General features: G+C 37.8%; 1 protein-coding gene across 2 annotated transcripts; it reads right to left on the bottom strand.

Annotated features, from left to right (window-relative positions):
- Positions 1 to 231: 231 nt before the first annotated feature.
- On the bottom strand, positions 232 to 55,075 carry RNF19A (ring finger protein 19A, RBR E3 ubiquitin protein ligase). Of its 2 annotated transcripts, none has more exons than XM_061123668.1 (10): positions 54,799 to 55,075; positions 27,156 to 27,921; positions 16,543 to 16,751; positions 14,734 to 14,878; positions 13,783 to 13,945; positions 10,712 to 10,826; positions 10,070 to 10,231; positions 4,653 to 4,866; positions 3,093 to 3,236; positions 232 to 2,427 (listed from the first exon to the last, which is right to left on the bottom strand). In XM_061123668.1, the coding sequence occupies exons 2-10, from the start codon at positions 27,827 to 27,829 to the stop codon at positions 1,737 to 1,739; spliced, it is 2,517 nt and encodes an 838-aa protein (XP_060979651.1). In that variant the 5' UTR covers positions 27,830 to 27,921; positions 54,799 to 55,075; the 3' UTR covers positions 232 to 1,736. The 2 variants fall into 2 exon arrangements, with proteins under 2 accessions (XP_060979651.1, XP_060979652.1); XM_061123669.1 differs by lacking the exon at positions 54,799 to 55,075 and adding an exon at positions 54,025 to 54,164.
- Between the last annotated feature and the right edge of the window lie 5,873 nt (positions 55,076 to 60,948).

The following is a 60,948-nucleotide window of genomic DNA, read 5'->3' as shown; positions in this document are numbered from 1 at the left end:
AATTCTGTGTATGAAGAAAGCAGCTTCTTTCTGAAAGCAGGCAGGTCTTTGACATGAAGAAAGGATACTTTCAAACACTGTTTGTTGAGAACTTCAGCAGATGCCACCCTCTGGGCTGAGACTAGAATGCAGAATCCCCTCAGTGGCTTGCAATGTTTATGAATTTTCCACACGACAAATGAATGTTCCTGTTCTTATAAAAACGCCTGTGCACAAACCATACAGCAGCGATACATTAGTATTTACATTTATTTCATGTATGCAGTTTACACACTCACTACTGAACAAAGTTGGAATGCAGACAAATATACACATACCATAATAAGCATTATCAAATAAAATAACTGGCACTAGTGTTATAAGCATATTAATGGGCCTGGTGAGAAAAGTGATGAAAGAAGACTGCAGCCCATGGCATTTTTCCTTTTATCAAAAGAAAACGCTTAGTAGCACCATAATGGTAATACTTAATAGAAACATATAAGATGGAATATTTTAACTGCTAATCACTGAGGTGAGCCTGTTTTATTTAAGTGAATTATACTGGAAGTTAACAGTATAGGCAATATTTTGGCCAACTTTTGTTTATGTCAGTTAAACATCTTCCATAAACAAAAGCAAAGGAAAATAAAGCCAGCCATACACGGACCCCTCCTTAGTACTTGATACAAACTCTGCGCCATGCTTTGATTTCATGATTGGAGAAGATATGTGCTATAAAAACTGAGGTTATTATGTAAAGTTATTCACTAAAGCCTGAGTGTGTCTTTGGTAGGCTAATACTTTTTCAGCATTGTTACTATAATTATATTGATGTTTCTCTATCCTGTATTTTTCTACGTAATCCAAGGTGACTAAGGAGGACTTTATGGAAAACAATACAGCAAAACTCTCAAACAAGTAGGCCCTTAAAATCCAGTCTATTCCCAAGGCACCAGGGATCAACAGGGTGCAAAGTTCCCCTTTGGGAAAGGTGACTTTTTGTAATACTTATAAACTAATGAAATTTTATTTTGCAGCTTTGTATATCTTATTTGGTGCTGTCAGTACACTTAATTACCTACTTTTACACTTGTCTTCTAAGATGGCAACAATATACAAGCTAAATAGAGTACCAGGTATTCCTATTTCAAAGTTGTGCAAACTGCCACAATCTTGCTCAAGGTGTCTAAGTACCCACATGGTAGCAAATGGGCTGCGTGAGCTGTATATATCCACACTGCATGTGAAGAAGAAATGAAATTTATGCCCAGTTATGAACAGAAATGTTACAAAGAATATCATATACTGAGAATAACCTGCAAGGTTCTTTAAACAGTATCCCTTAGTGGTTTCAATAAAATGTCACTAACCACTTATCCCTAAGCCTCAAGTTCTCTTCCTAAGAATGCTGTAGTACTGCATTAGTACTTTATATTGATTATAAATTAAGCCAAATTTCTATCTAAATACACAAGTATGTGCTTCAAGCACTGATTTCTGGCAAACACACAAAACATAATTCTCTTAAGAATTATTGTCCTTACGATAATGCACTTTTAAAGCTTTCATTTCATAGTTTGGTAATTAAGATCCACATGAAACACAATGCTTTGCTGAACATAGAAAACGTATCTGCATTATGATTATGTAACCCGGCCTTTGCTGGCAACTTGAAACTTAAAACAGCCATCTGTAGTTCAACCAGCTCCAAACAAGGTTTTTCAAGTGGTAATTATTTTGCAGCATTTATAGGTCTATATATCAGTCTGAATTGCAACTTTTAATTCCATTGTCTGATGTGAGTGGTTGTTATTTGTTTCTTTTAGCGCACTGCCAAAATATAAATCAACACTGGGTTTTATTCCACTGTTACCATGTTCTTCTGCAATATGATTCAACTGTGGAACTTCTGAACATGAAGCAGTTTGGGTAAGCACAGAAATGCTACACTGATGGGGGGAATTTTCCAGTCGGTCATTTTCTACCTCAGGAAGAATATTAACAGTAGCAAAGCGGGCATGATAATCAGTGGAACCATGACTACAAGAAGTTTTCATGCTTTCTAGGTCAGAACAACTAAATTCAGAAAAGTGACTAGAGTGGGAATCAGCTACGGACGGCATACTGTCACTGAGGGATGGAGCCTCAAATTCACTTGAGTTCGTGCTTTGTTGTTCTAACAATTGTGCATCCATGTCCTCTCGGGTCTCGTTTATCTTCATGTTACTCTTTTTCCTCAATTTACCACTTTTTGATTTCTTTCCTGCTGTTGCTTCTTTGGACCACTTGGTGGCGCTGGATTTACCTTCAGGCAAGCCACCGGACGAACCCCCAGGATGGCTTCGGGAGGCACTGCCATCCTCCACACTGCTGCTTCCACTGTTGTGCCTGAACTTGGATGGCTTTGATTCAATATCTACTTGAACCTCCATACTGTTGCCTTCTCTGGAACATAAGTGAAACAAATATAAATTTCTGACTTCATCTTTTTTTTTTTTTTATTAAATGCAAATGCATCAAAGGGGGAGGGTTTCTGGGTTAAAATATCAAAGACTGTATAAAAGCATCGGAACACATTAATGCAGGATGCATTCTACTAATGGAAAAAAGCTCCTTGAAATAAGAGAACTATCTTTATAACAATGCTTCAATTAAGGGGAAAAAAAAGCAACTACGCTCACTTCTTACACTTCTTACACTGTTCCAGGTACTATGCTACCTTCTCCATTTTTTTTTCCAGAAGAGTTGTATTGAGAGAGAATTTGCATATCATAAATTCACCTGTTTAAAGTACACAATTCAGTGGTTTGTAGTATACTCACAGTTGTCCAACCATCACCACGATCGAACTCCAGAACATTTTCATTGTCCGCCAAAGAAGCCCTGTACCATTAGCAGCCAGTTCCCATCTTCCCCCTCCCCCAACCCTGAGCAACCACTAATCTACCTTCTGCCTCAATGGATCTGCCTGTTCTGGACATCTCTCACCACTTTCATTTTTCAGAGAACCTAACAGCAGAGATAACTATTATTTACCATAATTCTGCTTAATGATAGGAATACAAATTAATCTAAAACTACTTTTGACTTTACAACAACTTTTTCCTTACTTGTCCAATGGGATGTAGGAATTCAGAATGGATCCTGCCATTGCCTTGGTGCTGGCATTATCACTAACTGTCCCCAGGCTGACTGTGCCGGACTCTCCACTTAGACTGTACCGTTCTTTCTGTACATCTGCTTGTACTTCCAACCTTAAAGAGAGGGGTATCAGAAAAAGACCAAATTTACACATAATATCAGCACTACTATGGGAAAGCTTATCTTCAAATAATTCAGTAACAAGAAGCTAATTTTAGAGACAACTATAAGCATTTTTTTCAGTTTCGTTTTATTTGATTATTCAAATTCCATTGTAGCACACTGAATACTACCAGTCATCTGAATAAAACGGGAAAATTAGCTGTCTGCCAAGTAAGGTAGTAACAGAGTAATACAAATAGAATATAAAGGATTTTAACTTAAACACGCTCCATTATTCTCACTTAGGGTGTGGCACTCTGCTTTCCCTGCTGCTGCTGCTGCTAAGTCGCTTCAGTTGTGTCCAACTCTGTGCGACCCCATAGAAGGCAGCCCACCAGGCTCCCCCGTCCCTGGGATTCTCCAGGCAAGAACACTGGAGTGGGTTGCCATTGCCTTCTCCAATGCATGAAAGGGAAAAGTGAAAGTGAAGTTGCTCAGTCGTGTCCAACTCTTAGCGACCCCATGGACTGCAGCCCACCAGGCTCCTCCATCCATGGGATTTTCCAGGCACGAGTACTGGAGTGGGGTGCCATTGCCTTCTCCTCTGCTTCCCCTATTTCAGTGCAAAACACCAAACCTGAGTACATTAAAAACCATTCTAAGATCAATGAATTAAAAAATTCTGGGCATCTGTATACTAAAAGTGGTTCTAAATTTAACACCTGACTCTCAAAAAAATAATAATATATACCACTATAACTTAAGAGTTTGTGTTTAAAAGCACACTACCTAAAAATAAGATAACTAGAACAGATTCATCTTTTAATTCATGTATTTTCCCCTGCATTAAAAAAACCCCTAAAGCTCATAAACAAAAGAAAAGTGAATTAAAGAGGAAACAAGAGACTAAAATGCTTAACTTATCCTACTTATCTATATGGCTTTTGGTAAAAGACTTTGTGAGAATTAAATAACCATAATACAGAACAGGGCCCAGGCAGACTCTCTTGGCCTCAGCACATGCACTCTCGACATCCTGACACCACCTGTCCCCTCAGGCTTCAGCCAGCGTCTCATTTGCGAACATCCAGCCGTGGCTGGCTACCTCCCCATAGATCTAAGCACAGGCTTAATCGCTGCCTTTATGTGTTCACCAGAGAAGCTTGAGCACTGACTCATAAAATCTGACAAGTGCAGTGAACAGAAAAATGGCACAATGTTATCCCTGAAGTTTGGTTTTTACCTCATCAGATCTCCTGATTCACTGTTTGCCACGAAATTTCATTTTCTGAAACCTTAAAACTTACTTGAAACCTTACTGTTTTCAACCCTGACACAGCAGGATTATATGTAATCGTGCTTTGTGTTCAAAATCCTCATCTAATTAGTTCATTGAAGCAAAACAGAACGACGCACAGCTCTCTCACCTGTTGAAACAGTTCACCATGGCACTCCCCGACAGGCTCCCGGTGATACTGGCCCCGGCGAGCGCCGTGGTGCTGGCCGTCTCACTCAGGTTGTCGCGGATGGCCCCTATGCGGTCCATGTGGCTCCCGCTGGCACTCAAACTGCCAGTCAGACCACCAACGCTGCCCTCCCCTATGCTGGGGTTATGTCTTGCTTCTGCTACTGAAGTTGTATCTAAATGCAAATATTTCAAAGAAATTAGTGTGATTATTAATTTCCCTCCCCTTAGAATCTGTCGTGATTTTCAGATAGGATCCATTTTCATATAAAGTGTAAAACACACACAGGAATAGAAAAGATGTCTGGAGTCAGGGCCATATAACTATGGGATAAGAGTAAAGGGAAATACCGCACAGAGCGAAGCTGGACTAAGGACTGGGCCTCAGTTTTAAATGGTCACTACAGGCATCTCTTGGAGGAACTGTGGGTTTGGTTCCAGACCATTGTAATAAAGCAAAAATATCACAATAAAGTGAATCATGAAGTTTTGGTCCTCCTAATGCATATAAAAGTTATGTTCATACTATACTATAGCGAAGTGTGCAATAGCATTATGTCTAAAAATTGTATATACCATTGATTTAAAAAATTCTTTATGGCTAAAAAATGCTAACCATCATCTGACAAGTCAGGGTTGCAACAAACTTTCTTCAATTTGTAAAAATAAGTAATGAGCTACAAAGTGCAATAAAATGAAGTATGCCTGCACTTTAGAAGAAAATCTAGAAGATTTAAGAATTCTATAAAGAACCTAATTGTTGAAAAATTTAGCTGACTTTGGAGGAAAATTATGTGATGGTTTTCAGTAAGCATGTCTCAAGGTCAGTAAGAATGGGTCAAAAGTTGACTTCTGAATATATTCCATAGTTCTGACTGTCTATAAGTTATTATGAGGTCTGATACCATTACATTCCAATCTTCCAGTACTTTTTCACATGCTTTATACTGGAGAATTTACTTATTTGCTCTAATATTTGAGCTCCTATTATATAACACAACTCTAAGTGCTGGGACACAGTGACTCAAAGAGACAAACATCTTGCCCTCAAAAGGCTTATGCTCCAATCGGGGAGAGCAATAAATACAATTATATGGTGATAAATGCTATGAGAAAAAATAAATCAGAATAAAGTGGAGTAAAAGGCAGAGAGAGTGATGAGGAGTGCACGTGTCTGTGTGTGAGAGCCCGCATGCCTGTTTGTTGTTTTGTATAGTGTAATGAGAGAGGCCCTCTCTGAAAAGGAAGTGAAGGAGTGAGCCATGAAATTATCTGGGGGAAGAGTAATCCAGGCAGAGGAAACCTCAGGTTTAAAAGCCTAGAGGTGGAAGTGTTTGGCACCTCAGCATCAAGGGCAGGAGGTATAAAATGGAGTGACAAGGGGAGAGTTCAAAGCTGCACCTCAGGACAGACCACAGGTGGACTTACGGGCCACAGTGGGCTGTGGGTTCCATCCCCTCACCCCTGGTACCGTCAGAAACACTGAGAGAATTCTGAACGTTAAGTTAGGTCTGACTAAGGGATCACGTAAGAGGCTACTACTGTAACGAAGGCAAGAGAGTAGTTTGTACTAGTGGAACAGCTTGGACTAGTGGAATAGAGATCGTGAGAAATGGTTGAATTATGGCTAAACATTGAAGGAACCAGCAGAATCTGCTGATGGATCAGACGTAGGGTAAAAAGGGAAACGGGAGCGTAATCTTAAGTAAAGGTTTTAGCACAGCAATAGCAAGAATAAAGAGACTACTTAATGAGGTAAGGATGACTGAGAGGCCAACACGTTTGAGAATGAAGAGTCTGGTTATAGAGAAGTCAAGCTTACAATTCTTGTTAAGACATTCAAGTGCAGATTAAAGAGAAGAGTTACATGTACAAACCGAAGTTCAGAGGACAGTTCTAGCCTAGATATAAATTTAAGAGTCATCTGTCTATATATATTATTTAATAGAGATTACCTAGGGAGTGTGTATAGATAAAGAAATCTGAGAATGAGCCCTGGGAAACTCCAAAATTCAGAGGTTAGGAGAAGAAAATGAATCAGCAAACAAGACTGAGAAGAAGTGGCCGCAAGATATGACAAAACAAGTAGAGAAAATGTTTTAAGAAGGAGGGCATGCTCTACCATGTCAAGTATACTGTCATAGTAAGATGAAAATCAAGAATTGACCACTGTATTTGCTACATGGAGGTGCCTGGTGACTCTGCCTTGGTGGAGTGGTAGAGATGAAATTTTGGACTGGTAGGGACCAAAATCTAATTGGAGTGAGTCCAAGAGAAAATGGGAGGTAGGAAATAGAACATTATCTTTGCACACATGCCTGATTACAGATAAACCTCAGCTTACTGCATTTCAAAGATATATATTTCAAAGATTATACATTTATACTTACAAGTAAAATAAAGTGAAGTCGCTCAGTCATGTCAGACTCTTTGTGACCCCAGGGACTGTAGCCTTCCAGGTTCCTCCGTCCATGGGATTTTCCAGGCAAAAACACTGGAGTGGGTTGCCATTTCCTTCTCCAGGGGATCTTCCCAACCCAGGGATCGAACCCTGGTCTCCCACATTGTAGGCAGACACTTTACCACCTGAGCCACCAGGGAAGTCAGAAAGTAAAAGGTTTGTGGCAACTCTGCTGTGAGCAAGTCTATCAGCGCCATTTTCCCAACACTATTTATTTGCTCACCTGGTGTCTCTGTGTCACATTTCAGACTTTTTCATTATTATTGTATTTGTTATGGTGATTAGTGATCAATGATCTCTGATGTTACTACTGTCATTGTTCTGGGGTGCCATGAACTGTGCCCATATATGACATATATATACTAACAACTGATAAATGTGTGTGTGTTCTGACAGCTCCACTGACGATGGGCTATTCTCTCTTCTCTCTCCCTTCTCCTTGGCCTCCCTATTCCCTAAAACACAACAATATTGAAATTAGGCCAATTAAAAACCCTAAATGGCCCCTAAGTTTTTAAGTGAAAAGAACTGCACATCTCTTACTTTAAATCAAAAGCTAGAAGTGATTAAACTTAGTGAGGAACATTCTTGGAATGTCAGAGCAGGCTGAAAGGCTAGGCCTCTTGTAGCTAAGCTGTGAACACAAAGGAAAAAGTCTTGAAGGAAATTAAAAGTCACTACTCCAATGAACACATGAATGATAAGAAAGCAACACAGCCTTATTGCCGACATGGAGGAAGTTGTAGTATTTGGACAGAAGATCAAGCCAGCCACCACATTCCCTTAAGCCAAAGCCTAATCCACAGCAAGGTCCTGCCTTTAATTCTACAAAGACAGAGAGGTGAGGAAGCTGTAGAAGAACAGTTTGAAGCTAGCAGTGCTGGTTCATGAGGTTTAAGGAAAGAAGCTATCTCTGTAACATAAAAGTGCAAGGTGAAGCAGAAAGTTCTGATGTAGAAGCTGCAACAAGTTATCCAGAAGATTTAGCTAAGATACTTAAGGAGGGTGGCTATACTAAATAATAGATTTTTAATATAGAGGAAACACCTCCTATTGCAAGAAGATGCAATCTAGGACTCTTATAGCTAGAAAGAAGTCAATGCCTGGCTTCAACGCTTCACAGGACAGGCTGACTCTCTTATTAGGGGCTAATGCAGCTGGTGACTTGAAGCTGAAACTAGTCATTGCTCATCTACCATTCCAAAAATCCTAGGACCCTTAGGAATTAGGCTAAATCTACTCTGCCTGTGCTTTATAAATGGAACAACAAAGCCTGAATGACAGCACATCTATTTACAACATAAGTTACTAAATATTTTAAGCCCACTATTGAGTCCTACTGCTCAGAAAAAAAAGGATTGTTTTCAAAATATTACTAGTTCACTGGCAATGCATCTGGTGACCCAAAGCTCTGATGGAGATGTATGACAAGATTAATGTTTTCATGCCTGCCAACTGAACATCCATTCTGCAGCTCATGCATCAAGGGTTCATTTCAACTTTTAACACTATGATTTAAGAAATACATTCTCTAAGGCTATACATGCCATTCATCAGAAACAACGATTCCTCTGATGAATCTGAACAAAGTAAATTGAAAACCTTCTGGAAGGGATTCACTATTCTAGATGCCATTAAGAACTTTCACAATTCATGGCAAGTGGTCAAAATATCAACATTAAGTGGAGTTGTAAAGAAATAACAAAAAGTTGATTCCAACCCTCATGGATGACTCTGAGGGGTTAGACTTCAGTGGAGAAAGTAATTGCAGATGTGGTGGAAATTGCAGGAGAACTAGAAGTGGGGCCTGAAGATGACTGAATTGCTGCAAATCTCATGATAAAACTTTCACAAATAAGTAGTTGCTTCCTATGGATAAGCAAAGAAAGTGGTGTAGAAAGCAATGGATGTAGAATATTACATAAACTTAGCTGATGAAGCAGTGGCAGGATTTCAGACGACTGACTCCAATTCTGAAAGAAGTTTTACCGGGGGTAAAATGCTGTCAAACTGTACTGCATGCGAAATCATTTGGGAAGGGAAGAAGAGTCAATTGCTACAAAGTTTACTGTTGTCTTATTTTAAGAAATTGCCTCAACTACCCCAAACTTCAGCAACCACCACCCTGATTAGTCAGCAACTATCAACATCAAAGCAGGACCCTCCACAGGCAAAAAGATTATGACTTGCTGAGGGCTCATGATGATTAAAATTTTTTTTAGCAATAAAGTATATTTAAATTAAGATATATACACTTATTTTTAGACATAATGCTACTGCACATTTAACAGACTATGGTATAGTATAAATGTAACTTCTATATGCAGTGGAAAACCCCAGAATTCATGTCTTGCTTTACTGTGATGTTTGCTTTATTGCAGTGGTCTGGGTGAGAACGTATAACACCTCCAAGGTATGCCGGTACTTCCATGGAACAACTTCTTTAATGAGAACTGTTGGAATTTAAGAAAAACTTGCACACTTTAAATAGTGTAACTTATACTTCTACTGGTAGTCTACGATGGCCTTTATATGATCCATTTTTTAAAAATAATGCCTGATTCTTTGAATAACATTAGGTTGAAGGTATTTTCTACTCATTGGGTATCTGCATTTCTTCTTTTATAAACTGCAGTTCTCTTCTATCCTTTTATTATTGATTTGTAATGCTTTACACAAAGTTAAAAGATTAAAAGTCTAGACTTTCTAAGATACTAGATTTCTGTTGGAGGTTACAGGTACCCAGAACCATTGCACCCTCTTTCATCCATCCATCTGTCCTCAGCAGCTCTTCTCTGATATACTTCTGGGTGAAAACTATTAGGACTAGTAAGAGAGCAAAGCATGTTACCTACAGCCTCCCACTTACACTATTACCACTAGTAAGTACATTTTCTTCCTTTGCTGAAAGGACTTACCTACAGCTGTATTTGTTCCACCAACATTTATATCATTTTCATCATCAAACTCAATCCTGACTCCTTTTCCATTGCCTGCTGAGACTCCACAACCTCCGCTTCGACAGAGAGAAATTGGAACAACACCATAGACATAAGCTAACATAATAGGAACACCAATACCTAAAGAGGAATTAAATCAGTCATTACAATCCAAAAAATAAATCACAGAAACACACATTTTAGAAAGTTTTTTCAAGAGAAAGTGTACAGGAGAAAAGTGTTAGGGTTCTGTAACTCCTGACCAAAGCGGATTTACCCAACTATTAAAGGATGCAAGCAGATTCAAAGCTTCTAGCCTATCAGGTGACAAAAATGAGGTTATATATATAATCTTTCATGTGCCAGGGCTCTAAACTTTCTCTTGGTGGGGAACCATTAGTAATTTACCAACTATCCCCCAAAGGCGAGCCTCTTAAGTTTATATTACTTTTAACCAATTTAATTACTAAATGAGAGGCTTTCTATAGGCTCAGCTTACTGTCTCTAAATAAAAATAACTTTCTTACCTTTAACAATAAGATGCTCTGGTTTTCAAAATTCTTCCACAAAACTTTAATTCTACAAAATGTGAGGTAATAGCTATTTGTAAGTACTTCTTACCTACAGTTACTGCAGCTACAACGGGAGACACGATTACGGACAATGTTACACCACCTGCTATGGCCAAATTCCGTTTGTGCTTTGAAACATCCTTGCCTTCATATCGATTGTGAATCTTGAATTAAAAATAAAAATGGGGATGATGGATTAAAGAAAAACCATATTACATATTTAATTTAAATGAAATAGACCTACATTTGCTGGAAGTGTAAAGTGATTTATTTACCTTATAACTTCATAGTCAAGTGTCCAAATTCAAGGTAAATATATTATTGTTCTTAAATCATACTCTTATAATTTGCTCTTTATTAATAATTTGTTTACATAAAACAGTGATTTAATATATTTTACTTTGTGTTTATTTTTAAACAGTCTTGAATAAAAGTAGTCCTTATAATCTTATTCAGGAACAGTATAAATCATGTTTTGAACAAAGATGACATTAAGAACATTATTTTCAACATAGTTAGGAGCTGGATATTTGACCAATAGGATTTCTAACAAATGTATCATTCCACAGCCTTCTAAATAAGCATCCCTAAGTAAAAACTGGTTCCTGGAAGAGGTGTACACAGTTTTTGGAAAAAAGAAAAAAAACCTGACCTTAAAAAGCAGTACTAATAAGTTAACATCACTAAAAAGAATGAATTTTTTCTCAGATCCCTTTTTATGAAGAAAAATATTATCAAATGACTCAGGATCCTGGACTCTTATTTATAGCTCAAAATAAGGGGTACAGAGAGACAAAAAGAACAAATAATCCTGCCAGAGGACAGCAGTCCGATCTACTTGGCATCTCTACAGAGTATAGGTGTTCCTAATAAACAGAACTTAATATCACCATGGAAGTTGATTGTGAGATATATGAACTTCAGGAAATAGTTCAGTATCTCTGTTCTCATGGTTTCCAAGGGCTAACTAAAACTAATAAAGTACATTCCCCTCTGTTTCAAGACAGATTCAAAACAGCCTCAAAAGTGTACAGGCAGTCTCTAAAGCAAAATACCTGACTTAAAAACAGTATTACAGATGAAGCAAAATAACATAATCTATCATTATCATGTGGTTATTCTGAAGGCTGTAAAGTACAACCAATCTTGTGGGATGTTTTAAACAGTGAGAAGGCTGGGGTGGGGAGACAGGCAAAGTATGCATGGACAAGCAACATTTCTATATTCTAGTCAGAATCCCGTTTTCCAGAATGAACTGTATGTCTCAAGGAATGGGCCTCCACACTTCCTGAACAGTCCATACAGGCAGAGATGGCAAAGTTTCCCATGGCACCTTTCATTTTTCTTCAGTATTCCTTGCGACTCCCATTCCCAGAAAACTTAGCACCGAAGCAGAAAAAAGCCAAAGCTAAAAACTGATGAAACAGACTTGCAAAAGCAGGCAGCAAGTATCTGAGTCTTCCAGAAAATTCTGCATCCTCAAGCACTAATGTTCAATTACAGTGATCATATCACCCTACTGACTTCTGGCTCACTTTTTTCTGTTTTACTATTTTGTGTCACATTTTCTATTTCTATTGTAAAAAAAAAAAAAAAAAGCTCACTTTTAAGTACTTCATCAATTTAATAGGTTTTCCTGCGTTGGTTTGTATCCCTAAACACCACAGAGAACATGATTTCAATGGAAAACTAATGCATCAACTTGCAACCATTTGAGGACACATTTGAAAAAAAGGAGACTTGTTACTGCACCTAAGACTGAACAATGAGGTAAATAATCTCTCCTCTATAAATTATTTGTAGGTATGTACAGTACAACAGTCTCTCTTCCCCTTCTACTTCAAAGTATCTGAATAGTTTTGTTTTTAGCAAAACCTTGCTTTGGACAACTCCATGAAAAATTAAAATCTGTTACTATGTTTGGGACTTTAACCATTAAGTTTAGTTACTTAAAATCTTCTGAAATAAACATTTGGCCCATAAACATCTCTGTCTGGCTTCAGTTTCAAGCAAATCAAAAAATAACATGTAGTATTATTTCTGACTATAAAATTAAGTATGTTGAACATTACAAAAAAAAATTTTGGTTGTTTATGAAAGAGGATCAGCCTTGTCTTGAATTTTGTTCCAAAAGTCAGAACTAGAATCAAATGAAACAATTTAAAGGAAAATGGATTCTGACTCAATGTACAGCTCCCTGAGAGCACAATGGGCTGTCGGTGGTTGCCCCACTACTGAAGTGCCCAAAGTATAACGGTCTCATATGAAGAATCTGGGCGTCTCGGTTTAAATCAGCTCTGCCTCTTCCTATGTAACTTAAGATAAATTACATAATTTTTTCAAAACTTCAATATTCTAACATTAATTGAGGTTAAAATAAGTCAAAGTATATAAAACATCTACCACACAGTTAAAACTCAACAAATGTTAGTTCCTTTTTTAAAAATTCCTGTACTTTGTTCTGCTTGGTGCAGGGTTGGGATTAGATAATTTCTGAAGTTACTTCTCAATTCTGAGATTCTACTAATTTAGGGAGCAGCAGACTTCTTAAGCACTTCATAAATTATCCTTTTAACCTTTCAATAAAAAATCATTTGCTTAGCTAATGAAGTATAATTCATCACTCAGGACAGTGGCAAATACTGGGCATTCAGACTTTCACAAAATGATTGTAATATACAAAACTGCATATTTACTAATAGCAATAAAAAAAAAAACTTTGAAGTTGGAAATGACTCAGGAACTGATTATTCTTTTGCCTTGAAGGCATAAATTATTTATCTATTAACTTCATAGACCTGAGTGTACAAGGAAACATGCATGAGAAAAATGTCAGATGTGTATCCTTTAATATTTTACATGTAAAGTTTATAATGCAAATGTGCTTAAGTTTTCAGATTCAGGTAGATAATTTTCAAGTAAGTCTACTTTTCATGCAGATATACAAGCTTGCCAAACACTGAAAATTATTATCGTATGAAAAAATAGTAATTATTTTATACTTAAGATGCTAAAAATGACCTTTCAAAACAAACAAAACAAACACAAAGCAAAACCATCAGTCTTAAATCTAAAGATTAATAATGAGATAATAAATTAACAAGGAGTCAAGCATTTTACCTTCCGGCCCACATACACAGGAATACCAATGATCATGGCAGGGATAGCAATGCCAGCTATTAAGGCAATTCCTACAGGAGCACCAACAAGTGTGCCCAGCTGCCACAATATTTTCTTCTTTCGGCTCCAGGGTTTCTTCCCCCAAAAAGTACATCCTGATGGACTAAAGGAAAAAATTACAATGTAAAGTAACTGCTGCAAAACATCACAGTAACAGCTTACTACAGTAATTCAGCAATGACTATAAAAATTCTCAAATTTAGGAATGAGGGGTTTTTCCCCTTTCTTTGAATTCTGGGTTTATTAAAAGCTAAAAAATCAAGGTTAAGAACCACCATAAATTATATCAAAAGGATACTAATAGCTGGGATTCAGGTTAAACACTCATTCCTTGTCTCCTGTTAGCCTCAAAACCTTAGGTTTGTCTTTGAAGAGTAAATTAATGCAAAATATGCTTATTTTATCCCTGAGACACAAAATTATCTGACTATATCATAAATTCACTCTGTGACCTAAATGAGGAAATTTATATATGAGAAAATCAAATGGAAATATTTGTGATCTAGCATAATTAGATATTAAATGCTAACTTTCTAGTTTAACAGAAACAAAGCCAGGAATTTCCTGGAGGTCCAATGGTTAGGACTTGGTGAGTTCACAGACCCAGGTTCAGTTCCTGGTTGGGGAACTAGATTCCACAAGCTCTACAAAACAAAACACAAAGCCAAACAAAAAAAAGAAAAAAAGAAAAAATTTCCGTTTCCTATTTTTGACTAGCTATTAATCTCAAATGACTGACATAGTAATTGGCTTCCTGTTAAATTTAAGTAGCTAGAATAAAATAGATCTCTTTAAGTAATACTAAGGATAATACTTTTTCAAAAAAAAAGTCCTTTTGTCTTACAATATAAAATTTTATTTAGATGTAAGCAGTCCCTTCTACAAGCTTACCTTAGATAATGTAAATCTGAGATCTCTTTCATACACAACCAACAAAACTCACAACCACAGACGGCACACGTCATGTGATTGCAGCTCCCATCGTTCATCTTTATTATATAAGCAGCACATCGTGGACATGGTTTTATATCATCAGCTATCAGGAAAACAGACATGTTTAGTACATAAAACTTGTCTAAAAATAACAATTTCTAGTAGATAATCAACTGTAGCATTGCCAAAAAATCTTAACGTGTATAGTTTGTTAGCTGATAGCTTTAGCCTGCTATTTTCAGCACATAAAGCACTTTTTTTCCCCCTTTCAAGAAAAGGAACAATTTTACATTAAATTTTCAAATTGTAAACATTTTTCAAACAGCAGCAGAACAATGAGAACAAAGAATAGCAAAATAATAAAAAAAAGAAATGAGAACCAAAGGCAGCTCTAAGCAAACTGGAAACTATATAAAGTTTGTCTTTGTCCTTCCCCCACAGCTGTCTTCAATGAGCAGCACTTCAAGTTCTAGAACTTTTCTAACCATCTCCACTTAAATATAATGTAGATATTCCCCAGTCACTCAGTGGTAAAGAATCTGCCTGCAATGCAGGAGAAACAGGAAACGTGGGTTCGATCCCTCGGTTGGGAAGATCCCCTGGAGAAGGAACTGGCAACCCACTCCAGTGGGAATTTCTTGCCTAGGAAATTCCACGAACAGAGGAGCCGGGCCATGCGGTCGCAAAGAGTCAGACACGACTGAGCAACTGAGCACACACATAAGTAGCTAAAGGCTATAAACAGTAAGACATGCCAGGATAGCTTTAGCTGATTCTACACAGGACAGTTTAGGTATATTTGGCTCTTCCCGGAATTGCTTCTCAAACAATACCTACAAATTATTATTAATACCTTTGGAGTTCTACCCTAAAAACTTCAAGAAAGGAAATAAAGTGAATCAGTGAACGAGTAAGAAAATCCATGTCCGTTATATAAAATATCAAGTGTTGAATTTAAAGTTTAATTTTAAATTCAACTTTAAATATTGAGCAAGACTTCTTTTTCTAGTAGCATAAAGTACATGACTCTTTTAATATGCTGCGGTAGGAATATAAATTATTTTCTTAATAATTTTCTGAATTTTCCAAGGTTTTTCCTTTAATAATCAATGAAAAAAGTAAATATTTTTCTAAAAATGATTGACGTTCCGATAAACAGTGAAAATTCTATGAATGTACGATGGTCAGACTTTTTCTAATTTTTGAGATTTATGATGTATGTTTGCTCATGTATAGATTTCCAGGCAACTTTAAATTTCTAGCCAAAAGACATAAAGTTTTCTTAGTGTACTCCCCACCAAGGTATGATTTTGGATCCCTGATCCTGGAATTGGTAATATCGAGAAATAAAAATTGTATTTTGTAGAACATGTAAATGCAAAGGATCCAAAAAATACTATTTAAAATCTGTAACTGTGTGATATTAGTACAATAAGAAATAATCTCTAAGGAATATTAGTATTTAAAATAATTGCTAAGCTTTGCATTTTATTTTAAACAACAGTTTTGGACCATCTTCAGCTATCATTTATATAAATCATCTGTGACATTTCTTTTTTTCCTTTCTATTTTTGGACAATAAAATCTTTCCAACTCAATACCACTTTCTTCTACAGAAAAAAATGAGTGCCTCTGGGACAGAAATGCTAACAGGTAAAACACAATTAAAAGGAGACCAGGGACTGAATATTTATTGCATTTTTGAGTAAAATAACAGGTGTTCTATATGTGTCAAATATTTTACTAGAAGAAGTTAGATGTAAATACCTGCTGCTCCAGATTCTTGACTATAACTAATGGATGAAGAACGTATAGTTCTCAGACGTAAACTCTGAGCTCTCTCCTGTCGAGCAGCATCACAGGTCTGATTGGGGTGCCAAATCTGCTTACAGTGGTAGCAAAACTCTGTTCCACAGCCTTCTCGCCCACAAGTTAATTTTGGACAGCTAGCACATCCAAATGCTATCACAGCATACCTGTAAAGAATAAGAAAAATGATTTAAAATGTGATGTAAAATAAGAGATATTAAGTAAAAAAATTATCCAATTTAAATGCTATTCTTGAAAAAGTTTTATATTTATGCATGAGCTAACAATCATAAGCTCATGAAACCTAAACCTATTTTCCTATCAATCTAAAAATGGGGATAAATAAACAGTTCACAAAAGACATATAAACGGCTAAAAAACATTGTTAAAGTTTAATTTTCAACTTTTAACTAGGACACCAAACTATATAGCCTATTCCTAATTTTATAAAAATTCTATTAAATTAGCATTGTATGCACACAGAAAAGACTAAAAATACACCAGTTTCCCTGGTATTAGGGTTTTTTCTTCTATATATATATATATATACTTATGAGGCCAATTCATACATTTTGTGAGTATCTTGTATTTATGCACAAATTCTCACATTTTTGTTTTTAAGATGCATGGCAGTAGTCGTCTCTGGTACCAATTAATTTCTCAATTCTCGATCAGGAAATGTGTATTTTTTTTTTTTTTTTTTTGCTGCAGATAAAAGACTGAGAACAGCAGATTGGTGACTAATATCTCTTCTCTGAGTTAAAATTTTTGGCACTTTAAGAATTTCTGGCTTAAATAAATTCTGGGCACTCTTAGATATTTATTCCAGAGAATGAAAACTTACATTTATACAAAAGCCTATACACAAATGTCTACAGCAGCTTTGTCATAGCTCCAAACTGGAAACAGCCCAGATGTCTTCAACAGATGATGGTTCAACAATCTATGACACATATATATAATGGGATAGTATTCAACAACAAAAGTGTTGATACACTTAATAACTTGGATCAATCTCTGGGGTATTATGCGGAATTAAAAAAGTCAGTCTCAGAAAGTTATATACTTATGATTCCATTTATATAACATTTTGAAATGACAAAATTTTAGAAATGGAAAACAGATCTGTGGTGGCCAGAAGTTAGAAATGGGGTGGAGGCAAGGAGTGGGCAGAAGCAAGGTGATGTAATTTAAAAAGCAAGATCTTTTAATATGAGCGATCCTTTTGTGATGGAATTGTTCAATACTTTGACTATGGTGGTGGATACACAAACCTACAGGTGATAAAACGATATATAACCAAATACACACACAAAATGAGTACAAGTAAAACTAAGGAAACCTGAACAAGAAGATTGTATCAATATTGATATCCTGGTCGTGATGTTGCTATATAGCTTTGTAAAATTATACCATTGAGGAAAACTGTTCGAAGGATATACAGAATATCTCTGTATTATTTCTTACAACTACACATAAGTACAATCAATTATCTACATAGACCTTTCAATTAAAAAAGTGTAGAGCTTCTGGTTCTCTTTGAAAGAAAACAAGTCATCTATACATAAGAGGCTTTTGTAAATATCAAACATTTTTGCCTAGAAATTTAGGGAAGTTTTCAGGGCTTCTCTTGTTACTGGCAATAAAATTTAAATACTAGCTGTAACAGAGATTTTTATTGAATTTCAAGATAATCTATTAAATTATGCAAAATATTAAGTGTAAGGAAGCTTCTCTCATTTTGGACCTCTTGCCCCCTTAGAATTTCATCTTTAAACTTAAATTTTATATATTAAATTCTAATTTATTTCTGATAGGCCATTTACTAATTACCATCATCTATCATAAACATGTTCAAACATGAATGAATTGAGGCAATTTAAATCAACACAGGGTAATCTAGGAAAATTCTGTTTCCCTGAGCTCTAAGATTTCCCTGAGGACTTATTCACTGCAGTCTCAATAAATAGAAAACAATTCTTCAAAGACTCTTTATTTTCTCCCAAGTTATAACCTTAAGCAGTCTTTATAACAGTAGTAATTTTGGTGAAAAGAAAATGGTATTCACTTCTAAATCTCTTCTCTACCCTAATTTTTCTTGAAAAAAAGGAGAGAAGAGGAGGGACAGAATGGGGAGACCCGTGTGTGTGTGGCACAATGGTAAGACCAACTATTTTTTTTAAGTCAATCACAATTTACAAAAGCAGAAGAAAATTTTAGACTACCAGACTCCACTTCTGCCACTTATTACTTGTATAAAAGTTACACATTGCCTGCCTACAACTATGTTTTCCTGAACATCTAATAGGGATTCACTGAAGTGTGGCCTTCCTGCTGGCTCAGGGGCAAAGAATGCGCCTGCAAACGCAGGAGACACCAGTTCGATCCTTGGGTTGGGAAGATTCCCCTGGAGAAGGATATGTCAACCTACACCAGTATTCTGGGAAATTCCATGGACAGAGGAGCCTGGTGGGCTATAGGCCATAGGGTCACAAAAGAGTCAGACACGACTTAGTGACTTAAGAACAAAAGTCTGGCTTAGTCTCAGTATTCAGCCAAAAACAGCTTCAGCTTTGGCCTTGACCTTTTAGAAGGCCAAATAAGCAAATGACTGCTTCAGTGACATTTCTAGTACCTCTGCATTTAGAGGATGAGAAGGTTGGATGGCATCACCGACTTGATGGACACTGGTTTGAGCAAGCTTTGGGAACTGATGATGGACAGGGAAGCCTGGTGTGCTGCAGTCCATGGGGTTGCAAAGAGTCAGACACGACTGAGCAACTGAACTGAATGACCATTATCATTTCTACATCAATATAAATAACGTATATCATTTAAACATTAATATGTGAATATTCATTTTTAAATAAATGCTGAAAGCCTTTCTAAGACATAACACAGTAGAAATCTAATTGCTTTAAATGATGAAATTTTACTGGACAACTTAAGTATATAAAGGTACACTGTGCTGCAAGAAGAAAATGTAACAATATTTAGTGATGACTGTGAAAGCCAAATTTAGATACAAACTTAAGAGCTTTCAAATTATTAAATAGGGAAAACAGATTTATAGTAAATATGAATGTCAAGATTGCTTTAATTAGATAAATTTAGGAAGAAAATATTCTTTCTGAGCAAATATTTATAAAATATATGAAGCAGTTTAGCAGAAATTGGGCTAAATCATAATTCTAACCTTTGTAGAGGCCATTCAGTATACTAGTATATCACTAAGCAGAACTTTTAAGAACTGACAATTTCTAATTAGTGATGTAGGCTACCTAGATATAGCCTTTCAAGAAAAAGCCTTTTTTGGGAATTCTTCACATCATGATGAGAATTAAAAGCAGAATGTCAATTTTGCCATTTCAAAATATCACAAGTTCCAAAATCTAGCAAAATATCCATAAAAACATGCTATAGCAAGAAAAGTGAGGACTCAAAAACATAGTTTCTTCTCAATAATCAAATTTCCAAACAGCTTTATAAATTCCTTTAAGATGAAAATTTCTTATAGTTTTGAGTCTAGAGACCTAAGTTTGTTGAAAATGACTGCTCATAGATAGTGTATATCTATTTAAATATTAAAAAATATGCAGTTATTATCAGGAGAAAACTAACAGCTGACATGTTAGAATAATAATCAGTCCTAGCATTATGATGTCAAACATTCAATATCTGATCACTAATTTAAAAAAATTATTGCTTAGAATTTTATATTTATTCTTGTATCCCAGAAGTTCATTCCTGGTGATATTACACTTTGACTGAGATGAACATTGATTAAACATCTGGCCATTTGACTTCTCTGAAAATGCAGGTTTTTATGTATTTCAAAAATTAGGACATAATAACAAGAAAGAGTTACGGTATTTATAAAAAACAACGAGTGTGTGGAGGGAGGGAGGGTAAGAAAGAGAGGAGAGAGAGGTGAGGGAGAGGAAAAGAAAGGAATAGTTACAACACATCATATGTACTCAAATGTTAGAACTAAAGTACATCAAAATTGTTTCATGCTACTCTGCAGCATTCTCTTAAATAGAAAAGCTAAGATATTCCTAAGTGCATAGCTAAACATTTAAGTCCCATTCAATCTAAACGAATTCCAAAGAAAAATGGGATTGCCTTTAATAATACTAACCAAATATTTTCATGACTGAATTCTGATAACCATAAAAGTTAGGGTATTTTGTCTAGAAATTTTTTCTTATGCTAATAATCATAGAGTGTTTACTATGTAAGTATTCCATCTTCATACATATTCAATCCTAATAGTAACTGTTAAGCACATTTTATCATTTTATTGTATAATATATCAAGGAATTAAATGTACGAAGCATTCACATATTTTGAAAACAGAATGACAGGACTCTTGAAGATGATTTTCATTGTGTGGGAGCCACACTTTTTTTCCACTAGAAAATAACTTTCAATTATAATGGAAGCAAATGGTAAAGCATTTGCTTTAAAGAAAATTTTCAATGCTCTAGTGCATTAGGTATTATTTGTGAAAATAACACGCTCAGCAGTTCATAGAAATAACTGAATAATATTAGTTAACCAACTTAAAGCTCTCTAGCTTAAACAGTACTCAAACCTTGGTTCAGAAGACAGTTCTATTTCCTTTTATGATTCCTTATTTAACTCCAAGTCTTACTTTCCATCTCTATTTTTCAGCTAAAGGTCTCCAGTTACTTGAAATGCTTAAACCTTTCTACTTAGCAGGAGAAAGTGGGGAAGAGAGAAGGGGACTGAAACAGAAGAGTTTTTCCAGAAATATTTTCTATTTGTTGGATTACTAAAGGTGATCATATTAAGAAAGAACTGTGGTAAAGTTAGGACATACTAAGAAAAATTATTTTTTTTTTTTACTATAGGATTTGCTAAGATAATTTTTTCTTTATTTTTTGTTATTTTAATTTTCACAACGTGTGTTGGTTTCTGTCATGCAGAACAATGTGAATGAGCCATAACTACACATATACACCCTCCTTCGTAAGCCTCCCTCCCTTACCCCCACCCCAACCTTTAGGTCATCACAGAGCACCAGACTGGGCTCCCAATATTATACAGCAATTTCTCCCCAACTATCCCCTTTACACACGACAGTGTGTATGTGTTGATGCTACTAACATACCAATCGTGTACATAAATAGTAAACATTATTTTCTAAATTTATTTGACCAAGACATCTATTTCCTGGGAGTGTTTCACAGTCCTAGAGTTCCATAAAAAAGCACCGAGGAAGTAGGAATACCAACTAGGTTGAATGTTCCACCTAGAACAAATTCTTTATGAAGGAACAAGAAAGAACAAACTATACCTAACATGAAATGTAATCCTGAGAAAGATATAATAATCTCAATAAATGTTTTAATTAAAAAATGAGGGGAAACAATTTTTATCCAGGAGTCCAAGGTAACTCCCCAAAAGCACAAAGCCTTAATTAACAAAACCTTTAAAGAACAAAAAAATATAATTAGTAACACTGAAATCAGTTGGACCAGTTAAGGGGAAAAGTCAGTTTTTACATTCAAATCAAAAGGCTCATGATTCCACTAGCAAGAAGTTATTATTCCGTGGAAAAGGAGTGACTTAATTTATGTATTTGAGAGAGTCTAGACAAAGCGAGGTCCATTTCCTGGTTCCTCCTTTCAGGATCTGCTTTCCTAGATAGGATGCTTTCTGTTCTGCTTTCCCGTACATGCTGCAAGGAAGGTCTACAGTTGTCGAGAACTGCCCAGGCTATTTGCAGAAGTCTGTCTAATTTCAGGGTGGAGTGTTACCAAGCCATTTAGGATGCATATCTAAAGCTAACTTCTTTAGCTGACTAATTAGTAAGAGAAAGTTGTTATGTCTCCTGTGTCTTATGTATCAACTCAGTTCTTGTTTTCTAAGGCACATGTATTTGTTTTCTTGGGAGAAAATCAAAGTTGGATCTGTTGTCTGTTATAAAATTTCTAAAAGGTTAGCTTACAAAAGCATTTCCAGCATGTCGAAAACTGGGGAAGTTATGGCTAAAACCCGAAGAGGACGGGAATTAAGAGTCATACAGATAGCAAAAAATTCTAAAAATACATATTGTTTAGTTCCTAAACCTATGGTGCCATTCTTTTTAATCCATTATTAACAGTTTCTTCCACCAGAGTAAGTTAGTATTTAGAGCCATTTAAATGTCAGAAAATCCACTCAAAGCTTCATAAACCTGATTACAGTTGAGCACATTACTTTAAAATGGTTTATTAACTGTTTCTAAGATATGTGCTTTATATTAATGCATATAGTCAGATTTGTTCATTCAATAACTCTTTATTGATCATGGGATAAACCTGTGGTTATAAAGAAAAAAAATAGTTTTATTTTTGTATTTGTCTTCCTGCTCACAAATATTAAATCACTTTTTATATTCTAGTATAATAAACGTTCTTGCATATTCAAAGCTCCCCAGTAAAGTCAGAAGTACTCACAGGAGATGACATGGATACTGTGTGCTAATAGTAGGGTAGTCTTAGCCAGCTGAAACAAGTGATGACAGACATTAAAATGCCAATTTTTTGCTATTTACCTAGATAATGTACAAACTAAGTCTCCTAGGCAGAAGGTAATAGATATTTTTATCCAAGACAGATTTTATACTTCCCCTCCTACATGTCCCTCACCACAATTCTTTTCCTCAGCCATGGCCATGGCCAGATTCTTCTCTGAACCTGTACAGACTGGCATGTTCAAGAAGCAGTCCAGCTAACTACCCTGATTAAATCACCACAGAGGTTTGGCCTCCTAGACCCTTTCTCAACAGAGGTTTTCAGAAATACATACTGGCCTTTAAACAAGCTTAATCTTCTCTGGCCCTCAGAAGAGTAGAGAGAATATTATGTCAGAAACCCTCAGAGATCTCAAATAGAAACCAGATCAAGTTTTCTTTTTACTCTGAGCTAAGAACAATTATTTCTCAGTGTGTTAAATAAACCACAGGGTGAAGTAAAATTGGTGTCAGATACAGAAAATGGTCATTTTGATAAGTATCAAATGCAAGAGAAAAGACAAAATTTTACATCTAGCATGAAAGAGTCTTTTAAGTATAATGTATTGAATGCAATGAAAGGGATTAAAATACTACATGCATAAGCATGCCTGTAGTCCTAACATATATTGTGGGTTAAGCATTGCTATGAATAACTGCCAACAGCCAGATATTTATCAGTATCCCTTGTGCCAGATTTCAGCAATAAATGTAGTTTAAACAAAAAAATTTCCCTCTGCAAATCCAAAGATTTAAGTAGTTCCAAGACGGAAGAGATTTTCATCTTTTGTTAATTATTAAAAATGCCCAGTACCTGGCACAAAGGTACATTAAATAGTTGAATAACTATCTGATTTAAAAAAAAATAAAAATAAAACTTCAGAAATGGAGATGAGGAATGATAAATAAGAGTTACAAAAAGCTTACTGTGTGCTCGGGATTACTCTAGCAATCGTATTAAAACCCTTCTCAATCCTTAAAACAATGTGATATGATATTCAAAACCAAGTCTGTCCACACTCATGCTAAGTACAACTATAACTTTTAATACTCCATGATCTCATGCAGTATTCCATGTTATCAAAGCACACATACACATTTTGTCACAAGGTGACCTTTTCCACATAACACAACCATAAAATCTGCAACATAAGTATACAAAATATGCTCTCAACAATCTAGTGTTATCAGCATAAATCAAAAACAAATGAAAATAATCTCTGTGGCATTTTGTCTTTTGTGGGTAAGACTGACAACCACCAAAACCAAAAATTAATTTATAGCCAAATTAATCCAGGCTAATTCTTATTCAACTTATATAACAAATCAAGTGGTTTTCATAAGAGAATCTATCAAATAAGTGTTTCTATTATTTTATGTTAGTTTATATTTGAGTTAACATTTATGTCTTCCTCTCCAAAATACTTAAAATACTAAGCCATTTTACTTTTTACCAATGAAGTCTCAACAAGAAGAAAATGTGCAAAATACTTAAAAGTATGAGATTATGAAAAAAATTTAAATTTATGGAGAAATATCATACCTACCAAAGGATTTATAAATAATAATAAAATGAATACCCCCTGCATCTACCACACAAGTTAAGAACACTATCAGTAGGGTGATCATTTAATTTGCAACCTAACTGGAACACCTGAAAAAGAAAGGTAATGCTATTAAAATGTACATCAGTACCATAATCATGAACTGGAACTACCTTGGGCAAACCAGAATCTACAGTTACCTTACTTGGCTGTGGCTTGAGAAGTTCCTTGATTATCCCTTGAAGTTCATATCCCTTCTTTTTCTTCACAAGAGGTAACCATGAAACTAAATGTTACTTTATCCATTTTATTGTTAATCAGTATTTTTTGTTTGTTTCTTTGCTATTAAGAACATTCTTAAAGATGTCTCCTAAATAGATGTCTCCTGGCCCAGAAGTTAAAGAGTTTCCCTATGGTCTTTAACTAGGAATGGATCTTCTAAGTTATAGGGTAAATGTGTGTTCAACTTTATTAATATAATAGTAGGTGAGCTAACCAATCACCCATATTTTCCTATAGTTTAAGTTTCTTCCTTTTATTTATACAACTTACCTCTATAATCTGTTTTGACTTTGTTTTGATTTATTATATGTTGTGACAATCTAATTTTTTTCCCCTCAAATAGCTAATTTTCACAATTCTATATAGTGAATATCAATCCTTTCCCAGTTGGTTTGGCATGCTTCTCCCCAAATCGAGTTCTTACACAAGCAAAAATCTATGTCAGCCCTACTTACTGTGTTCTTTCAGGCTGATAGTGTTGACATTATCTTCTATTCTATGATGACATGATCCATCAACCCAGCACAAGAGAACACACCTATTTGGTGACCAGAAAGCTTATGCTCTTGGATTTATTCTTTGAATCTCTCCTGGTCACAGGTTGCTACAGATAAGCATCTTTTTAATTTGTTACATCATTTTCTTTTAAAGTATTAAATGCTTAAAGGGACTTGTGAAGCACAACTTATTCTGGGGTTCCATGAGACAGTTAGAAAATCACACTTTCTCCAGAGAAATGCAATATACTTCTCCCTATTTGAACTCTTGCTATAGGGATATTTGCTATAATGACTTGCATAAGCCTGTTTTTTAACCTAAAATTTGCAATTGACTTGAAATCTACTCTACTGAATGTGCACACCTGCATAGTGAAAACTATTCTGCAGGGGTCCATAGGATCAAGAGTGATATAACCACACCTAAACTGTTCTCTGCTGGTTCAAATTCTTTACATGCACTGTTCATTATCTCTATTTTCTTCCCATATTTTTCTTGAGAATTTAACCCTTCAGAGGTCTCAGAGTTTGCTTTTACCATAGACCTGGAAGCACAGCAACCCTGGCCAGTTTAGATAATATCTTTAATATACGATTTTGTGATTTATGTTACAGTATGAGCATCCTGCAGTACAGGAGATCATAATACAGATCTGATACTGAATAGTACCTCTGAGTCTTTCACACAACTAACAGATTCATAAAATGTTAAATAATTAGATAATATTTTTAATGCTTTATGTTACACAGAAATCCTTGGTGGATAGTCAACTGAGTGCTAGTGAGACCTGGGAAAACTGGTTGGAATTTGCACAGGCTATAAACATATTATTATTTTCTTATTTAAAACTACAGAATTCACAGACTAGATGCAACATGAAATTTGCTGTTCCGTAAGCTTTTAATAATGAATTTGACTAGTCAAGAGTCCTAAAATTGTCATTTGATAAAGTGATTTGATAAATCACATTCCAGCCTTGTCTCTGATGATATCCAGATAATCTTGGAAGTTCTGGGTTTTCCCAAACTCCTATTTATAATCTCTGGCTTACTAATGGAATGCTAAATCTCACCTAGTCTTCATGGCTTTCCTTATTCTTGAAAAGCCTATGACGACTTCTTCCTAGTCCTGACAACCATACATGGTAAATGCTATTAACAGGGACTGCTGTTAACATAATAACCAAGGATACAAGCAAAATTATTTTATTTTAAATACTGGGAAAATATTTGTAGTTCACAAACTTGAGGCAAATGAAGTATTACATAACCTCCAGATCTCGAGACTAGTAAGTACTTACACATTCCTACAGAAACACATCATACTGTGGCACACATTAAGAGGCCTTTTGAAAGGGTCATTTAAGTTAATACAATAACTCCCCCACCAAAAGCAAACTAACAAAATGTTTGACCATTTTATCTATTACACCAAAGTAAAAATTCTCCAAGTGGATGGGGAAAATCAATATGACTAGATCCTGTCCTCTACCACCTTATCCTTTTCTTCTGAAAATAGCCTATGTGAATACACAATAGAAAGACAATATAGAAATGAACATCTAATACTGTACCTGACACACAGTACACACTCAATATATTTTCGCCTACTGAGTGAATTAACTACTTGGCATGTTAAGACTTTTCTTTTAAGTAACAGAAAGTTTATATTTTATCCATAGAGAAAAAAATTAACTCAAGAAAAAGCAAACAAAACCTTCTTACCCACAGTCTGGAGCTGGACACCACCTACAATCAGGATCTGCAACAAGCCACCGTCTAAGCATAAATTCTTCATATTTTTCCATCAAGACATCATCACTTAATATCAAGCGGATATCATGGGGATTAAACCGTTCAGTACATTCTGGGCAACTGATATTAACTCTACTTTCAGAAATTTCTATCCTCAGATATTGTCGTAAGCAATCCACACAAGATCTATGATGACAAGTCATTATTTCAGGAAATCTGTCTTTAGAATGCCGCAAAAGGCACAAGGGGCACTCTATAAAGTCTCCAACTTGTTTGCTGATGGAAGCTAGACCATTGTCAGAGGAGGTATTTGTAGAGAAAATGGAGTTCTTATCAGTACACATTTCAGAATGTATACTCTCAATACTTGCAATTCCATCCACCCCGCCATTCAGCTCCCTTGATTTACGTTTGTTATCCTTTTTCCTCCGAAACAGAGAGCCTATTGAAATTCTTCTTTTTTTGGGAGCCTTTTTGACTGAAGGCAAGCTCACAGATGAAGCAGAAGACTGAAGATCTCGATCTGAACCCATCTGCCGATGTAAACTCATGTCTAAAATGCTCATGAGAATTGAGTCAGGGTCTGTGTTTACACACAGCCCTTCATTATATTTAAAGATAAAATCTATTTCTTGTTCTTGCATTCAGATTAAGTCATGATGTTAGAAAATCCTACTTGGTTCCTTCAGAGAATTCTTGAAAGAGTCCAATCTATAGAAGACTTATCACAGATGTTCTGAAAAACAGAAGAAAACAAAACACCAAGATTATTTAATTGTATTCACCATGTGCATGTCTTTTTAATAAACTTGCAAACTCTCTATGAAACATCAAACAAGTATGTACTTTAATCACTGGTTTTTGGTTTTGATTTCTTAAAATAAGGCCAGTTTATGGTAGAGCGAGTGGTAAAGAATCTGCCTGCCAATGCAGGAGATGTAATGATACACGAGTTCAATCCCTGGGTCAAGAAGATCCCCTCGAGGAGGGCATGGCAACCCACGCCAGTATTTTTGCCTAGAGAATCCCATGGACAGAGCTGGGTAGGCTACAGTCTATAGGGTCGCAAACAGTCAGACTTAGCACATAGCACGTTAGCAGTGAACAGTCTACAAGAGATTTAAAACCAATGCTGATATAACAAAGATATTAATCTTAAGAATCTAGATTTGGGCCAAAGATCTAAACAGACATTTCTCCAAAGAAGACATACAGATGGCTAACAAACACATGAAAAGATGCTCAACATCACTCATTATCAGAGAAATGCAAATCAAAACCTCAATGAGGTACCATCTCATGCCAGTCAGAATGGCTGCTATCCAAAAGTCTACAAGCAATAAATGCTGGAGAGGGTGCGGAGAAAAGGGAACCCAATTACACTGTTGGTGGGAATGCAAACTAGTATAGCCACTATGGAGAACAGTGTGGGAGATTCCTTAAAAAACTGGAAATATAACTGCCATATGACCCAGCAATCCCACTCCTGGGCATACACACCAAGGAAACCAGACCTGGAAGAGACACATGTACCCCAATGTTCATCGCAGCACTGTTTACAATAGCCAGGACATGGAAGCAACCTAGATGCCCATCAGCAGATGAATGCATAAGGAAGCTGTGGTACATATACACCATGGAATATTACTCAGCCATTAAAAAGAATTCATGTGAATCAGTTCTAATGAGATGGATGAAACTGGACCCCATTATACAGAGTGAAGTAAGCCAGAAAGATAAACACCAATACAGTATACTAACACATATATATGGAATTTAAAAAGATGGTAACGATAACCCTATATGCAAAATAGAAAAACAGACACAGATGTACAGAACAGACTTTTAGACTCTGTGGGAGAAGGCGAGGGTGGGATGTTCAGAGAGAACAGCACTGAAACAAGTATACTATCAAGGGTGAAACAGATCACCAGCCCAGGTTGGATGCATGAGACAAGTGCTCAGGGCTGGTGCACTGGGAAGATCCAGAGGGATGGGATGGAGAAGGAGGCGGGAGGGGGGATGGGGATGGGGAACACATGTAAATCCATGGCTGATTCATGTCAATGTATGGCAAAAACCACTACAATATTGTAAAGTAATTAGCCTACAACTAATAAAAATAAGTGGAAAAAAAACACATTCTTTTGAATTTTAAAGTATATAAATATTTCATTAAAAAAAAGAATCTAGATTTGAGTTGACCTTATTATTAAGATCTTGTATAAAACTTCTGGTTTTTATCATACTCAAACCTCAATGATTCCCACTGCCTTTAGGAGTTTTTTAAAAACTGACTATAAAATGTACATGCGAATACGAAGGGCTAAGAAGAGCTTATATAAGTTTGAAGAATAATGTGTATGTGGAGAGGGAACAGATTCTCTTACACTGGCAGAAATAATCACTCATTATAAAGTTACAGTAATTAGGAAGACAGTGTGGTACAACACAAAGATGGATATAAAGACCAATGAGGAACAAAACACAGTCCAGGAAAAAAGTCCCACTTATACACATGAATACCTGACTTACTGCCAAAGGTGACCCTGCTGAGCATTAAGAACGGCCTTGTCAAAAACAAAACAAAAACAACATAGTACTGTTTTACTGGTTACCATCTGAGGAAAGGAACTTAAGCTATAGGTTAACCCTCTGCATAAAAATCAATTCCAGATGGTTAATAGATCTAAATATGAGAAGTTAAATCATAACACTTCTAGCAGTCAGTAGAAGAGAATATTTCAATAAAAGATTTCTTAAATGAAACATACTAAAGTATCTGCCATAAAAGACTGTTAATTGGACTACAATAAAATCACAAGATAGTATTAAGGGAGTGGGAGAAGACATTTGCCACATAAAACTAATAAAGGACAGTAACTGGAATATAGAAAGAATACTTAGAAATCAAGACAAAGCAGAAAAATAGAAAAACATGTGAGGGACGCTCACAGGCTCTTCACAAAAGAATATGAAAAAGTGCTCAACGTCATTTGTTGTACATATCAAAGCCATACTGAAAGGATGGCTAAAATTCCAATAGACATTTCCAAATGTTAGCAAAGATGTGGACTGCTGATAGGAGTGTAAAATGGCATAACTACTTTGGAAAACTGTTCAACAGTATCTACCAAATTTGGACATATGGATACTCTATTAGTACAATATGTAATAGTATCTATTACATACTGATACTCCTAGATATGAATGCACAAGATAAATGAATGCATACATGTATCCAAACATTCATATAACAATATTTATGGCAACACTAGTTATAACAAGCCCAAACACTGGACACAACCCGTATTTCTATCAACTGTAGAATGGAGAAATAAACTGTGATATATTCATTCCACTCTAGTATACCAGAAAGCAATGAAAATGAATAACATATACCGCCACTCATAAAACAAACATGCATCTCTCCTAAGAGGACGTGCACGTGCTGTGCTTGGCTGCTGAGTTCTGCCGACCCTTTGCGACCCCCTGGGCTGTAGCCCGCCAGGCTCCTCTGTCCACGGGGCTTCTCCAGGCAAGAATACTGGAGAGGGTTGCCATGTCCTCCTCCAGGGGATCTTCCCCAACCAGGAATCAAACCGGGGTCTCCTGCATTGCAGGCAGATTATTTACCAGCTGAGCTACCAGGGAAGCCTGTGTGCTGTATAATTCCATTTAAATAAAGTTTAACAACAGGTAGAGTTAATCTCTAATATATGTCAGAAGTCAGGACTGTAGCTACCTTTTGAGAAATGGCACAGGTACAGTGGTTACAAAGGTATATTCACTTTGTGATAAATCACTGACCTACAGACTCATGGTTAATGCGTTTTTCTGGGTGATCTTTATATCAGAATTAAAGGTAAAAAAAAAAAAGCTCCCTAAGGTGACAGTCACACATATTCTTAAGAAAGTCACATTTACTTTTCTAACACAAAATCTAGAAAACCATTTCACCCAGGCAAACTTAACTCATGTCCAACAGTTTATACCTTCCCATCATCTGCTGCATATTCTCTTAATTCTGAGGGAAATACAGTGTAATGGTAGACTCAACTAAAATTTTCTATGTATTTTCTTCTTTACAGTTATTATTTTCTCTTACATCTCAAAATGCTGCCTGTACTCCAGGGTTCAATATATAGATCAAAGAATAGACTATCTTGGGGATCCTAAGAATTTATCACTTAAAACATTAAACCAGTGGTATTTAATGTATATCACCTGGAGAATTTTTCAAACACACTTTTAGAAATTTGATAACCACATAATTTATTATCCACGTAAGAACCTAGTAAGAGTGAATGAAGGTGCTATTAATATTTAAAATAGGATGTGTATGTGTTAGTCATTCAGTTGTGTCCTACTCTTTGGGACCTCACAGACTGTAGCTCGCCAGGCTCCTCTGTCCATGGAATTCTCCAGACAAGAATACTGGAGTGGGTTGCCATTCCCTTCTCCAGGGGATCTTCCTGATCAAACCCAGGTCTCCTGCATTGTGGGCAGATTCTTTACCATCTGAGCCACCAGGGAAGCCCTTAAAATAGAATAATGGGGACAAACCAGAACATATGGTGATCCCACTTAGGAAGCCTTTCCAAAACATTGTGCAAATAAACAAATATGCCTTAAAGGAAAATAAACAAACTTGAATACTAAAAAATTTAATATTTTTATATGGTAAAAGCACAACAAAATAGGAAGACATGATAAATCAGTAAAATATAACAATATTTTACATATAACAATGAACAAGTTTCCTTAGTATACAAATGGCTTTTACACATTAGTAAGAAAAAGATATACAACTCAGTGGTAAAATGAGCAAGGATATAGGAGGAAGAGTCTGGAGAAAAAGAAATACAAAAATTAGGAAGACTGGAAACAGTGTTCAACACACTAGAAATGAAAATTCAAACAGAAGATACCATCTCTGTACACACTAGGCTAATAAAGGTGGAAAGGGTGGGTGAGTGTGTACTGAAAGAAGCACCTCACATACTGCTGAGAGGAGAGCAGTCAGCACAACTCGGGAACCAGTTTAGCATTACCAACTAAACCCGAAATGGAACTGTTCTTTGACCAGCAATCCTACATGTAAAGTCTATCCTTCAGAAATTATAAGGACTCAAGTGTGCAAAGAAAGTGTGCAAGGAAACTCACTGCATCCTAGTTGACAGAAGGAAACAAAACAAGGCAAACAAGCCCCAAACAAAACTTGGAAATAAGTGTCCAACGGGGAACCCGCAAAAAGAAAAGAATCAACCACAATTTACAGGTAATGATAAGGAACAGATCTCTCTATATAACACTGAATGAGCAACAATAACTGCAAAACAGTAGTATATATAGTATGAAAGCATTTGTGGGGAAAAAATGCACCCACAGAGGTTTACAGGTACCCACAGAATTTCTGGAAAAATATTAAACCATTAATAATAGCTATGTTGGGGAGCATAATCTTTAGTATTCACTTTCTGCCTTCTGCATAACTTACAATTGTATCATGAGCATCTATTGCTTACAGGTTGGAAAAAAAAAAACCACCCTAATTGAACCCCAAAAACAACAACAAAAACATATTCCACCCTAGAATTAACCAATCAAATTGAGAATGTGGTCCACAACTTGTATATTTTGCAAATGTTCTCAGTAATTCAGTTGCACACTAAATTAGTGGTGAAGAACCACTAATACTAAAGAGTCTGCTAAACTCTTGCACTTAAAAACAGAATTTTGTATGCTTGGTCTCCAAAGCAAGGCTTCTTGTTTTTCATTACTTTAGGTACTAAAAATAAAAGTTCCATTAAAAAAAAAAAGGCAGGAAAAAACCTCATGAAGGAACACTTCCAAACCCATTCTACGAGGCCAGCATCACCCTGATACCAAAACCAAAGACATCACAAAAAAAGAAAAGTACAGGCCAATATCACTGTGAACACAGATACAAAAATCCTCAACAAAATTCTTGCCCACAGAACCCAACAACATATTAAAAGGATCATACACTATGACCAAGTGAGGTTTGTTCCAGGGATGCAAGGATTCTTCAACATATACAAATCAATCAATGTAATGCAACATATTAACAAATTGAAAGATAAAAATATGATAATCTCAACAGATGCAGAAAAAGTGTTCGACAAAATTCAGCACCCATTTCTGATAAAAACTCTCCAGAAAATGGTCACAGAAGGAACCTACCTCAACATAATAAATAAAGGCCATATATGACAAACACACAGCAAACATTTTCAACAGTGAAAAACTGAAAACATTTCCTTTAAGATCTGGAACAAGACAAATACCAGAGTAATAGTTGCAGGATTAGCTTTTTAAAAATAATTAATATAGTCAAGAGTTATTGATAGCTAACTTATTTATCAATAACTTTCAGTAAGTTATTGAAAAACTTTAACATTCAAAAAAACTAAGATCATGGCATCTTGTCCCATCACTTCATGGCAAATAGATGGGGAAACAATGGAAACAGTGACAGATTTTTTTTTACTTGGGCTCCAAAATCACTGCAGATGGTGACTGCAGCCATGAAATTAAAAGATGCTTGCTCCTTGGAAGAGAAGTTATGACAAACCTAGACAGCATATAAAAAGGACAGACATTATTTTACCGGCAAAGGTCTGTATAGTCAAAGCTATAGTTTTTCCAGCAGTCATGTGTGGATGTGAGAGTCAGACTATAAAGGAAACTGAGCACCAAAGAATTGATGCTTTTGAATTATGGTGCTAGAGAAGACCCTGGAAAGTCCCTTGGACAGCAAGGAGATCAAACCAGTCAATCCTAAAGGAAATCAACCCTGAATATTCATCGGAAGGACTGATGCTGAAGCTCCAATACTTTGGCCACTTGATGCGAAGAGCCAACTCACTGCAAAAGATCCTAATGCAGGGAAAGACTGAAGGCAAAATGGTTAGAGAGCATCACTGACTCAATCAACAAGCATTTGAGCAAACTCCAGGAAATAGTGGAGGACAGGGGAGCTAGGCGTGCTGCAGTACATGGGGTTGCAAAGAGTCGGACATGACTTGGCAACTGAACATGAGAAATAGGAATGGCCCACAACAGGTATTTCTACCATGTGTGCCAAAGCCTTGTCGACCGAAGATGCAGTATAAGTGCTGATAACTTTGTACTGACACACCAAAAATAATCTAATTTGGCAGAACACTATTTTTTATACTTCATAAAAATCATAGAAGTTGAGCATTCCAGGTGAAGTATCTAATCAATAATTACAATACTGTTTTAAGTGAAAATGTGTTGTAGATTTTAAATGCTCAGCTTATAAACACAGGATAGATATGAGCAATTAGAAAGCTCAAATCCATACAAAGAGCAGCTTATGTTTGAAAAGCTGTATATATCATTCAGGATCCTGGCCAAAACCCGAAGCATTTTCAAAGAGGTAACTGAAGTGCTCGTTTACAAAGGTGTGGGTAGGGTTAAAGGAACCAACAGTGGTGGCAAAGGACTCAGAAAGCCACTGCTACCCTGTGGAAAAAAGGGCAGGGAGGGAGTTGTCCAATGGTAGCTGGAAGAATAAACATCCAGCTTCTCTCTTCTGGAGAGCTCTAATGTCCACCAATGCCTCACTCTAATGCCCACCGATACCTCACACTGGCTCAACCCAATGAGAAAGCAACAAAGGAAGCCAGGGGAGGCAGTCCTGAGAGTAAGTGAGACTCCTATGGGGCACAGAACAAGGGAAGGATGAGGAATGGCTCTGCAGCAGCAAATAAAAACATTCAGTCTGGATATATAAAGAAGAGAATTTGGGAGTCAAGACCTGGCCAGACACTGTCAGTTATAAAAATCTTTGATAATGTCCATTCCTGAGTCTGAGCTCCACTTACTTCAAATAGACATGACAAGAAAGTGAGGCTGGCACAGCCTAAAACTTGGCACTATCCTCCATGTTAGCCGAAATGACATGTAAGACAAGTTTTATATCTAGTGCCTGACACAACTGGTAACTTACAGTATGTGCCTAAGACACACTGGATAAATAAATCATGATTGCATGACACACATACGTGGAAGTAAGGAACTGAGGATTTGTTCATATCTTTGCTATTGGCTTCTTACTGCTGTAAGATTCTTTTTAAGTGATACCACCTTACTACATTCAGCTTTTTAAACTGTAAAAAGAATCTGTACCCCACAAGTGCTACAGGATAGATAAGATCATGTTAAATACCTTGACATTATACAACTTCAAGGATTAGAGATTTAAAACATTCAACCAATAAACATCTCCCAACCACAAACATTTTAGCAGCATCTACTAATCATCCCGGGTTCAATCCCTGAGTTGGGAAGATCCCCTAGAGATGGAAATGGCAGCCCACTCCAGTACTCTTGCCTGGAAAATCCCATGGACGGAGGAGCCTGGGAGGCTGTAGTCGATGGGGTTGCAAAGAGTCGGACACGATTGAGTGACTTCACTTTCACTAATCATCCACATGCCTCAGTGATTTAAGACTCATGAAAGGATATTTTGCAGAAAGTAGGCTGGGCAAAAAAAACCCAAAAAGACAATAAAGAAATTATTTCCCAAGAGAAAAATCCCACTCAACTCTTGAGTATCTGTTTTTGCCTATTATTCAGCTAAAATTGGGTTTCTTCTATTACTTCTTACAAAAGTAAAAAAAATGGAGAAAACCCAGTAATTTTGTATTGATAAACACTACAAGTATCCACAGTTTCTGATTCTAATTTCTTTTACTGATGTCTGACACCCAGTTCAGCACCTCTAGAACATGGTAATAAAAGCAGCATGCCAAAACACCTACTAGCACTGTTGAAGAAAACAGAAAGAGGACTAAATATAAAGTAGTTTTTGTTTGTTTGAAGTGAGAAAGGAACAGGTACAGAGATTACCAGCACAGTTTCTATTGATCATTAATTCTGGTCACGACTGAAGCCCAAGCTATTTCATATTCAAGTGAGAGTCAAGAAAGGAGATAAATAAGACTTTCTATTTTAGATTCTATTAAAAAACTATTTTATATTATCAAAGTATAACAGGCCATTAAACTTCTTCAGCAATATATACTTATGATGAGAGGTTGAGAGAAGATGATGAATAAAAGAAAAAAAATAAATTAATATATATCTGGTATTAAACATGGTTCTCACATGTTTATAAGTTACACTTCGCTTTCTGTGAACTAACCACATGTTCATATTCTGCTCCTGGTGTAAGGTTTTTTTATATAAAGGAACTCTACTATTATGTGTCAAATACATTAAAAAATTAAAAAAAAAAAACCTGCATGGCAATTTTCCAATGTAGAAATGAAAACTTTCATGTGTGTGTGTGTGTGTGTTCAAATTCACATATTTTTCTCTTTATAACTTTTGGATTCTATACCTGTCTTGGAACAATCCTGCTCACTCCAAGATCACATTTTTAAAATTCATTCATATTTCTTTCTGGTACTTCTATGTTTTGTTTATTGCTTACATTGTTTATCCATTTCAATTTACTTTCATATTAGAACTAAGTAGAGATCAAAGTTTGATTTTTTTTCTAAATAGCTAGCCAGTTTTCTCAACACCAGTTACTGAATAATTATCTCCTTTCTAACTACCTCTGACCTAATTTGATAAGCTACTTCTTAGTGTATAAATTTCTTGCTATCTAGGTGGTTAGGGACTTCCAAAATATGCTCTTGAAGTAAACAACCAAACTGTTTTGTTCCCATTTTTGCTGCTATCTAGGTGGTAGGGACTTCCAAAATACTAGCTGCTTTCTAGGTGGTAGTGACTCAAAAATACACTCTTGAAATAAACAACCAAACTGTTCTGTTCCAATTTTTGCTCCCACCAACTGGAGAGGTGCTTATTTCCCTGGATTCTAATCAACATTCTGTATTATTTCAATAGCTTTTTCTAAGTCGTGGGGGAAAAAAAGTAAGCTACTTTCATTTCTATTTCTTTGATTACTAAACAAATCAAACATTTGTTCACACTTATAGCCCTCTTTATTTTTTCAATGATTTATCTGCTCATATGTTTTTGCCCACTTTTTACACTGGAATATTAATGGTCCTCTTCAATTTTAAAACTTTCATATTTACTTCCTCTTAATATTTGCCCTTTAATTTTGTGATTTTTGCAGTAAAGAGGTTTAAAATGTTTATTTAATCACATCTACCAGTTCTTCTGTAAATTCTTTCATCACTTTATATGCTTACAAAACATTTTCTGGGGATAAAATCTATTTATTGACGCATTTACCATTTGTGGTTCTCTTTATTCCTTCTTGTGGATCCAAGTTGCATCTGATGTCTTGATATTATTCCCTCCAGCCTGAAGAACTTCCTTAAACATTTCTTTGTGTTGCAGATTTCCTATTAATGAATTCTCTCAAGTTTTGTTTATTTGAAAAATGTCCTATTTCACCTTCATTTTCATGAGTATTCTTTTCTGAATATAGAATTCCAGGTTGATAACTTCCTACTTTCAGAACTTAAAATAGGTCATTCCATTTTCTTCTGATTACCAATCATTTCTGATTAAGTCATCCTTCACTGATATTTTAATTCCTCTGTAGTAATGTGTGTTTTTTCTCCTTTGGCTGCATTAATATTTTCTTTCCACCTTTGATGTTCAGCAGCTTTGATCAAAATATACCTAAATGTTATTTTCCCTGTATTTATCATAGTTGGGGTTCATTGAACTTCTTCAATTTCAACTTGACTTAATTTTTTGGCAAGTATTTCTTTACATATTTTTTCACTCAGTATACTGTCTGTGTCTCTTTCTTCTCTTTCTGCCAAGGCTCTGTTCATTTTTTGTATTTTTATCCATTCTTTGGATTTGCAAATTTTCATTGATCTACCGAGTTCATCAACTTTTTTCTCTGCCTTCTCCAGTCTGTTGTTAAATCCATTCAGTAAAATTTTTACTTCAATTGTACTTCTCAGTTCTAGATTGTCTATTCTTCTATAGTTTCTATTTCTCTGTTGAAATTGCTCACCTATATTCAGTAATCATGATCATGCATCTCCCTTTAGGTCACTGAATATATGATAGTCGCTTTCAAGTCTGTTAATTCTGCTAATTTTAGGGCCCACTATCATTATGGAGTCAATGGCCGTGACATTACATCACATTTTCCCAATTCTTCACATGTCTAGTAGTTGCCTATTATAAACTGGGTATTGTGGCCATTATGCAGTAGAGATATCTTCTCCTAAGAGTGAAAATTTTTAGTATACCTGACAGTTAAATCTCTGGCTCATAAAGTCAAACCTGTGGAGGCTTGGTTTTGCTTTAAAAATGCGTCTCTGAGCACAAATGTTTTACCAAGCTCCTTTAATTTGGTGAGAATCAAACACCAAATTGTCTCTCTTGACCAGAGTACCAACTGAAATCTTTAGCCAGTTTTTCCAGTTTAACTGTTACTATCTTCCACTGAGCTCCACGGACTCTCTCTCCATAGTTCAGGGGTCACTAGCATATTTTAGGGGAGTTTTTCATAGATTTTAGGGCTATCCGACTATAGCTCCCTCCTTTCGGGGATTTATCCACTCAATTTCCAGCCATTCTGGCAGTCCCAAACTCCATCCCTTGACACCTTGAGCCTAGATTTCTGTTTGATTTTCAGCTGTCCTGTGTTGCATGATCTTTTCCTTAAGAGGAAAGTTGTATGCATTTGATGCAGGGGAAACATTTGGTAGTTTTCCAAAGGATACCTTTACCTAAAGATCTAAGATACAATATTCTTAAATCTGTATATGATGCTATTATTATAGGAAATTTTGGCTTAAGTATACAATTCATTATTCCTTATCAGCATTAATTCATTTATTCTTTCAACAAGTATGTTCAGTGTTTATCATGTGCCAAATACTCTTCCAAGTGGTAGACACAGAACAGTGAACGAGAGAGACAAGGCCCCTGTTCTGTGGAACTTTCATTCTAGGGCATCCAAACCAAGCACTGAACAAAGACATTTCAGATCATGTCTTCCCCAAACAGTAATACTAGACTTTGCAAGGATATAAATTATAATAAAGTGATTCACTTTTTTCATAAGCATAATTTTGAAAGGAAAGACTTGATTTTATATGAGCATATATGATAGTCCCATAATCTAAACATTTTAGTTCCCAAATCTAAATATTTATCAATATCTATTTAAAGTTTTCTTTCTGAAAGACTGTACATATGTGCTTTTGACAGCATTCTATTTTTCACAGTGACAGTAGTTTTTTAGCATCATAAACAGCAGACAATTTAAGTTGTACAAAGAGGGATCATTAGTTATCTGACCAAATTATCTAATACAGAGAAAAATAAATTTTGCTAACTGAGCACGACTTCAGAAGCCAATGTTGGTGAATAAACAGTGGGGGATATCCTCTATACTTAACTACATTTTTTGGCCCTGCTCTTCCTCTAGAGTTATAAAGTTCCTAAGGCAATGGAAAAAGGAAATATTTATCTTCCATAGCATTTCCTATACAGAGTTGCAAACAATAACATATCAAATTTAACTATGCCTAGGTACAGCAGCAGCAGATACAATTTAATGTAGTAGCTGACTATAAAAAACAGAATTAATCATCATAAGCCATCCTTTGATCAGACCACAACTGGAAATGATGTACTAGAAATGATGTATCTGCACACAAGCTAATTTTGGCCCCAAGTAAATAGAGTTTTTGTACATCTGAACAAGTTCATTAAATTCTTTGGCTTTTCACATATGGTTTTCTCTGTACAGTGATACATCACTAAAGTTCATTATAATGAAGTTTCATATTGCTCAAAAAGGTTATTTAAATATTTAAAGTTATCTTAAGTTTTGTCATTCCTCTTGCTGGTGTCAAATGTGAAATGTTATATTTTCCTCTAATAAATCTATTCCCCAGTATAGCTGGAAATTCAGCTATAGCAGTAATGCAGGCTCTGGGTATCATTCTTGCTGTCCAAATAATATTAAAGAGAAACTCTTTTATAAAAACTCTGACTTATTAAACATCTCTTTATACAGTCTGTTAAAGTAAAAATATAATAGGCACAATAATAAATTTTTGGTGAAGGACAAAAATGCTTAAAAACACAGCTTACCCATGGATATGCTTCATAGAAATCCATGAAATCTCTAAAACTGTATACTAAATTATAAATTTAGGTATATGTCACAGATAGAATTCATAGCTTTCAAAAGATTCTCCAAGAAGTCTAAAGTATAACAAAAGGTTAACCACCACTGATGACATGGTGGAGTTTAATTTGCCGGTAAAAGTTAACATCAGTTCAGTTCAGTTGCTCAGTTGTGTCTGACTCTTTGCAACCCCATGAATCGCAGCACACCAGGCCTCCCTGTCCCATCATCAACTCCCAGAGTCTACCCAAACCCATGTCCATCGAGTTGGTAATGCCATCCAGCCATCTCATCCTCTGTCATCCCCTTCTCCTCCTGCCCCCAATCCTTCCCAGCATTAGGGTCTTTTTCCAATGAGTCAACTCTTCGCATGAGGTGGCCAAAGTATTGGACTTTCAGCTTCAACATCAGTCCTTCCAATGAACACCCAGGACTGATCTCCTTTAGGATGGACTGGTTGGATCTCCTTGCAGTCCAAGGGACTCTCAAGAGTCTTCTCCAACACCACAGTTCAAAAGCATCGATTCTTCGGCACTCAGCTTTCTTCACTGTCCAACTCTCGCATCCATACATGACTACTGGAAAAACCATAGCATTGACTAGATGGGACTTTTGTTGGCAAAGTAATGTCTCTGCTTTTAAATATGCTAAAATATGGTCATAATTTTCCTTCCAAGGAGTAAGTGTCTTTTAATTTCATGGCTGCAATCACCATCTGCAGTGATTCTGGTGCCCCACAAAATAAAGTCTGACACTGTTTCCACTATTTCCCCATCTATTTCCCATGAAGTGATGGGACCAGATGCCATGATCTTTGTTTTCTGAATGCTGAGCTTTAAGTCAACTTCTTCACTCTCCTCCTTCACTTTCATCAAGAGGCTTTTTAGTTCCCTCTTTGCTTTCTGCCATAAGGGTGGTGTTGTCTGCATATCTGAGGTTATTGATATTTCTCCCGGCAATCTTGATTCCAGCTTGTGCTTCTTCCAGCCCAGCATTTCTCACTATGTACTCTGCATATAAGTTAAATAAGCAGGGTGACAATATACGTACAGCCTTGACGTACTCCTTTTCCTATTGGGAACCAGTCTGTTGTTCCATGTCCAGTTCTAACTGCTGCTTCCTGACCTGCATACAGGGTTTTGAAGTTAACATCAGATTCTGTAAATTGGGTCTGCTCTCACTAATCTACATTATTAGTACTATATTCATACCTATTCTAATTATTAGTTCAGTTAGAACACACTTCTATTCCTTTAAGATAAGTTGCAGTTCTAAAGAGTTAAGTTTGGGGAAAAGTTTTAAAAAAATAAACAGCCTTCATCTGTAAAACAAATGTCTCAAATTCATAATGCAAGAATAAATATAAGGTATGTAGATGGCCTAGAGTAACCCATCACACATTTAAAAAACAAAATCTAACAAATAATGGCTAACTGATGTACATTCAAAGGACAGCTGTGTATAAAGATACTACAGAGCTATTATGTCATCTTCGCTTAAAATGGCAGTTACCACTGAAAATTTTTTTAAGTTCATCAATCCTCATAAGGTAAGTCAATAACCCAGATTTCATAGATCTGTATATAATATGCTCGTGTTTCTGAGGAGACATTCCAGTAATTAAAAGGCTTTTAGGTTGTATTTCTAGCACCACTGCTGACTGTTTCTCACTGACCATCAAAATGTTTTACTTCTTTGTGCTGCTCCATTTTAAATAGAGATAGTGTTTAATTAGAGATGGTGTTAGCCTGTTTCATTTTCCTTCCATTTGCAGCTAGATGCAGTCATGTGTCCAGTTCTGGCCCATGCAATGTGAAGATGATGATGCATGCCCCTTCCAGAACTAGTCCATAAATCATCCTTTCAATCATCCTTTGAGCTCTCTCCCTTTCCTCACAAGCTGGCTGAATGTAGTAATTCCAGTGGTTGACACCAAGCAGGTCTTTGGGGACAGCTGAGTCACAAGATGGAAGGAATTGGGATACCTGAGTCACCCACATGGTTCTTTGTGTGAGTGAAAAATTAACTTTTTTAAGAGTTCTACCATAAGGTTTGGGGTTTTTTTGTTTCAGACATGACTATCTTACCCAAGATGAGATAAAATGAGGGAATACTTAAGAGTAGCTTGGAAGGAAAATTCTGAAAACAAATATAGGGTAATAATAGCTTATTTTTATTCAGAGAGTAAAGCACGGACTTCGGAGTCACAAGGGTTGGGTTCAAGTTCAGATTCTGACACTAGCTGTGTGACACTGCGTTAAACTAAGACAGTTTACTACACTGTAAAATAGGAATAACAAATAACCTACAGTCCACAGAATTATTACTAGGATTAAATAAAATATATAAAGAATCTAGTACTACTATGACATATTAATCACTTGACAAATATTAGCCATTATAAATATTTGAGAAGATGACACAAATGTAACTAAGCCACTTACTGGATAAACCTGTTTAAAAAAAAAGATTATCATGCTTAAGGTTAGAAATAAAATGAAACAAACTGTTGGCTCTGAAATGGTTTGTCTAATGTAATCAGAATACTTAGCCACTTGCAAGTTTGGAATATATCATTACAGAACATAAATTTCTCCAAGATGAATATAGTTTTCACCCTTATGTTTATATAGTTGTAAACCTACAATAAGTAGTCTAACATTAAAAATGGAATAAGTAAATTCAACTTAACTACTTTTATACATAAGGGAGGTGGAGGAAGCTCAACAGATCATAAATACAGGCACATCGTTTCCAGGAAGTTTTTTGGAAAGTGAATACTTATCAAGACTCAAATATACTACCTTGAGCTCTACCTCTAGATAATGTCTATGATCCCCTAGAAACATAAACTAAAAGTTCATTCCCGTATGCCACAAAACCTCCCCAAAAAAGACAGTTTAAACTATTACAGAAAGAAAAGGCATTATTCATTCCATTTTCCAACAAAAAAATACTTAAAACATTTTGACTAGCTCCTTCCAGGAACTATTTAGAAGGGTAAACAACACAGCAATAAGGAAAAGGATGGAAAAGCATAGTGCAAAATGATGTGTGTGATGGAGTGCCCAGAGACATGAAAAAAAGTTTTTAAACAGGTTAAAAAAAGACCGAGCTGTCAAAAAAAAAAAAAGAATCTTTTTGATTGGTTAAAATACTCACTGCTATACATCAACAGAAGGGAGATATTAACCTAGTTTGAGATATTAGTCAAGTTTGTGTACCTCTGAATTTCAACTTTCTTATTTGAAAGCTAAAGTGATTGGATGAGGTAAAGTCTAAGGTCTCTTAGTTCTAAAAGACTATGATTATAATATACAAACACATATACAGCTGTAACACATATCATGCACACACAGTCGTCCCCAACTCTGCAACCCTATGGACTGGAGCCCGCTGAGCCACGCAGTTTCCCAGGCAAGAACACTGGAGTGGGTTGCCACTTCCTTCTCCAGGGGATCTTCCCAACCCAGGGACTGAACCCACATGTGCTGCACTGGCAGATGTATTGTTTACCACTGAGCCACCTGGAAAGCCCAATACATACATACTCTAGGGTTAAAAGTGGACAAACAGTAGTTTCTGAGATAATTTTTGTTTCTGTTCTTTTAAAAATATCTTCAAATTCTCTAAAGTGTTGGTATACTCTTTGGTCTTAGTAAATCCAGTGGAATGAATTGCAAATTGAATTTTACCAGTTTCATCATTAATCTGAATAATACTTCTATTTGGGCAATTACAAATATTAAGTATTTGGGCTAATTTTGTCCTAACCAATTTTTCTGTAAGTTATTTTAAAAAGTATTGGTAACAGTAGTATCCTGCCTCTCCAATTCTGGAAATTCACTTGTCTCTTTCTCCTAAAGAACATGAGGAGTGGAGAAAGCAGAGACCTTTGGTTAGGGTAAATCATTATGTGTGTGCTTGTACATGTATTTAATTTTACAACATATGTACATGATGAGGTAGAGCACAGACTGGAAGAGTTATGTGGCAGAAGTCCTAAAAACTATCCTTAAAACTTTCTTCAAATTATAAAGTAATTCTCAGAAGCAACAGTGTCTCTTGGGAAACAAAAGGCACAATAAGCAAAATGTGTCTATTTTGCTCCAGATACACAGCATTTGCAGAGCTTCCCTCTAAATATGTCCCCCTAAAATCAGAACTGAAATACAAATGAAATATTTATTAATTTTATAGGAGAAGACAACTAAGGGAGTATTTTCAAAAGAAAGCAGGAGAATCTAGATAAGAATTACACAACAGGTAAACAATCATAAAGGTTTATCATTGTTATGGCTTTCTCATTAAGAATTCAAAAGAAACAAAATGGGTTTAACTATAATTGTACAACATAGTATTTAATTAGACATATTAGATATTTTAACTATAAATATTTAGCTATAGAAAGCATCAACAAACTCCAATTTAAAAATCAGCAATCAAGAGACAGAGGGGATCTCAAATAAGTCATGAGATTCAAAAAATGCAAAGGCTACAAACTGGAACTATTCCACAAATACTAGTCATACACAGGTGAATCTGCTAGATACCCTCGTGAGTTCCTCAAAACAACTTCATTTAATTGTGGAACCTATACTTCTAGTGACTCTAATGTTTCAATCTAACGTTAAACTTTTAAGTGAGAAAACTGCAATCTAGAGTTACTCAGTTGAATACATCATCACTAGCCATATGAGGCTATTTAATTTTTAAAAATATTTAAAAAAATAAAAAAAAATTAAATTCCAGTTCCTCAGTTGCACTAGTCACATTTCAAAAGCTTTATAGCCACATACGCCATTCCGAGGTTGTGTTAATGGTAAAGAACTCACCTATCAGAGACATAAGAGACAAGGGTTCAGTCCCTGGGTTGGAAAGATCCCCAGGAGGAGGACACGGCAACCCATTCCAGTATTCCTTCCTGGAGAAGCCCACGGACAGAGGAGCCGGGCCAGCTGCAGTCCATAGGGTCGCAGAGAGTCAGACATGACTGAAGCGACTTAGCATGCATGCATTGCTATATATGGCCACTGGCTACCATACTGGACAGTGCAGGTCAAGAATATTTCTATCATTGCAGCAAGTTCTGGTGCAATACAGTGCTGGTCTAGAGATTACTTGATTTATCCATATGGCTAATGTGCCAGAAAAACTCTTAGTCCTCTTTCTACTATTTTACTTCCTGGACAAGACCTTCATTAATCACCTGGTTTCTGACTGATCACATTGGCCTTTAAGTTCTGCTTATAAACATCCACTTGCTTCCCACAGATAAATGAATTTTAAACTTTGCATGCAGTTCAAAGTCTTACACAATCTTACCTTAGTCTCTTACCATTCTCTGACATAAAAACACACTCCAGCTGACTGGCCTACTTGTTAAATATATTAATAAAACATAGTTTCACCTCCATGACACTTCTTGTGTCTTTGTCTCTGCCTGAATACTCTCTTCTGCCTTCTTTGCTCTGCTTCTTAGGCGGCACAGTGGTAAAGAAGCTCCCTGCTGATGCAAGAGGCACAGGTTCAATTCCTGGGTCGGGAAGATCCCCTGGGGTAGGAAATGGCAACCCAAGGGATTTTCTTGCCTGGAAAATTCCATGGGCAGAGGAGCTTGGCGGGTTACAGTCCATGAGGTCAGCAAAGAATGAGACAACTGAGCACACACACACCCATACCGCACCGCTCTGCTTATTTAAACTCCACTATTCTTTGAGGCCCAACTCCTATCTTATGCCCACAGATCATTCTACATCAGTAATTATAAACTACTAAAAATTATTTCATTCTTTTATATAGAAGTTCACAATTTTCTAAACATGTCACCTAAATATTTTACTGTCATTCTTTGCTAGAAATGTGGGGGGAAAGTTAAGCAGAGTAAAGGTAATCGAGAGTGTGTGTAAGAGTGGTGCTGATCACAATTACTAAAAATTTTTTACTTTTGGCTGTGCTGAAATTCCGTTGCTGCATTTGGGCTTTCTCTAGTTGCAGTACGCAGGAGCTACTCTCTAATCGCAGTGCACAGGCTTCTCATTGCAGTGGCTTCTCTAGTTGTGATGTGTGCGCGCAGGAGCTGCGGCACATGGATTTGCCCTAAGGCACGCAGGATCTTCCTGGAGCAGAGATCAAACCTGTGTCCCCTGCACTGGCAGGCAGATTCTTAACCACTGGACCACCTGGGAAGTGCCACACGACAATTTTTTTTAAGGGTGATCAGAACTAACTGAGAAGATGACACTTAAACAAAGACTTGAGGGGAGTTAGCCATGAGGAAACCTAGGAAAAGAGCATCCAAGGGAAAGGCAACAGCCACTGCAAAGGCCTTAAGGCTGAATGTGCCTGATCGGTTCAAGGAATAGCCCAGAGGCCAGAATGAGGTCTAAGGGAAATGAGCAAGGAATATATGAGACAGATCAGAATGTTATCAGCCCAGCTTGTGTAGGGCTTCACAGACCACTGTAAGAACTCTGACTTCTATTTCTAAGTGAGATGGGAAAACTCAGGAGGCTTAAGAGGCTTCTGAACAAGACAGTTTAGAATCTGGATATTAGTAATTTAAAAGGATAATTCTAGTGTTAAGAATAGAATTCAGTTCAGTTCAGTCACTCAGTCATGTCTGATTCTTTGCAACGCCATGGACTGCAGCATGTCAGGCATCCCTGTCAATCACCAACTCCCAGAGTTTACTCAAACACATGTCCATTGAGTCAGTGATGCCATCCAACCATCTCATCCTCTGTTGTCCCCATCTCTGCATGCCTTCAATCTTTCCCAGCAACAGGGTCTTTTCAAATGAGTCAGCTCTCCGCATTAGGTGGCCAAAGTACTGGAGTTTCAGCTTCGACATCAGTCCTCCCAATGAACATTCAGGACCGATTTCCTTTAGGATGGACTGGTTGGATCTCCTTGCAGTCCAAGGGACTTTCAAGAGTTCTCCAACACCACAGTTCAAAAGCATCAATTCTTTAGCCCTCAGCTTTCTTTATAGTCCAACTCTCACATCCATACATTACTACTGGAAAAACCATAGCCTTGACTAGATGGACCTTTGTTGGCAAAGTAATGTCTCTGCTTTTTAATATGCTGTCTAGGTTGGTCATAACTTTTCTTTCAAGGGGTAAGCGTCTTTTAATTTCACAGCTGCAGTCACCACTTGCAGTGATTTTGGAGCCCCACAAAATAAAGTCTGACACGGTTTCCACTGTTTCTCCATCTATTTGCCGTGAAGTAATGGGACCAGATGCCATGATCTTTGTTTTCTGAATGTCGAGCTTTAAGCCAACTTTTTCACTCTCCTCTTTCACTTTCATCAAGAGGCTCTTTAATTCTTCTTCACTTTCTGCCATAAGGGAGGTGTCATCTGCATATGTGAGGTTATTGCTATTTTTCCCAGCAATCTTGATTCCAGCTTGTGCTTCTTCCAGTCCAGCATTTCTCATGATGTACTCTGCATATAAGTTAAATAAGCAGGGTGACAATATACAGCCTTGACGTACTCCTTTTCCTATTTGGAACCAGTCTGTTGTTCCATGTCCAATTCTAACTGTTGCTTCCTGACCTGCATACAGATTTCTCAAGAGGCAGGTCAGGTGGTCTGGTATTCCCATCTCTCTCAGAATTTTCCACAGTCTATTGTGATCCACACAGTCACAGGCTTTGTAGTAGTCAGTAAAGCAGAAAGAAGAGGTAAATACAGTAACAGGGAGGACAGTTAAAAGGCAGCTGCAATACCCTAGGACAGACATGATGATGGGCAAAACGATATGTCTTGAAAGTAGAACTGACAGAACTGACATGGATTCCAAGAGGATTTTGGCCTGATTAACCAGAAGGCTGAAACTGCTGTCCACTGAAATGGAGAAGGCTGTGAAAAGAGTAAGTTTTAGGGAGACGCTAAGAGCAGGGGTTCCCTTTAAATCTTAGGTGAGAAAATGCATGCAAATACCCAAATGACAAGCATGGAGTTTAGGAAAAAGTTTGGCCTAGAGATAAAATTTTGAGAAAAGTTGTTACCGGGATGGTGTGTAAAACCACAAGTATGGATGACCTCACCAAACGAGTAAATAAAGACGGGTAAGGACTGACCCTGTGGTGCTCCATCCCTAAGCTACAAGGTTTACAGGAGGATCCAGTAAAGGAGACAGGGAAGGCAGAAGGAATCACACCTTCATGAGACAAAACCTGTTGGTCTACCCCATCAGTATTATGTTTTCACCCTTCCCCTAAATATAAACTACATCTTAAAAAGTCAAAAGCAAACAGGGGCAAATTGGCAGGAGGAGTGAAGAATGACATGAGAGACAATAACAATGTATCTTACAGAATATAAACTATTTCTTAGCCTGTTCAGACTTGAGGGTATTTAGACACTTCCTCTGATATTTCTAAGAATGGATAAGCACTCCAAAGGAAGGGCTGTCTGATCTCTGACAGTCACAATAAGTGATACAAAATAAAGATAAGCACAGATCTTTTTATTTTTGACTGTATGTTAGTTTCCTGTGACAAATTACCACAAAGCGGGTGACATAAGACAACAGAAATTTACGTTCTCACAGTTCTGGAGGCTAAAAGCCTCAAATCCAGCAGGGTTATAATCCCTTTTGGGGTGGCACAGGAGAATTTGTTCTTCACCTCTTAGAGCTTCTGGTGATCACAAGCATCTCTTGGCTTGGGGCCACATCACTCCAATTTCTCCCTCCACGGTCACACTATCTCCACCTCTTGTTTATCTCCCTCTCTTTTGTATGTCTGTAAATTCCCTCTACTTTTCCATTATAAGTGCAACTTGTCATTAAATTTTGGACCCCTTGGATAGCTTGGGATGATCTCCTCAAGATCCTTAATTACATCTGCAAAGACTTTTTTTCCAAACAAGGTGTCATTCATGGGTTCCAGAGGTTAGCATGTGAACATATCTTTTTGAGGGCTACCACACAATCTACTGCATGATTCCAGAAATTATCAGTAAAATGTGTTATGTTTATGCAAAAAGTCAAGGGATGTTCATCTGTAATTGTAATAAATCATTATTTTTAATGAAAGCATATGGCTATCAGGAGATATCTATTTAGTTTGGCTATGTATTTGATTTAGCTATATTTGGCTATGCATAATTGCTTACCAGGTAACCACTGCAACCCCTAGTTCAGATAAAAGAATGAGTCATTGTGCTATACCGTACATATCCTGTGATGACAGAGTTATTTTCCCCATTTATATGCACTTAATCAGTGCCCACCCTCTATTTCCCAGGGCTTTATTTCATGATTTTAAGGATGCCTATATAAGAAGTGTTGGTTATTCATATAAACAAAAACTGAAGGATAAACTAGTTCACAGGCAATATTTAAATAGATGAGAGGTTTAAAATTTGGTTCTGGAGTAGACCTAGTCACCTCTCTTGACTCAATATAACAGCATTTTGTATTGATTTATCCACTGTAACTTACTTCAGTGTGGGAGGCACCAGGACCTCCACACACAATAGTCTCATGGGTACTTCTTCCTTCTGTTTTTACACTCAGATCTGCTATGACAAGTTACTAGTAATGAGAAAACCTCTTTTCTAACAGTCTTGTCTGAGTAGTTAAATGTTTCAAAGACACCCCCACAGTGGGGGGGTGTGTGTGCGCGCGCGTGCACCCATGTGCTCAGCTGCTCAGTCATGTCAGGCTCTTTGCAACCCCGTGGCCTGTAGCCCGTCAGGCTCCTCTGTCCATGGGATTTTGGAGTGGGTAGCCATTACTTTCTCCAGGGTATCTTCCCAACCCAGGGACTGAACTGTCTCTTTTGTTGGCAGGAGGATTCTTTTTTTTTTTTTTAGGAGGATTCTTTACTAAGGAGCCACCAGGGAACCTTCAAAGACATAATTTATACTAATAAAATGAAATAGATGATAGCACATTCTCCCTCATTTTATAAACAGGGAAAGTGAGGCAGAGTCACTTTGAGAAAGCTGTGCAAACAAAAAAAGTCAGGTATTCTGACTTTCAGTTTAACTCAGTAATTCCAATTCAATGATACTTGTGCTTCTGTATTTGGATTCAAAAGACATGTTAGAAAAAGACTATCAAAAAGACCAAAGAATTTCTGTGGAAAGGAACAAACATGTCAAACAAAATATTCCTAGAGCTATGCTGTCTAGTGTAACCACATAGTGGATCAAAGACTTAGTATGAATAAAACAATGTAAAGTCATTCATTAATACATGCTGAGATGGTATTTTGTATATGTTGGATTAAATAACATATGTTTTGAAAATTAATTTCACCTATTTCTTTTTACTTTTTTAATGTGACTAAAAGAAAATCTTTATGACTTACACTATATTTCCACTAGACAGCCCTACTATGGGTATGATATAATTACATTATACATACTTTATTCAGTTAGCAAATACTTAATCCAACATCTATCACTGTCAGGCCTATGCTAAGTGCTGAGACTTAAAGAATAAACAAAGATAATGGTCCCTGCCATCACAGAGTTTACATGATCTCTTATACTTCCACTACATATGTCATATGTATTATCTCACTTATGATAATGCATAAGAATAACAGAACACCATTTGGGGAGCAAATGCCAATACCTGACTTAGAAATCACAAAATATGAATCATCAGTACATTTATAGTACTGGTCATCTATTTTTGTGATACATTACTTACATTATTATGTAAGTATTCAGGGGTCTTCAGAGAAGGACAGAGGTTGAAGATATGAAGTGTCCATAATTTTAAGAGGCTGAGTTCCGATTTCTGGACCCAAGACCAAGTTTTAAAGGTTTTTTAAATCAGGCTGATTTCTGAGGATTTTACATCAAAATTCAACACACAAATTTATTTGAGGACTTAAACAACTCTTTATTGGTTTTGTCCTACTAAGACTTTCACATAAAAAACTATCATGTAGAAATTAAAAAAAACAAGTACATTTCTTGAGTACATGACTTTTAAAACAAAATATTAGGTTAACATCAACAGGACAAGAGTACACAATGTTTTCTAGGCTAATAACTTTCAAGAAAATGTTACCAATAAACAAAATAATTGTTCAGGTTTTACTGACAGCTACAAAGAGCAAGCAAAAACTACTTTATCAAAAGTGTTAATCTTTCTTAATACATAAAGTATTATGGACATATGATAGCTATTGAGAAACAAAGTTTCCAAGTTTGAAACACCCAAAATGATTTCACTGATGTTTTTGGTTGAAATCTACCATCATCTGAAATACAGATGTGTTTAGCAAAGGAATACTATCCCTCAGTTTTTAGCTGTGCAGGTGTGGTTATATATAGCTGTTTCAACATTATACAAAGCTACATATACAAACTGATACTTCATAACTTAAAAACTAAAAGGCCAAAGAAAAATAATAATTACTCCGGATTGGAGAAAAAAAAATTACCCGAGGAAAATTTAGCTGATCTCCATAAGTAATAAGATTAACATTTTGCTTTTAAAAAAGATCAAACCCAAACCTTTAAGCTAAAGTACTACATATATGATCATGAGTCCTTTCAGACCATCATTAAACTACTAGTGCTAGTTTGCCAAATACAATGCAAATACAATCAAATATAAAGTTAGAAATACAACTTTTTTTTTGGCCTTCAGTCCAAAATGGCCTAATTTTTAAATGGGCCTTAAATGATAAAAGATCATAAAGCTTAGTAAGCAGGAAATCAGCCTGAGTTTGACAACCAATTGTCACTTGTCAGAAACATCAGAAAAACAAATAAGAATTTTCTAAGATTTCCTTTATAATCTGAGTAGAGAAAAACAGAAGAAGGCAATTCAGACATAAACGTGACAAAATTTATCCCCAGCTTACTTTCTGCCTAGCACCTGACTAAGGATTTTTACATGTTATCACAAATATTTGTTCCTTCTCCTCCTTGGAAAATTCAGAAAACTACATTTTCAATCCTCAATGCTCTCCAAATTGGGGAGGAGTGGGATAGGGGTGGGCAGGGATGATGAGAAACCAAAGAATTTCTGTGATAAATGTAAGTGCTTTAAAATCAGAACCTGCCATAATATACAAGAGATTCTTTCAAATGATAAGTTTGTTTCAAATTACCTATATTTAATTCCACCTAACAACTCCATACAAATAATCTTTCAATTTGATCCCATTAAAGAGAGGTGACCCCACATGGCTTAATCAACAACTACAAAAGTATTACCTTACAACTTCCTCTATTTCAAATTTGTGATTTGCATTTATTTTCCACTAAAATGCTGAAGTAGCTCTAAAAATAGACTTGTCTCAATATCTTTCACATATTAAGTAGGAATAAAAAAACATTGTTTCATTTAACCTAGTAAAAAGGCACCCAAAATTCTATAAATACCACCAAAAATTTAAAAATTCCAATACTGCTCTAAAGACAGTAAAATGGGCTGTTCTTTATATAAACGCTAATGATCAAGTGAAGCACCATCCAAAGGAAACACCAATACTTCAAATAGCTACTATCTGAAGACTAAAAATTGAGTTGTGTTTCAACTCCTAAGATAATGTTACAGTTTTAAAATATAACCTTACTGGAATCTTCCTGAAGTCACAGATACTGAAAACTCCCAAACCACTCCGGTATTCTTGCCTGGAGAATCCCCATGGACAGAGGTGCCTGGTGGGCTACAGTCCATGGGGTCACAGAGTCGGACAGGACTGAGCGACTAAGCACACACACTAACATTAGTTGGCCAAATGTAATTTTTCCTCAGAAAGACCCTTTGTTAAGATATTAAAACAGTCCTGAGGACATATGAAATTTAAATTTCAGTTACATTGTCTACAACAATAAAAAGAGAAATAAAGCTAACAAAAAGAGGTTTTGTTGTTGTTGTTGCATAAAATTTGGTTTATTTATTAAGTCTCAAGACTCTAAATCTCTACAATCTAAATTGTAAGATTGTAAGTAGCAGGCAAGGAACATCTGAAATGTTAACAATAGATCATCGCCATTTTCTAAATAGAAATATTTACATTTTGATTCAGTTCTGACAGCTGGGTGTTAAGGAAGCATAAACTGGCAAATACGGTAAAAATGGCTTGACTTATAAGCCGAAGTGGAAAGATGCTTATGAAGATGGTTAATGGCAAAACTGAAAATGAAACTTGGGCATACCATCAGACTTCACATAACAAAATGGGTCAAGGAATTCAGTTAAAATAAAAAAATACATATGTATAAATAAAAACACAGTCATGTTCTTACCACCCCGCCCCCCCAAAAAAAGGAATGGAAAGGAAAAATCAGGAACATTTTAAGGCAACCGTTCAGAGGAAAGAAACGCTTTATTCCTCCACTGTTTACTAACATTTAACACGAGCATTTGCAGCCAACACCTGGGTTTGAAAATTGCAGCAGCATTTAAACGCTGTCCTTTTTAACGTCCACCCAACAGGACTTTCAGCAACATTTTGAATAGTAAATATTAACCAGATAAAGCATCGTTCGTATATTTCTATCTTCAAGAGCTAATGGGGGGAAAAAATATCTTTCTTTCTCCCATATATAGCCATTCTTTTCCCTCTTATTTACTGCCCTTGTCGCGAGGTTAATGAACCCTAAACTTATTTTCCTTCCTCCTATTAATGAAAGGGGGTGGGGAACGATAGAGGGGAATTAAAATGATAGGAAAAACTGGAAAATAGAAACAGTGGCATTACTTGCTGGATGAAGACGGAGAAGTCGCTCAAGGTTTAGCACGAAGGAGACAATCCTGGAAGACCCCCCTCGTAAGACATACTTTACCCCAAGGCCACACCAGTTTTCGTCGGTTTAATTTCTGCTTTTGCAGGGGGTGGCCGTCCCCCGGATGAACGTTCCCCGGGGCATGCCTCTTTCTTTTCCCCAGGGGGCCCCCAGCTGCACCGGGTGGGGAGTTGGGTGGGGGGGCGTTGGCCTCGGCTCCGAATTTTGCAGCGAGGCCCGGAAATCAGTCCCGTTAAGAGCCGATTTCACCCATCAGGAATGCGCTCCGCCCCCGCCGCCGCCTCCCCGCCGCGGCCGCCCTCCGCGTCGCCTGCTCCGGGGGGCCGGGGAAGTGCCGGAGCGGAGCGCCGCCTCCGCCCCCGTCACAACACCGCCGGGTCGGCCGCCGTCGCCCCAGACTGCCCCGGCCAGGAGGATAGGGCTCGCGGGGCGGATCCCAAGCCTCGCCTCCCGCCCGCGCGGCCGCCAGCGCCGGGGCCGAGCCGGGGAGGGGGGGCCGAGGATCCAGCGCGAGGCCTGACCCCCAACCAGCCAGTCAACCCCCGGCGCCGCCGCGGCCCCGCCGCGCAGAGCGCGAGAAGGGGCGCCTCTCCCGTGGGATTTCCGAGTCCATTTCTGTCCTGGGGAGCGGCTGGAGAGCCCCGCGTCGGAAACGGGAGCCGCGCCCCTGCCCTCCGGCTCCCGGGTGCAGCCTTCCCCCACTCACCCCACCCCGGACCCGCCCGTACCTTCAACTCCTCGGCAGGGCGCAGGGCTGCGGGCGAGCAGGCCCATTTCCCGGCGGCGGCGGCAGCGGCCAGAGGAAACACGGAGGAGGGTTCCTCACAGCCGCCCAGGCGCCTCTCAGCTGGGGCGGGGGGAACGCAGAGGAGGGGTCCCGACGGCCGCTTTCCCGAACTCCTCCTCCGCAGTTCTGTCTTGACGGCGGTTCCCGGGAATCAGCGCCGCAACTGCCATTCTCTGCCCCCCGCCCCGCTTCCCTCAGCCCCCGCTGTCTCCGCCCCCTCCTCCCACTCCTTCCTCCCGCCCCCTCCCCGCCCAGCCGCGCCTGCCCCGCCGCGGAGCGCCGCCCGCGCGCCTTGCGTCATGGCGTCACGCCCACCCCGGCCCGTCGCCGGACGCGGCGGGACGCGGGCGTTCGCTCTCGCTCGTTTCGCCCGGTTCCCCTCACGGGAGCGTCCCACCTACGGCTCGGGTGGCCGGGAGTGTGGCGCCCCCCTCCAAGCCTCCTGCGTGACCTCCGCCCAGGGCTGTCAGCGGCCCTTCCTGCCCTTCTGCCCGCAGGACTTCTCCCGGGCTCTGGGGCAGGTGTCTCAGCACGGGTTGGGGGGCGGGGGAGGGGGGATGCCTGGAAGCCGCTCTCGAGGTGTAGGGAGGTGATGGACTTGGGGACCCCCCGACTTTCGGCGTCCCGCACGCCATTGTTCAGTCCTTTGGTTTTCTCGCGGTTCACCTGCTAGAGTGGCAGATCCCAGGGAGAGCAGGGAGGGGTTGCTGCAGCGAGCTGCTTCGCTCTGCTGGAGGAAACGTCCTCTCAAGAGTTCCCCCCTCACCTTCTTTTAATAGAGCGCAGGCACTGCTAAAAGCGCTTTTTAGCCACAATTTAACACCCTGTGTGAGGGTTCGGAGAATATATCACTCGCCTTTTTTTTTTTTCCCCCCTCCACCTCTTTGATATCACGAAGTCGCTTAAGTATTCAGAATTCATACTTCAGTACTGTTCGATACCTTCTAAATGACTTTAATCCACTTTTTCTGTCCATCCCGTCCTAAAAGCCAGTCATACCCTCTCTGAATTTTTTAACCTCCACATGACTGGTTATCAGTTCTTCTTAGTTGAATAAATACATTCAGACCATTCCTTCCTAGTTGATTTCAAGATTCAGTCACTCTTTGGAATACTGAGAAATAGGGATGTGATACATGCTGGACAGTGTGCCTTTTGCCATCTGTTACTTAACTATATCACCCTGTCAATCCTTGTTTTAGTAAGTCTAATTAGACACAGAGGAGTCCTGAGCATACTTGGTATCTTTGGTAACCTAGTAAATGTTTACCAATTACAAAGCTAAACAATCTAGGCAGTTTAGGTCTAAGTATCTTTGACCACAAATCTTGAAGTAATCATGGATATGTTCGTTTTTATTTATCCGATGTTTTAAAGCTGTTACATATTCCTTTCAGTGCTATTTGAAGGCTGCCAGCAATTTATTAAGTGGGATACTTGAAGCCTATAGGTAGTACAAGAATAGTAAGTTAAATGGATTTATAGAATTGAAACCGCGGTGTCTTTTAGGGGCTCCGAAGAGCTATGTCGCTCTTTATGTCTCAGCGCAGAAAAGAATTGAGAGGCAAAGTGATAGACAAGTGATTTATTAGAATAGAAAACCAATGAGGTTTAGAAGTGGCAGATGAGAAATGCTGTGCCCTGAGAACTTACTGGGCTGCGTTTCATAATCAAAGGAAAAGTGGGGAGGAGGAGAAAAGCTTCTTTGTCTTTCTTGAGTAGATGCTGTGCTTCCATCATCATCAACTCCTCCTTGTTATTCAGGAGAGTTTTCTCATCCCTACATGGTCAAGCTAGGTCCACAAATTACTGTTTTTATGCATATAGAGAACATGTCCTGGGGATCATTAACTTACTGTGCTCGCTGGGCAGTATGTGGGTCTCATGCCACCACTGTTTTGTTGTTTGGACGCCTGTCTAGTGTTCTGCTGCATGGTTTTGTTGCTAAGCAAGCCTGCTTGGTTTTGTGGTTCAGCAAACCTGCTTTCTTGAGTAATCATTAACTTACAAGGGTTTCCCATATTTTTTCTACTTATAGTCCCCTAAGAGGGATTAACTATTTAATCACCTACTTTGTCCCTTTACTCTGTCCCTGTCAGAATGGTACCCACACATTATACTTTGTAATTATGTCAACATGTTGAACATTTCAGAACAGATGGGGCATTGGCTTGGAAGGGAGTTTTGAGTATAGAGGCTCTGCAGAGTGGGAATGGTCTTGTGTTCTAATTGTCATAATTTCCGGAGATGCCTTTTCCTACATTTCTTGTTGGTTATTTGCTCAGTCTCCGACTTTTACGATCTCATGGACTGTAGCCTGCCAGGCTCTTCTGTCCATGGGATTTGCTGGGCAAGATTATTAGAGTGGGTTGCCATTTCCTCCTCTAGGGTATCTTCCCAACCCAGGGAGCAAACCCATGTCTCCTGCATCTTCTACATTGCAGATGGATTCTTTATTGCCGAGCCACCAGGGAAGCCCTGTTCTTCACTAGGAAAGTGTAAATCTATTAAACAATCTGTTGAACAGCTCCACTCAAATCCCCCCAAGCAGTTCAAATTTAGCCTGTCCAAGACATAATTTGTTTTCTTTTTCTCAAAACTTGCCTCTATCTTTTACCCAGGACCATGCCAGAAATCTAGGATTCTTCCTAGGCACCCTCTTTTTGATCAGTTGCAATTCATAATTAACCACCAAGTCTGCTTATTGTGTTCTAAATAGCCCTGCACTCACCCTCTCTTCTATATCCCCCTTCTGCATTTGGAGCAGTGGTTTCAACTTTGGCTGCATGTTAGAATCTCCTGCAGAGGTTTTAAAAATCCAGATGTCCAGGATGCATCAACCAATTAAATCAGGAGTACTGAGGATGGCACTCAGATGTCAGTAGTTTTTAAAACTCTCCAGGTGATTCCAGTGCAGAGCCAAGGTTGAAATGCAGTGCTAGGGCTTCATAATTTCTCACTGGATTACTGAAGAAGTGTAATGATTTTTGACATCTCCCTTCTTTACCTACTCTCTTCTAATTCATTCAGTAATTAATTCAGTAAATATTTATTGGGTGCCTAGTATATGAGGCGGAGAAGGCAATGGCACCCCACTCCAGTACTCTTGCCTGGAAAATCCAATGGATGGAGGAGCCTGGTGGGCTGCAGTCCATGGGATTGCTAAGAGTCAGACACAACTGAGCGACTTCACTTTCACGCATTGGAGAAGGAAATGGCAACCCACTCCAGTGTTCTTGCCTGGAGAATCCCAGGGGTGGGGGAGCCTGGTGGGCTGCCATCTATGGGGTTGCACAGAGTTGGACATGACTGAAGAGACTTAGCAGCGGCAGCAGTATATGAGGAGAGGGTTTTGCTATTATAGAAAGTAGGACTATAGCAATGAAAAAGGTCTTGTATCTGTTTTCATGGAACACATATTCTGGGGGCAGATTTGGGGAAGGCAGAATAATTAACAAAAAAGACATAAAAGGAAATAAATTTACCAGAGTAATGTAGAAACCAGGGACCTTGTTACTTCAGTTTGGGGTATCAAACTAAAGTCCAGTCCTCTGACATTTGAGCTGGTTTCTACAAGATAAGGAGGAAAACAAATTAAGGGGTGGGGAAGGCAGAGAGAACAGCAGATGCAAAGGTTGTAGCAAGACAAACTTGCCGAGTTCAAGGCAACTAGAGGCTTAAGCGGGCTTCCCTCAGACAGTGTAGAATCCTGCAATGCAGGAGATGTGGGTGTGATCCTTGGGTCAGGAAAATCCACTACAGAAGGGAATGACTGGCTACCAACTCCCATATTCTTGCCTGGAGAATTCCATGGACAGAGGAGTCTGGCGGGCTATAGACCACGGGGTCGCAACGAGTCAGACACGACTGAGAGACTAACACACCCCCACACAGAGGCTAAAGCATCGTGAGAGGGGATGTGATGTAGGCTTACAGAGGCAAGGAGGAGGCAGATTAGTAAGACCTTTTAAGGTCATGATAAGAATTCTAAATAGTCGGGGCAGTGTGTGATGAGAAACAATAGATTAAGTGGAGTGAGCCCCAATTTACCTTTGGAAAAGATCACTGTCCTTGTTTTTGTGGATCAGATTATAACAGAGCTAGAGTAGAAACAGGGAGAGCTCTTAGGAAGCTACTACTAGAATTCAGGAAAGAAGTCATAGTTCTTTGGACCAAGGTGGAGACAAAAGAGGATGATCTTGGTATTTGTTTTAGAGGAAGAATTGATAAGACTTGCTTGGATTGGAGTAAAAGTAGGGAATGAGAGAGAGCAGTGAGGTAACAATAATAACTACTCTATATTGAATACATATTACATGACAGGCACTGTTTTAAGTGCTTTATAAGTAGTAGGCCATTTAATTATAAGAGTCCCAAAAGGTAGGTGCTATTAATATACCATTAACAAATGAGGATCTGAGGCTTAAGAGATTAAGTCATTAGCACAAAGTTACATAGCTGATAAATGGCAGAGCTGAAATTTGGACCATGCAGGCTGTCCAGCTCCAGAGCTCCTAACCTTCTGCCTCCTCTACCCCAGCCCCCTCCATTGGTGACACAAAGTGAAAATTTCTTCAGCCACACAAAACTGCTTGCACGAAACCTTTCTCCTTTCTCCCTCGGCTCCTCTGTCTCTCTGACACTTGAGCATCTACTTTTCTCTGCACTTGCCATCTGCTCTGCCTAGAATGCCTCCTCCCTTCTCTCCGTCTCATTCAGTACATCAACCATCACTGGTCCTTACAGGCTAAGCTGAGCACATCTTCTCTGGCTCCACAGCAACGCTTAGATCTATAACTTTCTGTGTAAAGCATTCATTATTATTTATAGGTCTTTTCTACCAAATTCTGAAGTCAGGTAGCTTATTTCGTGACACATAAGAAAGAGAGGAAGGAAGCAATCAATGATGCCTAGCCATGTACACATGGCATGCCTTCCCTGGGCAATGGGAGATACAAACACGGTGAAGCATTGTCCCTGCTTTCGAGACGCTTGTAAACTTGGCAAGGAAACAGACACAGAGAAAATCGCTCTTAATCCAAGGACCCAAAGAGTGATAAAAGCATGTAGGAGCACTGGACAGGACATTGGAGGGAAGAAGCTCAGCTTTAGCGTCGTTTTGTTGGGGAAAACGGCAACCAGGAAGGGGGCCCTGGGTGCTTTGTTCTCCATCATCATTTAACAGGGCTTGGGGAGGCAGTTTGGGGACCTCATCCAGGAAGACTTGGAGATTCTCAGTTGACACAGTTGATTCACTGGAATGTGCCGCTTCCTGCCCCCTCACTCTCACCTGTCCTTTTGTGAATACATATATTGATTCCCAAATTGGTTCAGTTTCTTCCAGGCAGGGTCACAGAAATGTCTTCTTAGACAGTTCCCTTCTTTTATTCATCAATGAGGTTTTAGAGCCTTGGTTCTAGCTGCTTACCGAACTTCTGTGACCCACCATGTGGGGTCCAGTGTGTAAGGCTGTGAAGAGGGTGCCAGGAACATAGACCACACTGTGCACGCTACCCTGTAGATGTGCGTCACAATGGCCCTGCTAACGTACCCCACCATCAAACGGTGAAAGTAGTATCTACCCCAATGTGTTGTTCTCTAAGAGTCCCTGGGACTGCAAGGAGATCCAGCCAGTCCTTCCTAAAGGAAATCAGTCCTGAACATTCATTGGAAGAACTGATGCTGAAGCTGAAACTCCAATATTTTGGCCACCTGATGTGAAGAACTGACTCACTGGAAAAACCCCTGATGCTGGGAAAGATTGAAGGCAGGAAGAGAAGGGGACGACAGAGGATGAGACGGTTGGATGGCATCACCGACACATGAGTTTGAGCAAGCTCTGGGAGTTGGTGATGGACAGGGAGGCCTGGCGTGCTGCAGTCCATGGGATCACAGAGTCAGACATGATTGAGTGACTGCACTGAACTGAACCCCATTGTGTTGTTCTCAGGATTTTTTGTTGTTGTTGTTCTCAGGATTAAATGAGCAAATGCAGATACAGTCCTTGGGCTTGGCACACAGTAAATCATCAGTAAGTGTTAGCTACTATTACCAGGTAAGGGGAAACTCACTAGAGTGGGAGATATTCCAG

Source organism: Dama dama, chromosome 21 (assembly GCF_033118175.1).
Source record: "Dama dama isolate Ldn47 chromosome 21, ASM3311817v1, whole genome shotgun sequence".
Lineage (NCBI taxonomy): Eukaryota > Metazoa > Chordata > Mammalia > Artiodactyla > Cervidae > Dama > Dama dama.
Note: the sequence above shows the minus strand (reverse complement) of the source record. Positions and strands in the feature narration are given on the sequence as shown.

Coding starts and splice junctions, on each gene's coding strand:
- RNF19A (XM_061123668.1), bottom strand. CDS start 27,829: ATGCAAGAACAAGAAATAGATTTTATCTTTAAATATAATGAAGGGCTG. Junction 10,827..13,782: donor CTGTGTATGTGGGCCGGAAG/GTAAAATGCTTG, acceptor TTTTAATTCAAG/ATTCACAATCGATATGAAGG. Junction 3,237..4,652: donor ATGGTGAACTGTTTCAACAG/GTGAGAGAGCTG, acceptor CCTCTCTTTAAG/GTTGGAAGTACAAGCAGATG.